This window comes from Anopheles coluzzii, chromosome X (genome assembly GCF_943734685.1).
Source record: "Anopheles coluzzii chromosome X, AcolN3, whole genome shotgun sequence".
In the NCBI taxonomy this organism is placed as follows: Eukaryota; Metazoa; Arthropoda; class Insecta; order Diptera; family Culicidae; genus Anopheles; species Anopheles coluzzii.
Window position 1 is genome coordinate 16172389 of NC_064669.1, and position 71538 is coordinate 16243926.

The following is a 71538-nucleotide window of genomic DNA, read 5'->3' on the forward strand; positions in this document are numbered from 1 at the left end:
TACAGAGTGAAGGAAAAAGGTCTCAAAGCGAGGAAAGTGCTCCACTGGTTGGGTGCCCCACCAACAGATGGCGCCACCAGCTTTTTTTGCTATATTTAGAATGCATTACCGTGTGCTAAACGAAGTTTTTTTAGATTCCTTTTAGGTTGAGAGCTTGAGCCGTTTAGAACCCGTTTAGTTGTCGTTTAGTGGATTTGTGACATTTGGACACTTCAAGTCAAATTATACGAAAATTTAGGTATAATTTGACTGAAAACCTCGAAATTCGACGTTTGATAATATTCGAGAGGCGTTATTGCCTCCGGTCCGTATTAATAACGTATATCGGGGAATACTTGTCTTTATTCTGTGCCGATTCTGGCAAGGCCATGACTGTAGGCAAGTAAAGGGCGGGTAGAGCAAATGAGCGGGATGCAGCGATTGCTTAACGTCAAAAACCCTCGCCATGTTGTACGGGGTGCCGCTACTTGACAGCCAGTCCAGCAAACACACAGGGAACACTTTTGGAATAGAAATAAAAATAACATGAGTTAACTGGCCAAGAATTTAAGGTAACTGTCGAGCGAGTGTACCGCGCAACAAGAAAAAAAAAAGATAAATCCCGGTAAATCTGTCTCCATCGCGTCGTTACAGGCGCAAAGTGACATAATTCTCTGTTCAAGTGATCCGTTCTGCCGAGCACCACCACACCCGATTCCCACTAACAGTGTGTTTTTGTTTCGTTGTGTGTCTGTTCTTGTTGTTGCATTCTTCGCAGCTTTTAGGCGCGGCCATCAACGTTCAAGTTCGGGGCTGTGTCCGCTAATCTGCCCAAGGCTGGCCCGGTATCCGCACAATCAAAACAGATAGCCGCGACACTGCATCATCCCCGATCAGAAATAGAAATAGCCAGCCGCTGCACACACACACAGTCAATCGACCGATCAACAGCAAGGGAGAAACATTTCCTGTCCGGGTGTGCGTGCGTGTGTGTGCTTTTTTTATTCGTTTCTCACTCGTTTTTTTTGATTTTCGTAACCGTGCAAAAGATGCGCTAGAAGAAAAATCAGCAGTGGAATAAGGGTTGAAAACGAATAAGGCAAAACGAGCCAGTTAAAATATCGAACGAAAAAGGGCATCCTTCCTTTCCCGCCCTGAGCGGAGCGGGGCCGGTATTGGAGGGCGAAAAACGCATCTCCTGGAAACGCCCCAGCCTTTGATTGGCAGCCGCACCGCGCCCGAGCAACGATGAAGATCAACGAGAAAAACCTGTGCACGTTCGCGACGACGCCACCGGTCGACCTGGAGGGCTGGCTGAACAAGCGGGGCGAGATGAACAAAAGCTGGCAGCGGCGGTGGTTCGTGCTGAAGGGCAACCTGCTGTTCTACTTCGAGAAGCGCACCGATAAGGAACCGCTCGGCATGATCATCCTTGAGGGCTGCACGGTGGGTAAGTGTTGTCGCTGCTGCTTGGCGGCCTTGCGCTGACTCCGCCGCTGATAGAAGTCGTGCAAAGTCGACGATTCTTTTTTTTTTTTTGCTCACACACTCTCGCCTTTCCCGTTTTAGAACTCGCCGAGGAAAGCGAACAGTACTGCTTTCAGATCATATTCCACGGGCCGAACAATCGCACATACTACCTCAGCACGGAATCGCAGTCCAACATGGAGCAGTGGATGAAGGCGCTGACCTGTGCCGGGTACGACTACATGAAGCTAATGGTGGCCGAGCTGCAGCGCCAGCTGGACGAGATCGAGGGCCAGTGCCGGGAGAAGGCGCCCGAGATGGCACCGATCCTGGCGCCCCCGAGGGCACCGCCCCGGCGCCAGAACCCGTTCAACAAACCGCTCACCACGGAGTATGCCTCGAACGCAGGTAATTGTCTGGGGGAAACGCCGGGAACAATTGGGAAGGAACAAATTGGTGGTCACTAAATATCCCCCCACTACACAATGATTGCATACACGCCCGCCGCATTGTTTGCGAGGAGAGCTTGTGTGTTTTTGTATTGTTTGTTTGTTTTATTTTAATGTTTTGTGTTAACATCCTCCCGCGCTGTTTCCAAACTCATCTCCAGCATGATGTTGCATTGTGATTCATGTCATTAACCGGTTCCAGCGAATGTTTTAACTATGTTGATACAGCTGCTAACCAGTCAGTCGAATGTTAGTACAGTAGAAAAGGCACCCTGCGTTTTGTTTGAAATGGTCATATGCAGCAAACTAAGTGATGGGGAAAATGAAGATTTCGTCGGAATCGATTCCGGCGATTTCCAAAGTTTTCTGGAATCAATTCCGGAATCAGTTTCCGGAAACGATTTCGAAATCGGTTCCGGAATCGGAATCGGTATCGGTTCCGGCTCCAGGGATCGAAATTGGCTCCGGCTTCGAAATCGGTTCCGAAATCAGAATCAGTTTCGAAACGAAGTCAGTTTCGGCAATTTCATAAGAATAGGCGTTTGGTTGCAATCATGCTACGTATTAATAACAGCAAAGAATCAAAATTTACTTGTAAACGATCTATTCTGATGGAGATTCCCGGACTGGTATTGCTTCTAAAACTTCTTATTTAAATGCAAGAACTGATTCTCGTTCCGGAGCTAATTCCATTTCTGGATTCAATCCTGATTCCGTTATCGGGGCAAATTGCGATTCCCAGGTCAATTCTGATGCTGGAGCGACTCCGTCATCGACTCCGGAATCGGAATCGATTCCAGCATCCAAATCGGCTCCGGAATTGGTTCCGAACGCGGAATCGGAATCGGGTAGGTCCGATTCCGAGCTTCCATCACTACAGCAAACCATCATCAAATTTGAGTGTATAGTTGCTTTTTCATGATATATTATTCATACTATTTTTCTTGATTTGTCAGTTGCTTGAATCAATACTTCGCGCCATTAGTCATCGTTCAGGTAACAGTGACGTCATGACGTCATCGTCCATATGAACAAGATGTTATTAGGGTTGCAAGATGCTATGTTTGTATTATGTATTTCTTTATTCAGAGTAAAATGCCCTTGCTGTTTGGATGATAAAATGCTAACAACAAAAGAAATGCAATCAGAGAAAATGTCATTTAAAAAATTAATCATCAAAACTGAAATATTGTTCATTGGACGTAAATTGCTCATTGTTAGCATTCTTAAAAAGTACATTAAATTGGAACGATGAGGAAGAGATTCAGTGAACAGAATGGTGGACCGCTTTAGTACTATCCCATATCAATTTGTGCAACTCTGTGAACGTGATTCCTGTTTCCCATTTGAGCTTCTTGCCTCGTTGCCTCACGGTGCCACAGTCGTGCTGCATTCGATCTGTGCATGATTAGAAACAACAATTTACTACTAACCATGGGTGAGAAAAAAACACATCTTGTCTGCCCAGTCTGCCTAGTTTCTATTCTGGTTTTAAGAAACCGTTGAATCACTCTAAAACGCGTCATTGAGCTCAGGCTAACATTTGCTTGCCACATGTGCTATGTCCTTTATCGAGAGAGAGAGAGAGAGAAAATAAAACCCCTACGGAATGCAGGGCTATTGCAATTGCTGTGGTGCTAAAATGGAAAAGGAATGTCATCAGTCGCAATCGGATCGCATAATCATTTTGCATCGTACATGTACAACGCGATAATTTGTTTTACTTTTGTCCTGTAGTTTATGTTTTGTTCTGGGGAAAACAATACGTTTTTTCTTTTCGTTTACATTTTTACGCAATCAATCCCCATTTTCTCTACTACTTCTTGTCCAACCGCTACCACTACTACTACTACTACTACCTCACTACGACTGCATACCACTGCCACACACACACATCCCCCTGCCTACCGTGAAACCGGCGAAAACCTCGACGGCAGACATCGGCACCGGTGGTGGGGTAAGCGAGAAGGAACAACGCGGTACGAGCCCACCGACACCGCTAGCCCGTACCGGCAGGAAGGCACCAGCACCGCCCGCACCCAACACAGCAGCGCCCACTGTCCACTCGCCGACGGTGCCGGACATCGGCAAGCTGTCACCGTCCGCCGATCCAACGGCTGACGGTCCGGTCAGCCGCAAGGCCACCGTAACGGCAACGAAATCAAGCGACGCAATCGCGTCGATGGCGAACGGCGACCAGCAGCAGCGGCCCCTCGAGCGGGGCTCCGTTGCGTCGTTTTCGTTCGAAGCCATGCACTCGGCGCTGGGCGTCCCGGTGTTGGCCGATCTCTGCAAGTGGAACGCAAGCCGACAGGAGCTGGAGCAGCAGCAGCAGCAGCAGCAGCAGCAGGAGGAGGAGGACAACAACAGGAAGCAGGAGGAGGACAACAGAAAGCAGGAGGAGTCAGCGACGGTGCTGAACGTGGACGACAATCGGCAGTCGGCGGAAGCACCGGAAGTGAAATAGATAGTCTGCGCCCGGGAGCAGGGGAAGAGCGATACGGGGCAAAACTCGCCAAAACCCTCCCGCTCCCCCGCCCGGAGCTTAGGTTAACGAAACGTTAGGAAGCGTACACGCACGCTACGTGGTGTAAATTAGTGCGTTTAGGGCGAGCGTGTTTTACGCACGCACGCAACAATATTCCGTTGGTTTAGTTTGATTTCTAAGCATAGGGTGCTATACGTTCATTTGCCTTCGGTTCGTTATGTAGCCGACAGGCGCTAGGCAAAGGCAGACAAATTAGAGAAGATGCTTTCCCTTTTACATGTACTAACACTACTGCACCTACACCTATGCTAGTAATGGTAGTTAATTTTAGTTTGGCTTGGTCGATGGTTTCACTGTTCTTTCTTTAATTTAACTATCATCTTTTAACATCCTGTTTTCTGTTTTGTTTTTTTTTTTTTTTGTTGTTGCATTTTTTACCACCTAATCGCTTAACGCTTCTTTCCCCATTCGTATTGCCGTAACTCGTTATGTTGTATTTCACCCATGTAGAAGAGTGTACGCTCGCTAAATGAATTAATTATTTAATATTTACTCACCATCCCTCACTAATGCTGCACCCAAAACTTACTATAATTTTCTTCTATTTACACACACACACACTTACACACAATCTCCCCCGTCCACACAAACACATCCATGACCACGCCATCATCCATTTTTCACACTTTCCTCTCTTTTCTTTCCACCCTACGACATCAATCATTACATTGCAATGCGACACGGGAAAACCAAACCAGTGAAGCGTGCTCGAAAGCGTAAACCACTCGAATCACACTTGTAGTAACAAAACAGACCCACATACATTATTATAGTAATCATTCTGCGTCGCAAGAAGCAAAAGAAAATAGACATAATAGACAAAACAAGCCAAATACTGTATACGCCTGTGTACGCTACCCTCAACCCCAAAACCCCAACCACTGTGCGTGGGATGCAACCGTCGTGTGCACCGTGAGGAAGGATTCACGAAACCGAAACCTTAGCAGGCGCCGGAACATGCCAAACCACACCACAACCGAACCAATTCATACGGACTTCCGGAACGGACGGGCCAGGGCGAATGAACCGCGGGCGCGCCATCATCTAACAACGTGTCAATTATGGTCGCACATAATCCTTCCGCCGCGTACCACATGACGAACTGATATGGGGCACGGGGGAGTAGCGCAGCAACCAACTAACAAACCAATCGGAACAAACGGCAAAAACGAAAAGTCCTTCCCATCACTCCAGCCCCTGTGCCAAATTAAGCAGTATATGAGAATGATATATATATTTAATACGCGTGTTTTTTTTTTATTCTTAACCAATTCGGCAAATTTAGTCGCGCGAATTTATTTTTATTTTTTAGTCATGCTGTGCGGAAAACAAAACACGTTTACAAAATGCGAAGCAAGTGTGCGGAGAAGGCAAGAGAGAAGTTGTTTTTGGTTAGTTGTTTAATTTGTTAAGGCAAGCGCGACCTGCGCACAAACTAAAGGCAGGGATGGAGCGTTTGCCTTACATTCTTATTTATGGTAAATAAATCGAACTTGTTACTAATGAGCAAATGCAAAACTAACGATGTTGATTCTCCGCTTTTTTGTTTTGAATGGAATTGATGGATAAGTTTTTTTTAAACAATTACAATTAGTGCGAAAGAAAGCGATTGTTTTGGTTCAAATGTACTCCTTAACACAACCTCTAGAATTCGATTTCGTTTACCAGAATCACGTCTTTTCCATTCAGCTACTCCCTATGTATTCTAGCTACTCAGGTGTATTCTATTCTTTTAACGGGTCATCTCGACGTCAAGTTGATGAATTTTGTATGTTTATTTGAATGGAAAAGCTCACTTTGGAGTTCATTATCTCGACTCGAATCGAATCGAGTTCTGAATAGAATAAGCCTGACTTCATACGTCGAGTATCGTAAAGAATCTGGATGTGTGACTGGACGAGAAGCTGTCCTTTCATAGGCATGTTGATCATGTCATCAACAAGGCCAATACGGCTCAGGGACTCATTTTAGACTCACGTTGGAAATCCGCGCTCCCCTATATGCTTGTAGTCTCTGTACTGCTGCTGGGTCCGACCTATCCTGGAATACGCCGCTGTTGTTTGGTCTCTTCCAGGCTGGAGAGTGCACAATGGGCAGTTTAGAACAAATTGCGGGATAAAATTATTTTTGCAGAAATTGTTAGTTTTTATCGTTTGTAGTAAAGTATTATGATAGTAACTAACATTTTATATGTAGTTCGCATCCATACCACCAGGTGGCGCTACATAAAATAGTGTTTTAAAGGATCTTTGCTTAGTTTTATTAATTGTGTGTGTTTTTTTCCTGTATTATTTGTTGCTAATAGTATAAACCATTTTAAAATATACTGTAATGTTCCATAATATATGAACAAAACATAATAATTTTGAATAAGATAATTTTTTCTGCTTTGTATAGGACAATTGTAGCTAATTCTCATCACTTTTACTCACAGGTAGTACAAAAGAATATATTTTTGTAGAATACACGAAATACACTACATCAGGCACCTATGGAGCCGCCTAGTTACGCATGTGTCTGTTTTTAGAAAAAGTTGATGTGAAAAAACATCAATAAAATTCGCGTTCGCAAACTTTCGCAGAATATTTCTTCACAGATTGATAGTATATATATTACACTATTATGTGACATATATGAGACAACGCCACTCTACGCCACTTTCATAATGGCATCAAGTCAAACATTAAAATGATAAAAATTTTCAGGAGGTTTCTTCAGTTATTAACGTATATTTTTGCATAAAATTAACTTAACTAAAAAATGTGTTTATAAAGCTGACTAAATATCATTTATAAAATGTCTAAACTTATCAAAATCGGTTCATATTTGAAAAAGTTACAAAGGTTCAAAGTTTTCCAAAAAAGTGAAGATTTTTCTGCGTTTTTTTAACAAATCTCGACTTGGAGAGGTCTTTTATAGAGAACCAGAAAAGATAAAGAGCTCATATTTGGTATTTTTCTTAGTTTAACCCTTAGTATCAAAACCTATTATTTGGAATTGCGCTATTACAAAGTTGATTTTTTAAATTTCATCCCGGCAAATGCCCATTGTGGAGTGTCCAGCGTAAGTTCACTCGAGTAGCTGTTCGACGCTTCCACCCTGATTCTCATCAATCCCTTTCTTCGTATCCTATCCATTACCTCCTTCTTGGGCTACTCCTGATTGAAAAAAGACATTTCCACATCCGTGCAAGGTTCATCTCGGCTCTCCTGTTAAATGAACTTGATGTCCCATCCCTTCTATCCGCCATTCCTCTATATGCCTCCTCTCTTCGTCTTCGTATCAGAACTTCCCTTCTCTCTCTCTCTCTCTATCTCTCTCTCTCACTCTCTCTCTCTATCTCTCTCTCTCCCTCTCTCTCTTTCTATCTCGCCGCCGTATCCTGCCAGCCTTTGATGCTCGCCGTACAGCTCAGCAAGCTCGTGGTTCACATACCGGCAAAGATGGTCCGGAGGATGCGTCGCTCAAACACAGTCCCGTTTGCATCCTTCGCTCGAATGGTCCAAGACTCGTCCATGGTCCAAACCACCGGGCGAATCAATGTGCGATATATCTCACATTTCACGTGGTCTCGAGGTCTTCTGGATCTCAGAAGTCGGTGAATTCTATAGTATGTACGATTTCCCTGCACAATTCGTCTCCTGATTTCGCTGCTGATGTCGCTGTCCGAAGTAACGACCGTCTCAAGGTAGCAGAACTCCTTTATTACCTCTAGATTGTCGCCGTCAACTAATACACTGCTTCCCAGATGGTCTGAGTCTCCGGCAAGCAGGTACTTCGTCTTCGTCGCATTGATTCTCAATCCAATTCTTGCTGCTTCGCGTTTGAGTCGGGTGTACGCCTCACACACCTTCGCTGTTGTCCTGCCGATGATGTCGATGTCATCCGCGAAGTCAAGAAATTGGAGAGACCGGTAGAGGATCGTGTCACGGATGTCGTTGTCTAGTCCCGCGCTTCGAATAACACCTTCCAGGGCGATGTTGAAGAGCAGACAGGAGAGTCCGTCACCTTACCTCAGACCCCTGTGAGATTCGAACGATTCCGACGTCAAGTTCAATACTCTCACCTTATAATGCACCCCACTCATGGTGGGCTCTAACAGCCGGATCAACTTCCCAGGGAAGTGGTACCGCTGCATGATGTTCCATAGCTCCTTCCAGTCTATTGTGTCCAGTCTATGGCCTTGTAAGTCTGAAGAACAGGTTTTGGGACAGGATCTTGTAGGCGGCATTAAGGACTGTGATAGCTCGAAAGTTCGAGCAATACAGTATGTACCCCTGTTTGTAAACTGGGTGAATGACACCCAGCTTCCACTCCTCCGGTAGTTCCTCCTGCTCCCAGATTTTCACGAACAGCTGATGCATTTCGACGGTAAGTTTGAAAAGCTCGACCGCCAGTCCATCACTGCCAGCAAACTTATTCAATCAGATGCAATCTCATCCAGGGTCCATGTTCCTTTCTCCAGTCCATGTAAGCTGTACCCGTCAACCTTAATTTCTCTCGACAAGTAGCATTAAGTATGAACTTTGTTAGGCCACTTTGGTGGATAATTAAAATAAGTAATAATAATAATAGTCAACCACTTTCCCAAGCTAGATCGAATAGAATGAATCAAAATGATAGTTTCCTTTGATGTTTTTCGAACATTATGTCATGTTATACGCATTACTGACCAAGATACTCGTGAAATAAATTAAAGCAACCGTTGTATCTAGGCAACTGCAACTATCGTTCCTCTACGATCGAGATTGGGAAAGTGGCTGAATAATAAGAAATTAAAATGTGAAAGCACCCCTCACGCCATATCAGTGCTTAAAAAAAGAGAAAATTTAATCATATTTCAAAACGATTTTTCTCACTATCTCACATTCATGCACCCCAAAAGAACCAGAACATCAATGCAGCTACTGTTTGAGAAAACGAGAAACTGATTGCTTGTTTTTATTTTGTGTTTTATTGTTTCGCGTAAGAGTTTTTTTTCGTTCTTTTCCCTTGAAGGGGCATTTTTGGGCCCATTTTCTTCTACTTTCAAGGGTTCACCTGTTTGTTTTTGCTCCATAAACTAGGATAGGTATATATATTGCCGTTTATCCTTTTAAACATTCCTCCACTGCGCGAAACTGTTTAAACTTTGCGCTGTTGTATTTTTTTATTTTTTAGTTCCGTCTCTTGAACGCAATTGCTTGCACACCTTCTCACACAATCTCGCACACAGACGTATCGTGTGTATGTGTGTTCCATTTTTTCCTCCTCTCTTTAACCTGTTGTAAAGTGCACACTATTTTAATTTCCATTGCTTACTTTCGTCCACGCCAATTCCACCTTCGCCAAAAGCACCTTCCTACCGTATCTAGGCGTATGTGTGTGTGTATGAATGAGAGATTGTAAAAATTTGGCCATCTCGAGAATTTTCAAGGAAAGGGGACGGTGGAGATTGGAGAATAGGAAGAAGGGGGCAGAGGATGGTTTAGAAAATAAAATCCTTTGGTCCTTTTTATTTGGAAGTCTTTGCAGTCCCCACTGCAGGCAGGCAGTGGCACATTGTAGCAAAACAGAAAGCAGGACAGCATGTTTGTGATGAAAAAGTGTGTGGGGGACGGAGGAATGGTGAGTCCGGTGGTGGGCAGTGATCGTGAACCAGAACGAATGTGCACTATTACCGTTTGCAACGTTTTGCATAAAGCTTAAAAAAGGGTATAATATGTATATATATATATAGAGTGTATAATAGTGTCATCCTTAATCGGCAAATGTTTGTTTTTAACTTTTACGATTTAGCTTTTCCTTCCCGTCCTACTTCCTGCTTGTATTATACACTTACTGGTATCAAAGTTTCTTCACAACTCTTTCCCTTTTCTCTCTTTCTGTCTCTCTTTCTTTCTCTTTGCTCAACCCTCTTCCCTGCAGTTCGTTTGCACCAACGTGGCACAGAACCTTCACACCTCGCCTCTTAACGAGCCACAATGCACTTATTTATAATGCACTTTATGCCTGTTTTGTTCTTGCTTCTCCCGCCACTATTGTGGTCCAAATGTTTAGCATGATGACACTCTAGCATTTTCCCGTCTTTAAACCATTCATTGCCTTTTGTATCGGAGGAAGATTTTCAAAAAAAAACGACAAATTCGAATAAAGAACCCTGACCATGTATCGGAACCGGGGGGAGGAGGGCAGAAGGCCCGAAAATGCGGCACCAAGCTGTCCTGTAACCGGGCCTCAGTTTGTTCCATTTTTTTTGCTTTGCTCATACAAATACTATCTATAAATGGGAGAGTGTGTAAATCTGTTTTTGTTTGTTTCTTTCTTTCGATTTCGATAAGCTGAGGTGAATATTAAGACATACTATTTAGACGTAATAACTGTTCCCTGTTTAATACGCAACAGCGCGCCATTTTTCTTTCGCCTTTCTCTGGAAAGCACACCGCACTTTCGTTGCCCCGGAACCGTCCCCTGTTCCGCTGTGGTAGTTTCTAGCTTTTCCTTTTTCCCCCTTCATATCGGGTGCCTTGTAAACTCTTTTTCTGCCTGCCACCGCTGACTGACTTGTGCTCGCAACCGAACTTTGCGCGCCCTTGTACCACTATTCCTAGGCGGATTTTTTTTCTTCTTCCTCTAAATACTTTTCTGCCAGGTGAGTGTATTTGTTTTCGATTTTGCAGTATCAATGGCTTTTAGGTATAATGTCTACGCAATATAACTATTTAAATGTATATTTGTATAGTTGCCCAAGTAATAAGTATAATAATATGTATATATATATTTATTTATATATGTATAATGTTAGTTTTTGTTGTTATCTGTATAAAGATTGCGGTTTTGCCTCGGCTGTACGGGTTTTTCACGTTTTTATTTGCTTTCTTCGGATCACAAACTCTCTATTTTAACTGTTCGTTCGTCAATCTAGCCCCTCGTGTCCTGTGGCTGTTTCGCTCGTGGGGGCAGATTTGGAATGGAGTAGCAGCCCAAATTGGGGGAAATGATATAATATTGCTGCTCAGTATGATAAAAAAAATCGTGCTTTTCCAAAGCAAAAAAAAGTTACATTGAGCCTGTTATTCCCAGTTCAAACACTCATTTAAAACATCTTTTCGGCTGCATTGCACTCAATTCTGAATGTTCTCCATCACACTCGTGCGATGTTTGCCTAGTGTCTCGTAAGTTAAAGGAAGTTAAATAATTTAAACTGATAAAAATGACAGCAGGATAGAGCAAACAGAGATAGAATAAAACTAACTCGTGGGCCCGAACACGGTTCCGGTTACGCAAACAAACCTTAAAACAAGCAAACGTCATACAGCAGGGACGTGTCGGTAAGGAAGCGGAATTGCTTTTGAAGCAACACATTAACCAAAAGCACTAACCTAAAACGCGCCCGAAATGTCCTGCCTTAGGGATAAAATTAGTTCCTAGCCGCTGCGTGCCATTTAAAATATAACCTAAACCTATGAAAAACCTAACAAAAATCGTTACTTTCCCCGTGGTCTGTTTGTTAATGTTTTCGTTTTCGATCAGCGAGAAGCGAAAGAAGCTGCCTTGGGTCGTTTTTTTTGTGTGCGTCTCTGTGTGGATCCTTTGGGAGTGTTTTTTACATAAAACTAATACCTTTAAATACCTTGACGTTCTCTTTTTTTTTTTGTTGTTGCTCATTTTGGTTTCATAGCGAAAACGAACGATATTATATAAGTTCTCAAAGCAGTCAAACAATGTTGGGTTTAGCGCGACCGACTACTGCTATCTCCCTTTACCACACACACACAACGTGCTGTAGAGAGTAAATTATGCGTTTGGTCGCACAAACGAGCATGCCTTATTGGAATATTGGGCTTGCTTTACCGGATTAAAATCGAAAAAACAACTAATGCGGTTGGTAGTCTTTGATGCGGAATAACTACAACCCTCTGTCGTAGCTTCTTTACGATGCAGAAATCTTTCGTACCGGACCGATCCAGCCCACGAGCGTCTGTACAGCAGGGGGGATGGGTGGGTTGGGTGTATTTTGCATTTTCCTTTCCAAAACCAAAATTCAAAATTCATGCACGAGCGAAAACAAGCCATCACACACACCAGCGGACCTTGGTCAAAAAGGAGAGAAAAAATCAAGGTGCCGTCGGGTAGAGGTATGCGAACAGGAAGGGTTCAGCCCTGATTTTGTACCCCCAAGCTGGCACTGGAAGGCGGGATGAGGACGAGAGGACGATGTAAACGTAAAACAAATTAAACAAGAAATAATTAAATCGTTCAGTTCTGGCTGCGCCATTTTGAAGTGCTTCCGTCGGAGGTTTTGCCCCCGCCCCATTGCTTGCTAGAGACGTTGGACGCCGTTCGTGGTCTGGGGTGTTGGGGGGGAGGGGCGGTTGGAACACTTCCAGCCGGCATTACTTTAGGCGGGCCTGCAGAAAGCTGTACAAGATGCCCGCCTGCGTCATCACGTCGGCCGTGCTCGATTCGAGCAGGTCCTTCTGCTTGGTCGCACTCGGGCCGGGTCGCAGCAGCGTCGGCCCGAACACCATCGCCAGATTGTGGAGCGACATCTTGTTTTCGATCTCTTGCTGGTGTACCCTGTTAACGAAAAAGAAAATCACGATAAGCCATTTGAGTGAAAAAAATACAGTCAGTCCATAAAGTATTCGTCTAGCTGAATATTTTTGCTGAATATCGCGCGTCTAGCTGAATATCAATACACACGATTTGCTAAAAAAGAAGCATTACAATATTACAATAGCACCTAAAATACATAACAAACTTTTAAAAATCGTTTGATGGGTCACAGAAAGTATTCGTCTATTTAGCTTTTTACTCATTTACGCTGGCCAAACACTACGTAGACATGAATTAAATTTATTATTATCAATCTGCTAATGACTGCTTGCTAAATTAATGCATTTCTGTTGTTTCAATTGCACTTTGAGCGGTCAGAGAGTCACTAAAGATGGGGGAGTTCAAGAAACGGAGCATGATGGAGCAAAAATCGTATCTAAATACTATTTATAATCTATAATATTCATTGTATAAGTTTGTAAGATACTTCATTCCTTCGGTTGACCAGCATCAGACCATTTTTCTGACTCCAATTATGTGTCAAACTGTCAGGTAAGCAGCCATCCTTGACCATTTATCTAACGGCGGAAAAAGAAGCGGTTTAATGTCAAAAAAATCAAATATAACCCAGGAATTAGTGCATTTTTAATGGCCAAAAAGATTAGGAGAAGAGATTAGGCACATTAGAGTTAGGTGAATCTGTTTCAGATTCATGATTCTGAACGAATCCTTGGAATGATTCAATGAATCAGAATCTCGATTGAAACGATTCATGAATCTCAAAAGATTCTTATATCTCAAAATATTAATGAATCTCAAGAGATTCATAAATCTCTAAACTGTTATAGATCTTGAGCTTTTTATTATTCTTCTTCTTGGCGTAACAACCTACGTGGTCATGGCACCCTATACAGGCTTTCGAGACTTCTTGGAAAGTACCACATAGCCGGATAGTTTGTTTTGCTACGGGGTGACGGTCCATGCGAGGCTTGAAACCACGATGGGCATGTTTTAGGTGGGATTTAGGAAAGTCAATATTTTGAAAATCATACATTCATAAATATTCATAAATCCCTGGAGATATTTGAATTTTAATGGATTTATCAATCTCGTAGATTCAAGAATCTTTGAAGATTCATGAATCTTTCGAAATTCATGAATCCTTGGAGATTCATGAATATTTAAAGATTCATAACTCTCTGAAAAATTATGAATCTTTGAAGATTTGTGAATCTTTAGAGACTCAAGATTCGAATCACTCATCATTGAAAATTAATCAGCCGCACCGGTGAACTCGTTCGTTCCTGAGAACGTTCGCCGCGACGCTCATTATCACTCATTTCATAGCCCTTTAGATAAAAAATTAGAAAACCGTATATATTTTGTACTGGCCAACCTAGTGGTACAACCCTGTCCACTCATGAGCGACGAATGTTTCTCGTCGAACGAGTTCGCCGGTACGGCTGAATATGAATTAATCTTAAAGAAAGATTCATGAAACTCAACACTAGGACACATTTGGTTGATGGGTCATGCTGCATTTCATTGTAGCTGGTTTGAATAAGTGTTATATTATGGCTTGAATAAGTGAGTTGTTACGAAAATGTTTTGTTGGAATAATGCCACTCGTAGAAAGTGGCCAAATCTGGTAAGGAGCATGAAATGATTCCAAAATTCATTTCAAACTAGGCTCTACTAAAATATTAAAACAAGTTTAACTCGTCAAGGTCATACGGCCGCTGTCTAGTATAGCGAAAACAGTCTACTAAGATGCAGCAGCAAAATCACGTATAACGATAGCTCCATGGTGTCATGATACTAGGGCTCAGTGAGGAAAGGTGAGCTAGAAAAATGATTCAAATTGATAGGAAACGAGATCGTGAAATATATTCTTGCATGTTTTAAGTACTTTGAGTCCCAGTTCTGAGAAATTGTACTTAAAAAGTACCACATGTTTCAAGGTTAGTCTAGCGGGAGAACATGTAGAGCATTGTCATTTATGGCCACGTGGCCCGGAAATGCAACATTTCAACCAGCGATTAATTGGAACAAGCCTTGTAGGATAAGTGTGTAAAAATACGCCCTTTTCAAGATTCAAATGAATTATGGCGTTGGTCAAGTAGTCACTAATAGTCATAAATGCAATTAGAAACAAGATCAAGACATTTTTTATTCCATAACCTTTGGTTTTTTACGCATATTACGCCAAAAGCTTGATAGACGAATACTTTTGCGTGCCAATCTAAGGACTTTCTAAATTTTTAATATAATTTAGTTATTATTGCACTATGTTAATGCTTATTTTAAGCAAAACGCTAGCATTATTTCTAGTAAGTAATGCCTATTGCAGTCGTAATTCGCCTTTTTCTGCAAAATATTTAGCTAGACGAATACTTTTTGGACTGACTGTACACATTATAGCGCGCACACACAAACACACACAATGAAAGAAAATACACGCTCCCTTACCTCATCAGATGGTCCAGCAGCAGGTTGATGGTGGCTTTGTTCGGTTGCGGCAGCTCGGCAAAGATGCGCTGCAGCTCGTGGATGCGCGTCCCCTCGCTCAGGTTCGAGTGGCGGTTGAACGCGTCGAACAACTTCGGATAATACTGATCGGTGAAGAGCGCTTCCGGCAGGTCGCGCAGGTACGACTTGAGGATCCCGGTCACCGAGTGGATGTCGACCTCCTTCAGCAGCTGTTCCGCCTCGTACGCGTTCGTCTCGAACGACTTCTTCAGCTTGGCGACGTCGGACGCGGACCCGGACACGCGATAGATGCCGACCTCGGTCATGCCGCGCCGTTCCACCTCCCGGACGCACGCGCTCACAATGAATGGAATGTCTCGCTTTTCGCGTCTGCGCAGAATGCGTGAGAGAAAGAGAGAATGTTATGGTGTGTGGTTCGCAAAGGGATGGATGGTCGTGGAGTGGAAAACGGAGGAAAGAAATAATCCCGCTTACTTGATCACTTGCTGCAGCTTGGCACCGAACAGTGCGCCCGGCTTGGAGGTGGGCACACGGCGCAACGTCACCTCGCCCGGCACAAACCGTATGATCGTGCTGATGCTAAGCGTCTCGGACAGCTGCAACACCTTTCTGGTCGGCGTTTCCTGCATCCAGCTACGGCTCAGCTACACGGTTTGGTAAAGGAATAAAGCCGTTAGAGCAAGGCGAAATAAATCCCTCCCTTCATACACGTTTTTCGGCACTCACTTTGAGAATATGCTTCGCGCGCAGTATCGGGCGCTGCACATCGTCCTGGTACAGCAGGATGCGCAGGTTCTGGCTGCCCTCCAGCTCGAGCACGAACGACTCGTTCCACTGGGGCGTCGCGCTGCGGCAGACCAGCTTCGTCTTCGCCTTGCGGAAGTAGTGCCCGTACGAGTCGATCTCGACGCACACGAACAGATCGCACGGCTGATCGAACCCGCTCAGGCCCTGGATGGTGAGGTGCAGGTCGCCGACCAGCAGGCTCTCGTCGCGCGCGTTCCGCATCAGGTAGGACCCCATCTCGGTCTTGATCAGCGACTGGCAGGCCGTTATCCACGCGTGCAGATCGTAGATCTGTACCGGGATGTGCCCGGGCAGGTTGCAGGATTGCTGCGGCAGAAAGGAGACACACAATGTATCAATTTTTTTTTTGCATTTGTTTTTTGCTTTTCCACCCCCCCCCCCCCCCCCCCTTTCACCTTACCTGCAGGGAAAGTATCGACTCGATCCATTGCGTACGCTCAAAGTCGGAGCTGAGGAAGAACGTCATCGTTTTGCCGGTCGCCTTGTTGCCGATCTTGAACACCAGGTTCGGCGACGCCAGCACCAGCTGCGCCTCGAGATCGGCCAGCTTCTTCCGGTGCTTGTCGCCGGCCCGGCTCGAACCGCCCGGCCGGTCCTTCTCGTCCAGCATGATCTGGTCGCGCACGGTGCACGCCTGCGACTTCAGGTGCACGATGTTGATCGGGCTTGCCTCTTTCGGATCGTTCGCCGACTCCTCGCAGATCAGTATGTCCCGCAGCGGGATGTACCACTTCAGCTCGAACTCGAACCCGTTCCGGTCGCCGGCCCGACCGACCGCCTTGTACTTGGCACACGCAATCACATCGTTGAACAGCAGCAGATGGCGCAGCTTCCGATGCCCGTCGGCCAGCTCCACGATGAACGAGTTCTTCACCAGCCGCCGGAGGGCTTTATCGTCGCTCTAAAAAATGTGCAAAAAAAAGAAAAAAAAGAATTAATACACTATTATTTACCTCACTCTTCGAATTAGTGGTGGGAGCTCGGAATCGGACCTACCCGATTCCGATTCCATGATCTGAATCAATTCCGGAGCCGATTCCGATTCTGGAGTTGACTCGGGAGCCGATTCCGGAGTTGTTTCCGGAGCCGATTCCGGAGTTGTTTCCGGAGCCGATTCCGAAGTTGACTTCGGAGCCGATTCCAGAGTCGACGCCAGAGCCAATTTTAGAATCGGCTCCGAAATCAGAATCAATTGCAGAATCGGAATCGACCTAGGAATTCGCAAATTGCTGAATCAGAATTGACTCAAGAATTGGAATTAGCACTGAAACAGTGCTGCAAAATGTCACTGTCAATGTCATAAAAAATCTGACTGAAACAAAATCCAATTGTGATAATTAGAGGTGATACTCAAAACGATTGGTGTGACCAATACATGGTTCATGAAATTTTCGTTCATCGCTTGGTCAGTCACTATGTCATGACTTTTTTTACTATGATACAACCAATTTCTGAGCCGATTCGGGAATAGATTCCAGAAAACTTCGGAGCTAGCCGGAATCGATTCCGACAAAAACTTAATTTTTCCCATCACTACTTCGAATAGCTGCACTGTTGTTGTGCCCTCCCGCCCGCAGTGGTACGACCCTTACCGGGAACATTGACCGCGTCTGCACGACGTTAAACTCGGACAGGAAGTTGCGTATCGTTTTGGACGCCTGCCGCAGCGGATGGTAGTCCGGGTGCTGTTCGGGCGTCTGGTTGAGCAGATCCTCCAGCACGAGCGCGTTCTTCTGGACGCGGGCGACCGGCTTGTGCAGCAGCTCCTCCAGCGACAGCTTCTGCTCGTTCTGGTTCTTGAACACGATGTTCGACACGATCTCCTTGAACTGCTGGCTGTGCGTGCTGCACATCTTCACCGTGTCGATCGCCCGGCCGTAGTTGTGCAGGAACGCACCGTACAGGTGAATTTGGGTGGCCAGCCGGCGGAACGGTTCGCCCACGCACAGACCCCCACCGTCCGGTGAGCCCGGCTCGTCCGGTGCGGCCAGCCGGGCCTGCAGCTCGGTCAGGAACTCGCTGTGCACCTCGTGCAGGTCCTCGATCTTGAAGAAGATCGTCTGGAACTCCTCCTCCGATATCACAGGTTGCGAAGTGGTCAGCGTCGCCCGGATCGCCTTCATGTACTGCTTCATCTTGTTCAGACACTCCACGTACAGCGTTTCGCTCGTGATGATGCTGGTCACGATGCGCCGTATGATCGTGTCCCGGTTGGCGTTCTGAAAACGGGAGAATGTGCAATAGGTTTTCTTGCGATCCTCGGCGATGTGTGAGAATGGAATGTGGCCTTGTCCACGCACTTACCGAAACCTTGCGGAATAGGCCACTTCCGCTGGATGTACCGACGCCGGGGGAAGCTCCCACAGCGCCCACCACACCACTGCCGGCGTCCGTGTCGGTCGAGATCGCACGCATCAGTACCGGTGCGCCACCGTCGCCCTCACCGTCGCTATCGATGGAACTGCTGCGATTTTCATTGTTTTGACTGGAGCTAAGCGAATGAAATGGATACAAGTTTGAAACATAAGTAAAAACACGCTTAACCCCACTGATACAGGAATAGGAAAATGTTGTAACTCCATTGAAGTCGAATCGAGAAAGTTAGCTAAATTGATCTTTGTAATTTGCGTGTTTTGCCTTAAAAGGATAATCAAACCAACCGGGCGGTTAAAATAGAGGTAAGGATGAACTCTCCACACCAACTCTTGCCGACGAGTTTGCAATATGATTACAAAATTTTGACATAAGACAAACAAACATTCTACAAGATACAGGGTTTCGAATCATATAAGGGAATAGTTCAATCACTTAGGGGAATGTTGCAAATCGGTAGGGGAATATTGCATGCAAGCTGTGGATGTTTGCAATCACTTAGGGGAGTTTTGCAATCGATTAGGGGAATGTTGCAAGCGTACTGGGGAGCTGTCATCAGATGGTGGGTGCCGGTGTAAAAAGCTTCGAATTGATACCGATGATGTTTTTTTAAAAACATCGTTTGGAGTTGTTTTCGTGTGGGAGTCTGCTGTACACATGATAAACTAAAGAAATCCTGCTGCGGAGCCATAATTAAACATGATAAGTTAGTTAGATTCACGAAAATATTTTAAGGTATTTACAGCGGCACCCACAGTCTGATGACAGCTCCACAGTACGCTTGCAACATTCCCCTAATCGATTGCAAAACTCCCCTAAGTGATTGCAAACATCCACAGCTTGCTTGCAACATTCCCCTACCGATTTGCAACATTCCCCTAAGTGGTTGAACTATTCCCTTATATGATTCGAAACCCTGTAATAAAAATGATTCACTATTGAAATGTAATCTTATCTATTTTTTAAGTCGAGTCGGTTGAGTCGGTGTTTTGTTAAAGGTAATTCTTTTACTTTTGTTTCATCAAATCCAAAAAGTAAATAAAAAATAAAATACAGTGGAAGCCCTCACAACGCGAACCCCTTTAGTACGAGTTTTTCGCATCACGAGCAAATATAAATGCTTGACGAATACCTCACTTAAATCGCAAAATCTCACATAACGAATAAAATGATGAATAATGAGTCTTCCTGGTGCGTTTTTTTTTTTTGGTGCCGATGTGAAATCAAGATCAAGATCGGTTAAAATTGAGCATTTCTATAATTTTGCAAATCGCTTAGGGAAGCTTCGTTTAATGTAAACATATAGCCAGGAGGAGAAGTATCGTTGAAACTGTTTAATATCTGAGCACAAAACATCCTAGACACAAACTGAGAAAGGATCGATCAATATTTCTTTTATTTTGCAGCAACACAAGCTGTGACTTGAAACTTTTAACTCAATCATTGATCAAGAAAATGAATGAATAATAATGACCGATCAATAGTGAACTACAAATATCGTACAATATATTAGTTACATAAAGGTATTTTTTCTCCTTTTCATTTTTCTTCCACTGTGCTATATCTCAATGGAGAAAATTACAACAAAAAACATCACAAAATGTCATTCTAGATCCATTTCTCACTAGGGTTTCAATGACCAAAACGACTAGGTGGAATTAATTCACAAATCGACTAAACACGAAGTAAAACTCTACTTCGCCATATTTCAATAGAAACCATACAACTCCTTTAAAAAAATAACTTTAATTACAAGCTTGTGACAATAAAATAAACCTGATAATGGCAGATGAAATTGATCAGTGGAATTGAATTTTAATTTAAATCAAATTAATTTTTTCTCCTGTTTTTGTACCGCCCAGTCATTGTGTCGTCGAGCTCGCTCGAGCAATATTAACTTAAAAAGTCCCAAATAGGTTCAACTTACTGAATGAAGTACTCTATATTGACGTAATTGCTGCTACGCCCGGGAGATTCTGGTTCCAGCTGGACGCTGGTTTGGCTACTGTTGTGGCTGCGCGGATGGGACGGCATCAGCAGCGTGCTGGCATTCTCCACCGTCGAGATGTCGTCCCGGCTCGAGGTCGAGCCGGTGCCAACGCCGCCCGGCTGAATGTACACGTAGTCCCCATCGCTGTTGTCGAGCGGCACCGTATCGTAGTAGTGCTCCTGGTCCTTCGGGTTCTGCTGGCGCATACTGTCCGAGCTAAGCGATGAGATGGATTCGTAGCTCTTAATCTGCAAAGCAAAACCCGTTAAAGCTCAATGCGCTCCTGGGAGTAACGCAGCACGGCAACACTCCAACTTACCCGCTCCGATATGGGACCGATCGCGCCGGTACTGCCGATCGTGCCCGTGCCACCACCGCCCGACGCAAGCGACTCCTTCGAATCGACGTGCGGCAAACCACCGTCCGTACCGTGCCGCTGCTGGTACGAGTGCTGGCTGGTGTAAGGAGGCGTTTGGTGGTGGTGGTGCTGCTGCTGATTCATCTTGCCGAGGCTGCCGGTAGGACTGTCGCTGCTGCTTCCGGTCATGCTGGTCGGCAGCTTGCCCAGGCTACCGGTCGGGGAGGCACCGATGCCGGGCGTACCGCTCGCCACCTTACCTAGCGACCCGGTCGGACTGTCCGTGCTCGACGACTTCGACTTGAGGCTGTCCGACTTGGGCAGCCGGGCTTTGCCGGGCTGGTCGTGACCGTATCCGACCGACGACAGCTTCACGTCGAGCGAGTCCGACGACTTTTGGCGATACATTTCCGACGGTTTGATGTTCCGCTCCAGCGAGGAGCTGGTCACACTCGGGCTGTCCGGTGCCGTGCCGGTGGCCGGCTCGGGCGTGGAATGGATAGGTCCAGCATCTTTGTTCCGGAGGTTCTGCATTGCCATCGACGGAACGGTCGGTGGCTCGACAGGCGCAGCACGGCGCACATACTTTGGCGGTGGGCTGCAAATTAAAGCAAGCAAAAGGGGAAACATGAAAGGATGTTTGCACTAATTGGAGCCTTCGGCAATGCTCTACGAATATTTGTACGATAGAATACATAATTGCATACATGTTACAACCAAATGAATGCTGTTGATGACTTTCAGGTTAAGCTCTCATACAAATTCCAATAAGTAATGTGCTCTCTGGAGCGCACCCACTACTCCGATCCGATTCCGACAATTGTTAGTTCGATTCCGACTATGGAAAAATGGGGCCATTAGTTCCACCCGGAGTCGGAGTCGTCCGGAGATGTCCGGAGTCGGCCGGATATGTTCGAAGTCACCCGGAGTTGAAGTCGTCCGGAGTCGGCTGGAGATGTCCGGAGACGCCCGAATTCGGAGCCGTTTGGAGTCATCCAGAGATGTCCGAAGTCGTCCGGAGATGTCCGGAGTAGTCTGGAGATGTCCGGAGTGGTCCGGAGATTTCCGGAGTCGCCCGCAGTCGACCGGCATTATCCGGAATCAGCCACAAATGTCCAGAGTCACCCGGAGTCTGAGTCGTTCGAAGTCGTCCGAAGTCGTACGGCGTCGTTCGAAGTAGGAATCGTCCAAAGTTGTCCGGAGTCGCCCGGAGAGTGCGGACGACTTCAACTTCAGACGACTCCTATTCCGAATGACTCCTGACAATTCAGGACGGCTCAAGACGATTCCGAACGAGTCCGGATAATGCTGGGTGGATAAATTACCTAAGACAGAGTCCGAAATTATCGCAGTCAAATCGGAGTCGACTCCAAATTTTTGCCAACTATGCCCATCACTAATTCTAATATTCGATTATCATCTGCCGTCTTTTGAAAATCATCTGACAAGTAGATGAAATATGTGACAGCTTCTAAAAAAACATTTGTACCAACGTCGTTATCTGCTACCTTTCAAAGAAAACGGTCGCTGCCCAAACGTATTCCCTATATCTTAAACCGTTTTCAAACCCCTCCGACTTCTGGCCTTGCACATGCGAAGGGTGGGAGGGAGCATCTTCCAAGGCGAAAGTTTTGGAATGTTTAAATCACTCCAGTTTCTACCGTACCCGTGTGCGTTTACAATGCAGTTTGTTTCCCTTTTCTTCCACCACAGCATCCGACATCACCAACACCAACCAACGTGTTGGCTAGAAAATTATGGCGCTTGATTTCGGTACCGTTTTGCGTACCACCAAGTGCACACACCGACGCTGGTCTCTGGGGCCCTCTGTTTCCCACCCTTGAAACACATCAGCTGCTGCCCATCCTCTTTCCGTGTGCATACTCTTCAAAGAAAGAAAGAGAGAGAGAGAGAAAGAGAGGGAGATAGAGCGATAGAGAGAAGCAGGAGAAAAACACGACCCCACTTCTCACGCTTTCACCCTTTTTATAACACGCGAAATCAATTCCGGAGGGCAACGGTGGTGCTGTGTGCCGCCGATATGAGTGCAGTAGGATGGGAACGACCTGGGTACAAAGCTACTCCCGCATCGGCGGAAAATGTTGCTAATGTTGCTGGTAAGGTGAAGGTTTCGTTTTTGATGTAAGCAAATTGTAACCGACGGCGGAGCAACCTTAGCAGACGGAAACCTTGATAAGACACTGAGAGGCTGAGGCGCTGGAAGGTTAATAGATTTAGCTAAATAAGCATGGATTCAAACCTGGTCATGGGCTGCTCTAGTCGACTGAAAAGAGGCGCTGCAAATTTCCAGAAATGTTGAATCCCTGAAGATTCAAGCATTTCCCTTCTCTTATCGATCAGTCGGCGTGTCTTGGGAAGGAATGTTATTATTTCCAAAAAAAAACACCATTCACTACTTTTAATCATCACATTTTTACATCGCAAATTTTGTTGCGCCTTCACTCCTCACCCTTCACCCGAGACGACATATCGATTTTAGCAAAGTAACTCTAATTCGCTACTGAAGGAAAATGAAAATAGATGGATATAAATTGCTGGAATCTAATAATGTTTTTACTTTTGACACAAGTTACGAAACAACGAACAACGTGAGGCATATCAGACACATTGGGAAGAGAGTTGGAGAGGGGAGAGAACGTTAAGAAGACCCGGTTCAGAATGGAGAAAACAGAAAAAAAACCCTTCTTTAGAAAGGGGATGGCCCAACGCGTGACTGCGGCCGATTATCAGCACAAATAATCGGCCCGGTTGTGCTCCAATTGCCAACGAACACACCGAGCTAGGCCGGGGGAAGAGTGGGGAACAGGCCGATTGGGTGATCTGCAAGAAAAGGGCAATAAAGACGAATTTTCCAGCTCCATCCATCCATCCATCACACAGCTGTGTGTTATTCCTCCTTTGTTCACTAGCTCAAAGATTGATTGCTGCCAATTGCTAAAAAAAAAGTTGTTCTCGAAAATTGTAAATAAGCCATCGGAGAGCGCAATCGAATCATGTTTTTTAAGCAGAGTTTTTTTCTTATGAGAAATATTGCCTGGCAAAACCAGTACAACGCCAGCAAACCCCGAGTTCGAAAACTTGCGTTTTTACAACTTGCGCCAAGCGGGAAAACTTAAAACTCTCGCCGCGCGACTACCACGGGCGAGAATTTCGTAAAAAGCATTCCTGCCCAGTTGTTGTTTTGCTCGGGGGCAGCCGCACGAGATGCCGCCCACACCATCGACCGCGAAGTATGCCGCGCGGAAGTTCGCCGCGGCCCAAAACCCATTCGGTGGCCACGGAAGCGAAACGAAATCCCCAACGAGCTTAAAGCGTGGAAACAGTTCGCTCTTCCCCAACTCTCGATCGGTACCGGTCTGCACGGTGGTCCTGCTCGGAGCGGAGGAACTTCTTTCTCCCTGCCGTAGCTGGTGGTGGTACGTGCACAGCAGCGCGCGCATAATTTGCCCGCATCTATGAAGAAACACAAGCCAGCTACATTATAAAGCGCCACGCCGGTAGCCCCAATTAGCCGTGGCAATCGTACGACCCTCCGCCGAATGGGAAGAAAATGGGACCACTGGGCCATAGTGCTGGGCTGGTGCACTGCCGGTACCTCCACTCATCCGTAGCCACTGCCTGTGCGCTGGCTTGGTCCGGTGGCTACTACGTCGGAGCAGCAGACGTGGCATCACCGGGATATGGTTTCGGTGCATTAGCGTTCGTTTTGCTTTATTGAAGAAAAGCACTACAGTACACGAAGAGTCTTGTGATCTCTAAACAGTCTGGGATGACGGGAAAGGATAGCGACGACCTTGGAGCTCCCGAGTCATCAAGCAATCAAGGTACAGATGATTGATTCCTCAAGATATCCACCCGATGTCCAGACAACCAAGAACGAAAGCACACCTGGACCTCGCCCAATGTCCGTCCTATCCCCAGGAGTTTGGTGCAGAGCATCGCCATAAAGCCAAGATCAAGATCCAAAAGCCTAACAACTTCCAAATCTGATGGAGCTGCGATTCCCTTTTACCAAGCGCCTTTTATCGCTTTTATACATTTTATTTGCGTACGCACGGCGTGTCGCTGTACTCCAAAAAAAAACTGGAATTCAACAGACCGGGAGAAAACAACAGACACTGTTCCGTTGGCCTACTTTGCCACCCGCGGGACAAGACCCCGGCAAGGTGACCTGGAAATAGAATGCAGGCGACGCGCGAGTTCCAGCGCCCTCGCGCCCATACACACACATATACACTTGCAGAGAGTGAGAACGAGATCGTGGATCCATTTTACTGATCTGTGGGACTTGAATGGGGCTTTTGATCGAAGAATTCAACCCATGCACAGCACCTGTCATCTTCCCGTCGTCCCACGTTGGGGATCTTGGTGCAGAGCAGCTTGCTTGCCGTCTTGCCATTGATTCCAGAAGTTGTCGCGCACACACATACACACACGGACAGGGAGTTGCGTTACAAGACACCCATCTCCACACCCAGCCAGCGCAGCATAAGGTACCGGTTTTTCTGTACCAACCATGTTTTTTTTGTTTCTTTCTCTCTTTTTTGGATTTCGTTTTTCGCGGCGAGTACGGGGGGGGGGGAGCGACCAAGGACAAACCCGAGGGTGCACTCTCGCACGCGCTATGCCCAATTCCAGACGACCCGGCGAACGAGCGCCATTAAAAACCGGCTGGAAGCGCAGCCAAGCAACGACAGTGCCCGGAACGCAAGAATGACTGTTTGCGGGCGACTCGTGCCAGTTTCTCGCAGCTGCGGGAAAAACCAGTTCCGGACTTTCCAACTATACTATACGCACCCTACGCGGTGAATGGAACTGTGGCAAAACTAACTTCTTCGCGAATTCTTGGAAGTATGTGGGATACGAAATTGAGATCATATAGGGCAAATAAAACTCCCCCCTAAAAAAAAAGACATTCGGAGAGAGAAGACAACTGGGCTGGGAAAATGTTCACAATGACAAGATGATTCACGATCGTCCGGCAGGGGGTAGTAGTTGTCCATAAAAAAAAAAACATTTTGTCTTGAAGTGTTTTGATAACCAAACAAGCACGAGCGGAATTTTGGGGCGATAGAGAGACGACTTGTTGAGAAGGTTCTAAACGGGTTTGTTTTATTTTTTGTGGTTGTTGTTTCGCATTCAAAAACACCCGCACCGCTCGCAAGAGGCATTTTGATTACAAGCTGAATTGTCCGTGTAACTTCAAAACGTACAGAACCCGATGTCTAATTAACCGCACTGACTCACTGATGCCAGAACGGCATCCAGCAGGCGCTCGTCGTACGGCAGGCAGCAAACAAGTCTGCACACTGTCGACGTCTGCCAGTGTATGTTACCTGCGCAAACAGAGACACCTTCGCCAGCCGCTGGCGCAAAGAGCAAACGTTATGCAATGATGCTACCACGAAATGTCAAACCCGCGAGCACCACCGCCCGCCGCAAAGATCAGATTGCGGATGGAACCACCGTGGTGAATCGTTACTTCATTCCATCTTCATTCCAGCTCGCCCGATTGGCACCGTTGACGCGCCGTGGTGCTTTGGCGCATTGTGTTTTGCGCCACACGCCGATTTTCACAATTTTAGAGCGCGGCGAGCTTTTCCTGTCACCAGTGTGTATCTATGTCTGTGTGGTCATACATAACTGTGATTCTTGTGTCACACTTGTTTTAGAGATGGGGTAGTAGTGGGGGCGAGATCCAAAGGAAGCATGCTTGAAATGCTCCATCGATCAACGGGCAAGATGTTTGCGATAAGCATCGCGCACGGTAAGCCGTCATTCCATTGGGCCTATTCCAAGGTTTTGGGAGTCTTTTTTTGTTGTTGTTGTTTTTGCTTGTTTTGAACGGGGAGAGAGCGAGTACCCGTGACATCTAATCTCTTCTGCCTTTGTTCCGTCAACTCCCGAATGTACCATTCATGCTCGATGCGCCACAACGCACACGGCCGGTTCGTGTGTCTGTCGCAATACGTGCATAAATTCGATACCGACGACCACATGCGCCATAAAGCACGGCACGCACACACGTGCGTACGAAGGGGTGGGGGGATGGGTATCGTGCGAGGTGTTGACAGTTTGGTGACGCAAAACCAAAAAACAAAACAACACAAACACTGTCCCCGTTTGTTTGTTGCAGAGGTTCTGTGCAGGCGCTCGGACGCCCGAACGTGATGTGGCATTGGAGCATCCGGAGAGTATCGTTGTCTCACCGCGTGGTATGTTAGGTGTGTAAGATCTTTGGAAAGAACGTAATGTTGCAGATCAGCTACAGATTACACAGTGGTAATTAGGAGCTTCCCGTGCGGAGTACAGGTTCAATTTACACCTTCCTTTGCTCGCTTGCTCTGGCTCTTCAGGAATTCTCCCGAATTCTCCAAAGCAAGTCCCGGGCGCCCGCTGTAGTTCCGATGCATCCGCCCGGCAGCAGTGTCGCTGCTGACCTTGGTTGAGCACGGTACGAGATGGCACGCAGACGAGTGGGCTTTCACATCGTGCCCCTAATTGGTACATCAGCTCGCTAATGATCGCTTCTAATATCGCCTCCGCCAACAATCACGAACACCCGGAACCCCACGGCAGATCGCTTTTTCGCTTTTTCCTGGTACTAACCACCGAAAGTAGCATCACGCAGATGTTGCAGGAGCCGAGACGGCATATGCGCGTCTGCAAAGGGAAAGCTAAGGGGGGGGGAAGCAACTTCTTCACGCTTATGCCTCTTTCTCGGGCTCGATCGGTGTGTGACTTACTTCCGCAACACACCGGGCAAAGCAATCGCAAGCGCGGCGGCCCACCCGTTTCACGCAACAGCGAGCGCGCCGCTAAAGCATTACCCTCCACAGGCATTAGTCATTCGACGGGGCTGCCTTGGGGGAGTTTATATAAACTTCTGTACAGCTCATTGGGAAATTTTGTACACTGAAAAATGCATCTCCCTCCCCCGCCGTACTGTTGTTATCCTAATAACGGAACTGATTGATATAAATCAAACATGCGCAGGGGATCGGGGGATTGAAGGGAGCCTACACTTGTTACCGCGCTGCAGGCTCCAATACCATGCCTGCCAATACCAAAACGCTTCCGCCGCATACACATTGCCCGATAAACAACCATAAACAGGTGTTGATTGCCGTTTCCAATCGTAGGCGAAAGGGGTGAACCCTCCGCTCCTCCCGTTTTCACCCCCTTACCCCACCTGGAGAGGGACGGCAAAACCGGTGTGCAACGAATTTGTGCCGTAAAAATCGCACAACTGCAGTTAACATTGCCCGGGAAGGCGTACCATAAACCTTAAGCTTGCTCCCTTCCCACCCCGTACTGCCCGTGCCGGTTTTGCTTGCACGATTAAATAGTTATGCTTTGGGGCACATGCTTGTTTTGTGGCCAGAGCGGGTACCCCCAGGTTGGAACAACATTTGTTACCGGGCAACAAATGAGGTTTGTCACACTGCACACGACGCGGATCGTAAACTTGTGGCGCCGTGAGGAGGCATGAGGAGCGCTGCAAATGTGTGTTTGTGTGTGTGTGTGTGTGTGTGTGTGTGTGTGTGTGTGTGTGGACAAGATTATCGCATCGAAAGCGTATGGAAATCGTAATGGTTTCAGAGTTTACATAAAGAAAAAAACACACACACAAACAGCCACAAAACATTCAACAGTTCCCTATCATAAGCTCCAAACGGATCCAAAGCAACTTCACGCTGAGGTACATCAACGTTGGCTTTTTCCAACAACAACAACAACAAAAAAACACACACACACACACACACACACACACACACACACACACACACACACACACACACACACACACACACACATTTCTTTTCAAGCATTTCTACGTCCGACTGATTTGCTAGGCTTCCGATGCTGATCTCATTCGGTTTGATTATCTATGCCGTGCACCGCGTTTGCTTGATAATGGTGACACCGATGACGCTAAACATGTCCGTTGAAGTCATCCGGACTTGATGGATGCTCCGGGAGACTAGGAGGGATTTCCGACCAATCCAATCTGATAGCCAAAAGTAACAAAAAGTAACTAGTAACTACTTTCTAACCGGCAGCGAACTGATCTTTAAGAGAGTAGAAGCAAAATTGTACAAGCGGTCTAGTAGCTAATTAAAGGTAACTGATCTGTTATTTGTGACGTAGCTACAAGTAACTGGGATCAAGAAAACAGGTAACTAATAACTGGGAAATAGTGGTAAATATGGTACCTAGTAACTAAATGCAAAAAAGAAGCTACACCACCATCTCAAGAAATGTCAAATTTTCAACCCATTTTTCGACCCAGTTTCGGCGCCGAAATTTGATCCCTATGGAGGATTGTGAAGCTAAAAGAAGTAAAAAAAGATCGAACGAACTTTCGCATTGAAGCATAACCGTACATGACCTTAAGTGATGGTTTTATGATGCGCTTTTGTGAAGTCATTTCAAATCAGCCTCACTTCCGATCTACTATGCCTACTAGGCAAAAACAAATACTAGCAATGGAAATGAATTAGACAATGAAAAGATTGATCAGAGATGTCAAACAGGTGACCTACGACCGCTTGAATCAACATTTATTTGTAGAAGCATTTCAATCAAGGAACTTGGTGACCAAAAAAGCAATTTCTATAAGAAAAAGACTTGAAAAATTTAACAAAACTGCTCAACCAACATTGGGGTCCTTTCCGTTTTAAGTTCGTAGGCTGAAATTTCAGCCTGTCAGCTGTTTGCATTGTATAGCAGTTTTCAAGCAACTGTCTAAGTGGGTATAATATACAGGTGGGCTTATCCCAAGGTGTGTGAATTTAGAAGGCTGATTTTTATTGCTTCCGTTTCTGAATGGAGATTTTAAGAGTGTTTTGAGTATTCATCAAGCCTCCAGAGAGCTTGTTTGAACAAAAATTGTCACCCATCCTGTCAAAAAGTGATATTCAAATTTGGTTTGAAAAACATGCTACGAGACCAGTGTATGTAGTCCAACACTTTGATTCTAGATTCCACCACGTGATCTCTTTAATGCACCTTGAGGTAAATGTAAACAACACCGTATTTTCGAGCTTTGAGGCTAGAATAATCTTGACTAAAAATTGCAGGCTAGTTTTTTGTGTGGATTTGTATGGAGTGTTTACATGATTTCAGCCTCCAACTGTCAAACTCCATACAAAAAACTAACTAGAATCGTGAAGGGCCCCATTAATGAAAAATGCAAGCTCTCATCCTTTTTTGGCATATTGTTTTAGAAAAGGCCGAGCCCCTCTTTAGGTATGATTGCAGCTTAGAATATTATACAACCACAAAACGTTTAAAAATCAGCTGAAATCAGATGTCAGCACAAACACGTGTTACTTTTGATTGCATATTACAAACGGTCTCAAGCTTTCCTTGAGACAACCTACCAAGACCATTGTGATTCGGTAGACTTCTAGTGGACTTATGGTTCTGATTTTGGGCGCCATAATAAATGGGGATTTCTATGGATATTGGCAGGAAAGGCATAATGGTTACTAAAGACTTGTATGACACTTTGCACTGTCCCGCGACTGTCAAATGAAGATTCTCGTGGTACAGTCGTCAACTCATACAACTTAACAACACGTCCGTCATGGGTTCAAGCCCCGAATGGACCGTGCTACCATACGTAGGACTGACTATCCTGCTATGGGAAGGGGTGGGGGGTATCAATAAATCACTGAAAGGCCAAGCCCGCAAGTGGTACAGACCAGACAGGCCTTGACCGACAACGGTTGTTGAGCCAAAAGAGGAAGAAGATGAAGACTGGTTAAACGAACCGATCTATAGTAATTTATAGACCTTGGACAGAATCAAAAATAATTCACTGTTTCTAATGAACGTAAGTGCTGTTCACAATCAATACACAATCAATACCTGACACCACTAATATACCTAAGAGGCATGTTTGAAAAGCTGAACAAAACACCGATTTTTACACATTTGTAAGGAAGAATTGGCAATTCATTTGTTTTCAAAGTTTGTGTGATTTCCTGAATGACAGATACAAAAAAATGCCTAAAATCCAAATGTCCGACATAATGATTATTACGTACTTGTATATTAGTAGATTTGTCACCCTTGCCATCGAGACCATCGACGAAGTTCTTAAAAAAATTAAACGCCCCAGGAGTAAAATAGTGAAGCCCCCTTTAGGCCGAGACCCCATAGCGTGAGCGGCCGCCAATAGCAAAATTCGCCTCTACTTGCGATAACGGTTCAGAATCAATATCTCTTAACACGCCCCGTTTATTGGAGGGATTCAGAATTCAGTACTTTTTTGTATGTATAGCACCAGTAGCACAAACTCACTAAATTTAAAAACTTTCGATCCAATTTACGATGCAGTCTCAACCGAGTCACAAATCCAGTGTTTCATCCAACATGGCAGCTAGAGTACAATTAAACCCAAGGATCCTGAAGATGGAAGAAAAAGAGCCGACGATCTTTCGCGTTGAACCATAGTACCGGACCTTAGGATTAGAGTGCGCTTTTGTGAAACCCAGTGCAATGGACAAAAGTAGAATGATGGAACGACTTGATGATCTAAAAACGTTGGAAACCATCTGTACTGAGAAGAATATCCATAGTGAGAAGAGTCGAAAATCGTCTCACGAACGACTGATGTACCTTTACCCACACCCTGGAGTTGTTAAATTAAACCCTCAAAATTATCGAACCCCTGCAATCGGTCCAAATTCACCAGAAAAGACAAAAATAACTGGCAAACGTAACTAAGTACGTTAGTAATATTCAACGATTAGTTATTTTTACAAACATGCCTCTAGCATCGATTACTTACCGCGGTGGAACTTTCTTCTTGTGGTCGGCGGCCGCCGATGCTCCCAGCAGCTGCGAGGTACGTTCGGAGATGGAACTGCCACCTCCGGTAAAGCTGCCACCAACACCAACACCACCACCACCACCGTCACTGCTTCGGTCCGGCGGTTTCGGATGCTTCGAATCGAGGAACGTACTGGCGTTCACGCCGCCCGTGTGCGGCTGCTGCTGCTGCTGCTGGTAGGGCAGATCGGCCAGATTCTCCACGCTGCCGCCGAACCGGGCACCGGTATTGATCAGCACGTTCTCGTAGTTGGCCGTCTTGGGTGCCGACGGCGTCTCACTGTCCTGTGGCGATTTGTCACTAGCACCACCAACACTGGCACCACTGCCACCGTTGCCCTTTGACTCTTTCACCTCGATCACGGTCACGAAATGGCTCGGCGAGGCGAGCAGCGGCTGCTGCGCCTCACTTTGGCTGGCGCTGCGCACCCGGCCGGCCGCTTCCTTCCCGGCCACATCGTGCCCCGGGGTGCCCCCGTTGGCGGTTGGTTGCGGACCGTTGCTGGTTGATTGCTGGGCCGGACCGCCGGCTGCTGTTGACTGATGGGCCGGTTCGCCGGCGTTGATTGGGTTGGTCGTGGCGGAGGTGGCTGTGCTGCTGCTGCTGCTGCTGGCCGCCACCAGCTCGCTCACGCACCGGCGGCTGTGCAGATTGGTCGTGAGCTCGTTGATGCACTGATTCAGTGGGCTGTTGTTGTTGCGATTTGGTGGCAGCTCGCGCGACCGAAGCTGGACGCTCGGGTCGGACGGCTGTTCGCCGGCCGCGACGTCCGCATCGTCGGTGGTTGGCGGGGCAGCACCGGCAGCTGATTGATTACTGGCCGCTGCCTTGATAATTTGATTCTGCGCAAATATAAAAAAGGAGGAAAAAAAGATTTTATTAGTGAGATGAAACAAACAGTTGCGCGCTACAGCGTTTTGCGAGATATGATAAGAAATTCGGAGCAGCTCATACGATACGCTGTACGTGTACGAAACTGAGATAAAGATTCTCCCTACACTTCAACGTACAAAGCACTCAACAAAGTATTCAGTTGTAGCAAATAGGCAATTCTTGCAATTGTATATCCGTACCATAGGCTTCATTCTTCACCCTTGCTTTATCACTAGATCTCACAAGAGAACCTTTGAAGTTACTTCCTGACTCTGATCCCTAAAGTACTGAATTCTCCAAAAAATGGATTTCATGACATCCACGATGCGCTATTCGCAACACTTTGGAAATCAATATTTTCGGTACATTTTCAACAGACCATTAAGTTGCTACAGCTAACTCTTGGTCTTAAGATCCTTCACCCAAAAAGACTGTATTCTCCACCAAAGCTTTCTCACAGAACGTCCCAAGATTTAGAAGGAAAATCGAGAACTCCAGTTTTTGCATCTATCGCTTGAAGGCTTGCCACACAGTTCTTAAATATACAAACAAAACGCACTGAATTCTCCAAAACAATTTATTTCATAAAAAAGCCGTTAAGATGCTCACAACAACTGGGAGATCAAAATTATCTCTACACTTCAATTTAAGAACACTCAACAGAGCATTCAGTCGCTAAAAATAACCAACTCTAGCAGTTCAACGTCAGTATGTTATATAACACTTTTCATCAAATTGTCCAGAGATCCTCAATGTAATTGGTGGCATCTTCAGCTCACGAATATAGCTCCCCAACATGCAAGCAAAAGTAGGAACCTACCATATCCGCGAATGTCTGACAGCCTGCCCAACGCTGTATACTAACATTGCCCGACTATCGAACGTACACTGGGGGACACATTCGCTAAACCGAATCCACCCCGGCCCTGTACCGGGCCCACGGTGGTGCGGTGCTACTTTATCTTATCGATTATCAAACACCCAGAAGACGGCGGCGATGGCGTTCGATGGCCGCTCTCCACACACTTGGCGTGACTTGGTACCCTACCCACGGCAAACAGCTGCGTCATCTGCGTATCGCACCGTTATTGCCCACCCATTATCTTCGACCATCACCTGAACAACACCCGAGGGACCACACACCGCAAATAGCAGCAAAAATTCCCCTGCCCGGAATGCTTGCTTAAATATTGAAACGCTATTCGAATGCTGGGAGCTGAAGCACCCATTCCACATCCACCAGGGTTTTATTGCCACCGTGTGCAGAAGAACACGGTCGCTTTCTTTGCGTTTCACGTACGGTGCTGGCTAGCTGGCTGGGCCCCACGCAGTGCTTATGCTGCCGCATTTTCAGGGACAGACCTTTTTGTCTTATTGTTGTTTTGCTTTCGGGTCCCGTTGCCGGACGTGATGCGTGATATGTGCGGCAAAACTGTGCAAAGTGTGCGAGTGGTTTTGGACTGCCGGTGCGAATTGCATCTCCAGTGCAACACATGCGAAATGTACAGAGACGCAAAAGTTATTAATGGAACTTTAACGCACTGCAAACAGCTCTTCTCCAATATCTGAGCACGGCAAGTATGGCAAGATGTAGATATTGGTGATGGAAATTCGTTTAGCACATGTGTTAAAAGGTGCATCCCGACACCATTGCCGGATGTCTATGTCTAGGCAATGTTTTCCAATTCAAACATTTGCTCACTATCGCGCTCTTTGCTGCCCCTCTCTCTGCTCCATTAAGAGCGCTATGATGAATGAATGATTTGTTCCCGGTGTGCTAACTTGTGCCAACAACTTCCAAGAAACTCGTGCTCAGCAAAAGATTCTACCCGCTCGAATTCAACAAGTGACTGGCGCGGTGTTACACGTCACCGCCCAGTAGCGACAACCGGCAGGCACCGTTCCAGTTTTGCGCGATGTCCGCGATCTGGGCGGCACTGGTGGTGGCCCCCTTGCTGAGAACGATCCTGTTGACGATGCATTTGTGCGAACTGCGACGACGATGCGCCACAAGATAAACAATGGATAGATGACTCTTTACACTCTGTCCGCCCACCTTCACCAGTAGCAGCAGCTCAGCCGCCCTCCCCCCCATTGAACTCTTAATTGACTTTACGAATCAAAGCAGGAGAAGACACTTGGGACCTATGTTCCAGAGATACCGAACCAACCACCCTCCACGGTCTGGCGGGGCAAAGAAGTAAAAGTTTATTAGTCATGCCTTTTAGAGACGTTGACAGTTCGCCCTCGCCCTTTCTCCAAGCGAAACCGTCGCTGCGTGTCTGAATGTGTATGTATGTGTATGTGTGTGTGTGTGTCTCCGGGGGGAAATCATTCTATTCCCTGCTGCAACGAAACGCGCAAACCGCAGCAGAACACACGATGACTCACGCAGTGGCTGTTGCCTTTCCGTTCCTCTCTGGGTTGCGCAAATATCGCAAGTGGGGTGTTGTTCTGTGCTCCATAGACTTATGCTCACTTCTGTATCTGTGTGTGTATGTGTGTGTTTTTGAGACGAGATGGAGATGTTAAGTAAAACCGCACCTAGGCGCATACATTCGCGAATTGAAGAAGAGAAAGACAGAAGCGCTCATCGCGACTGCTTTACGGAAAACAACTGTGCGTGATGTTAGCACATGTATTGGCACACGTATGGAGAACCCCACAGAAAGAGATTTGCAAATATGTTCTTTTTTACTTAGAGCTTTTAAGCTCCCTTACAATGAAGCCATAAACCCGTGCCAATAAGCTAGAGTGTGTTGTGTTAAATTACGCCCAATAGTAAAGGCAAGGCGGCGCGCGCACACGCGTGTTCGATTACTGAGTTCGTTGGATATGTTTTGTGTGTCCAAGGTCCAGGTACAGTGTACATACAACACTTGACTCTACAAGTGTACAACACACCAGCACAAAGAGTCATCATTGTCGCGCGCGCACACAACACATTCGGGCACTAATGGTAGTGCCCCTATACACCTCAAACAAACTAAACGATTGTGAGGCAACACACAAACCCCTATACAGATAATAAAGAGAAGCAGCAGTTCGCTTCGCACCACCCAACCAACCCTTCTCCTCTAGTGATCTATTACTCTCACATTACTCGTGTTTATTCGTTTGGCGTTCGTGTCTTCTCGTCCGGTTTTCGCTAAGCACGCTTGAAAAGCACGAAGGAGGATCGAACCTCGGCAGCTGTTTCATACTGTTGCTGTCTCTAGCATGTTACCGGCAAGACTAATTGACGGTCAGCGCTCTTGCCAGTTGCAGGTGTACTGGAATGTTACTGTGATTTCTGGAACCAAAAGCCTTCTTATCAATCTTCCGGTATTGGTAGCGCAAGGGGCGTACACATTCTAGACCGGAATTGTGCTCCGTACAGTCACTCATCCCACAGTGTGACACTGAGCTACCCAAACCAGCTCAGTGCATGTTATCATCCCTTCATCCTCTAAACACCCGTGCCCGTGTGTAACACTACTTACCCTTGAGCTCCAGATCTTTATCTTATCCGATACGGACACTTTTTGGTTCGATTTCATCGCTTTGCCTTTCACCACTACATCGGAAACCGACCACACCAGTATCCAGGCGCTGAGTACTAACACTAGCCTACTCTGTCTGCTATTTCACCACCCTGGTAGCAGGGCCCTGGCTCACACTTTAACCGTCTCTTTTTTTTATCAATATCCTCTAATCACGATCGCAAATCCCGCTCTTGTGAAGAAAACGCTTGGCTTATTCACACCCGGTTCAGAAGAAAATTTCGGCCTTTTGACACCTTTTCCGACTTGCTTCGCTTGTTACAGTGTTGTATCTATTCTGGTTAGAAAATGGTTAAGGATTAGGAATGCCTTGCAGTAGATGTTGGAAAAGATCCCGTTCAAAATAATTTTTAAAAACTCAAACTCTTGCACACAACAATCAACAACAACAACAAAAAAAACCAACACGATACTGCACTCACGCCCTGGAAGCTGAGCAGAATCGGCAACCAGTGGCACAGTAATAGAAAAACGGTGCACACTTTGCACAGGCAATTTGTGCAACGCGGTCACCACACACTTGGTCCGGAAGGGTGAATTGTTTTGCTATCGACACCAAACGTCAAACTGGCGTGAGGACACACTGCTGCTGTCACGCTGATCACACTGTCGTTCGTAGGAGATAAAGTTTGCGTGCCTATGTGTGCGTGTTGTGTGTGTTACTTTTTTGTGCTTTTGCTTCGCTGAACGATAACAAACCGAGCAAAGCGGGGGCTGGGTAGGACTGGGTCCAGAGCTAGGCGAAGGGAATGCGACTCAGAGCGAGTGGGGACCCTCGATAAGCGGGACGGGGATGATCTGATGTGCGGGAGCGTTAACTATGCAGCTACTGCATCTCTCTCTTTCTCTCTCTCTCTCTCTCTCTCTCTCTCTCTCTCTCTCTCTCTCTCTCTCTCTCTCTCTGTCTCTCTCTCTCTCTCGCCTGCTCTGCGGGTGCAATGTTTCACACGTACACGAGCACACATCACTTGCTGCCCCTTCTGGCTCTTTCCAAACGGCGTCGCTTTACCGGGTCAGGTCAACAAGGGAGAGGTGTACGGCCCCGGGAAATTGAAAATGATTATATAAAATCAACCCAAACGATCAACGCGGAGCCCTCCCGCGCGCATACTACGTGTGGGAGTCGGCAACCAAGTTGGCGAATGTGCTTGACTGAATGGCGGTGTGGAGAGTCGCACAAGAGCACAGAACGGACACGAGGACTCAGCAGAGAGACTGGCCAAAGATTTCACTTCCCACATTGAGAAGTCCCCAATGGACGAACCACTGGTGGCAGGACCAGTATCACTGGTGATGCAACCCAATATCCCGATCGAACTTCGCGAACTGTACATCCCTTATTTTTTGCTGAGCTTTACTGCTGCACTATCAGCTTCTCCGTGTCACATAACCGAACCGTCCCAACGTGGACACTACACTGCACTGCACCCAGTTGAGTACCAAGAACAAACGCACAAAACCAGAAGGGTTGCTCTGGACGGTCGCTCTCGCACTCTCTCGCTATCCACCCTAGCTAGACACACATCCGGAACTTGCAATCAGTATGATCCAACGGCGGCAGAGGTCCCGGACGAAGCATGCACCAAGCGAGACACAGCGACTCGGGGAGATGAAAGTTTTATTTAAAGTCCAGGGTGGAGGAACAAAAAAAAAAGGACGCTGATTACAGCTGATCAGGAAGTGGTTGTTCACAAGTGGACGACAGAAAAAGGGGAACGTTTAATGACACTGGGCGACGGGGCCCGGTGGTCACCAATGTGTGTTTGCGTATGTGGCGAGAGGGCGGTGGCAGGGGATCCGTTCTGAGCGGGGGTGGGGGGGGTCTCTTCTTCTCACAATGTGACACAGATTTCTAACTGCATTCCACCAATATCCTAGCGTACTTCCGGACCAGCGTGCAGAGGCGACTGGAACGTTGCAAAAACGCTCGCTGCGATAGAGGGTTGTGGTGCTGGAGTTTAATTTTAGAATTCTTTTACACGAGGGAAATGGAATCGTTTGCGACAATGTGGTTCGCGATGAGTGGTCGATGTGCAAATGAGACAATCACGATAAGCACAGTGCTGAAGTGACAATTGATTTGATCCGGGAGATAGAGTAGTTATCTCCGTATGCGTTTTTTCTTCGTATCAATCGATGAGCAAGTCTTGTGATGACAATGCTGCATCTGATTTACACTAGCAGCAAGCTGCAAAATTAAACTATTGCAGGTATTGGAGTGGTATTTCTTGCAGACATTACACGTCGGTTCCTGGAGACTCCTCTTCAGTCGTTTAGGAGCCGGCAGTTTTGATTGTTTGGAAACTGGCCTAAAAATCTTGATTTTACTTATGTTCCTCACATTGAACGTTATCTGCAGTCGTTTCAATATCGCATATTTTGCATGCAAAATCCTGGAAATCAGGTTATCCAGCGGTAGATTTGCAAGGTTAGCCACTCTTCTAAGCTATATCGGCTATTTGTCATCAATGATGGGTGCATCCCTCATCGTAGCAAGTAAGCCAGTCCGCATACTTTATATAATGGGCTTTGTTCATTCAAGATTTGAACGCATGACTGGAACTCTACTGTTGTTCAAAGGTCTTAACAACTGTACTGTAATGGAAATCACTAAATCTGGAATTTATATATTCTACAACTTCAACAACGATTCCAATGCACACACAACACACAGCGTGGCATGCATAACACCGCAGCAGATTAAAACATTAGAAACCCCGGATTTGTTGTGGTGGATCATGTCTTATTCATGCAATTGTGTTCAATCAATATGATCGAGCAGAAGGCGAGCCCGACCGACCACCTCGTTCGTTGCACTTGTCTGTATGTTTTTGCCTACATGTTATACAGTCTTCCCGACACAATAAATAGAGAGAAGGAGAGATAGAGAGAGAAGGAGAGAGAGACGGAGAGAGAGTGTGTGAGAGAGAGAGAGAAGCAAAGAGTAACACAGCAAAACACAACAACAACCAAAAACGGTACATAACAAACACATCACACAACCGCGAAGAGTGTTGTTAGCGAGGCCCAGGGCTCGCGCTGGAAACGGTTGGCGCGACGGAGGTGAAAACGGCTCCGAAAGCGTGAATAACGCACCGAAAACTGCTCCACGGCAGCAGCGCTACACTGCAGCCGCGAGCGGTGTGAATTATTAACAACAATTCCTCTGTTGCTTGGTGAATGGAAAACGCACACAATCACACATCACGGACACAAGGAAATGAGGAGAAAACAAAACCGTAAACAGGCGGCGCACACCAAAACCAGCGAAGAAAACCCTCCCGGGGAACGAGCGGACGCGCGCGCACCATGCCCACACACGAGCGTACTTGCGACCAGGCGGTGTGTAACGCCCGACCACCGGACCGTAACGCAGTTCAGCTACAACTGGGGCTCGCGCGCGCGCATCTGACCTGCCCGTATTACGCCACACACGCTTGGAGAGGTTTCGGCCGCGGCTAGATGAGGGGGATGCGCGCTCGCCGCCTAGAGTTTTATCTGTGTATCGATTCGTGTGCGCTCTTGCCGCCTCTCGGGCAAAACTCTTACTTTAAGCTTGATTGTATGTGTGTGTGTGGGTGGTAGGGAGAAGAAAAGATGCAACTCACTCTAATTAGTAACCTCCAGCAAATGGTGGCACTGGATGCTGCACCATGTAGGTGGATTTGGTATCGCTCTTTAGAAAGGGTTAGGTTAGGTCGGTGTCGTCTTCGTCTAACGTCGGTTCCACACCCTCATCAAGCCGTGACGCGGCCCAAAAGGTCTCCTCACCATTCCTTCAACTTCAGAGACATGTGCTGCTCTTATGCCTCTTTGTACACAGTGCGATCGAAAAACAAAAGAGACGCACGAGAGGTTCGAAATAGATGCTCCGGCTACAACCCGGACGCACTCGGAGCACTCCAATCGTGTTTAACCCGCAGCTCCTGCGGCTACGTGCGCAGACTAGCTAAACTCCACCAGAGCGGGCCCCTTCCATTGCGAGAGAGCTGTTGCTGATGCAGAAAATTACATACCGCGTGTACATTTCCGGCTGAACGTGGATAATGCACACTCACACACACACACACACACCATCGCCTATCCATTTCTAGCAAAGAAGCCGAAACTTTCCGAAATCGAATTCTAACCACGCACGATTGGCTGTGGAAGCAGTGGCGCATCTGGAATGAAGAGCATCGCGCATCGTGCGGCGAAGGGGAGCACGGTGGCCACCTTGGATAACGTTTGTTTGTGTGATCTGTGTGGAATGATCTTAAAAAAAGGGTTTTGCAAAACTGCTGGCAAGTGTGTGGGAAAAAAGTTCGAGAAATCTTCAAGCTAGCAGCACACACAGCTGGAACAACAATGCTGAACCGGGGCAGAGATGATAAAGCAGACATCGCGTCATCAGGTTGAGAGGTATAGTGGTGTGCGTGTGATTCACCGACGTCTTTATCATCGATACTACTCACTAGAGCGCGCTTTAAGCAGTCGAGATAAGATACGAACACTCCGCCCACCTGCACACTAACAGTGCACACACACACACACACACAGTTGTTAGATACTGGTGATGGTGCTGACAGAGCCGCGTGTTAAGCTGCGTATACACGAGCTGATGAGCACCGATAGTGGTGTCACATTACGGCACCGAACAAGGGGGCAATATGGGTACTTCAACGGTATTGGATTCGTTTACCATGCAATTTTTTTTCTCCAAAACCATGCTGAGCTAAATAAAAGCCCTTTTTAAGCAACCGAATCCAACTATCTTTTGGAAATTGTTCACAATTCTGTAATAGGTTTTTAGTAGGTTTCTAATAGGTTTTGTTAGTTTTTGTTTTGTATAGAGGAAGTTAAAAAATGCTTATTTATTTATTTGTTGATTTTGATACAAGATTTAACAACGTTATTCGAAATGCCATTGTTTCATGACAAATTTGTCGTAAAGCCACACTAAAAAGATGGCAATCGAATACATAGCTTTCGCGATAAGACATGTTGCCACAGTCATTCGATGAACATAGCTTTATGGCTACTGTTAGTTCAGAGCTCCCAACATTCCAGTTGAGTGTGTCAGATTCCAGGGGAATGCCGCGATCGATAAAATAAACAGAACTTCTCATGCTTCTATCTCCCACGTGCCAATCCTTGTCAATGGAGATTCTCAGTTTTTTGTTATGTCTCATAGGGTTTTTTTTAGTTGTTTGAGTAAATTAAAAACCACATAACAGGTTTCACATTACCTTACCAGCCCGGCGGCAAATGAATCAGACCGCGCCTTTGAGCGCGTTGTGCCCGGGCGAGCGACGAGTTGCCACCAAATCAGACCCCACCACTTCTCCCCCCAAACAATGATATCATGATATGGGAGGGATCCTGCTGTCATCCTATTTAATTGCCATCGATTGGCCACAATTGGCGCTGGTGCCATTGCTGGTAGGTGTTAGTTTACCCGCTTCCTGCCCGTGGGTAGGTGCCGCACTGCGCATGTAAGCGTGTTCTCGCGAATCCATATGCCCTTCCAGTTGCGTTCGTTCTTGCCAGCAGCTAGACATGGAACACACACCTTAACGAATCGGCGGTGCACAATTGTGCATGGACTGTACCACAGCACGGTATCTCACGGTGTGGTGTGTGAAGGAGTGGAAGAATGCAACAACAAAACTAACGTTAGTACGTGATAAAACCCCCATTTAATGTGTGACGTTTGCAGGGGCAGAGCAGCGCGATGGGCAGATGCTGGCCGCCAGTGCTGCATATGCGTGGTACGTGCATATGTTACTTATTGGGTAATTTACAAGCAGCAGAAATTGCCCACACCAGAAACCGAGCAGGAAGCATGCAATGGTAATGAGGTCACAGAATTGCCAACCGTTAAAATTCTGAAGACGCACACACCCCGTCTGGACATAAAATATATTCGATTTGTGTTATGGTTGAACATGGAGCTCACTTCTTGCCAGCAGTGTACCAAAATACTTTTGAATTGCTTCTGAACGAGTCAGTATTTGCTGGACGACTATTCGCGTTAGTCTAGCCCAAACATCTTACCTTAAAAATTGCCCTCCATTACACAGTCTTGCTAAAGGCGACCCAAAAAAACAGGCCACGAATGAAAAAGAGCGCACCGAACAAGCACAAATTAGCATACAAAAATCCGCCTCCCTGTTCGTAAGGTATCCCCCCCCCCCCCCCCCCCCGATGAACCGTTTCGCTCGATTAATGGGACCAATGCTTGGGCAAGTTCCCCTTTTCGCCCCTACCTGTTGTCCGGCAAACGCCCGGCTGTACACAACCATGTGAGGAGTGTACACGCACGACATACTCTGATAGCGAAAAGGTGCGATAAGATAATTTTAGCTTCGACGATGCCGTCGTTCACATACACATGGATACATTTGGTGAGGATGTGGGATGCCTAGCGAGAAGACGAACACCAAACGCACACTCCCTGGAGGCGGCTGCCCAAAAGAGAGAGAAAGACAGAGACAGAGATGGAGAGAGAAAGAGACGGATAGAATGCGAGAAAGCGTTGGAAACGTGGGGAGAAAAATTAGTTACGGTGTATTGCGATAAGCCGCGCAGACACCCGATGCCGGCCATGGTCGCTGGGTATGGTAGCGTGATTTTGGTGCAAGGAAGTACAGGATGAGCCAAGCGGTGTACAAAGACACGCGTTGCGAAAGGGCCACTCTTGAAGTGGAGTGGTGATGTACGCGTGAGGAATTCACAACTTCGCTCCACGTTTTTACCATACCATATCGTGGTGCTTTTCGTCCATGCACAAAACCTGGAATCGTACGAAAATGGGCTTAAACAGGGAGGCACAGCCAGTGACTTGGCACTGCAGGGTGTGTCTTCACACACGTGTTTGCAGTTGGCAGCGAGAACAAGCCACAATGTGTTGGGCGTGGAACCACGACGAAAAACAAGATCTCAGAGTTCTAACACCTCGCAGATCGCAAGAACCGGATCATGACGACGGAAATGTTATAACGACCTGCTGTACCAGTAAAAATAATGTTTCACTTCATTTATCTTCACGCTTGAGGTAAGCGACTGGCCCGCATAGACATAACATAATATAGCAAGCAAAACAAGCATGAAACAAACATCGCTAGACGTCGCCCGCCCGAGCGTCTCACGCTCGTATGCCGCGGAAAAGGACGCCCAGCCCCCGTCCAACTGGGACCGTGCGTCCACCGATTCGTGTTATCGACGTGCTCCGTGGCTTCGCGGGCCGGATAAAACTGCAACGCCATTATCAAGCGTCGCTAATCTGTAGTCGATGAAGAGTGGCAACAACGGCAGCAAAAAGAAACGCTAGACGACCACCACCTAATGGGCACACGGGAGTCGGCATAATGCAATAAATCCCGGCTTCACTTAATAGGCTTTTCGGGACGACGGCCACCGTATGCCGGGGCATGGGGCGCATTAAATCGATTAGTTATTTCCAGCCGACCAGAGCGGGGAGAACTGCTGGTCGCTGCAATCGCGAGTTACTGGCGGTGTTGTATTGATTGGAAAGTCTGTTCTCGCGCTGAATGGATCTATTGTTGCTACCGGTTATTACATATAATCTTGTGTTCTGCAATTTAAAATTTTAAATTTAAAATCAATATCAAAAGTAAAGATTATTCAAGATACCTGGATACAGTTTGGAGTTTGGCGAATCTATAGATAGTAATCAGATCTTTTTCGGAAACGTACCATTTCCGTCCACCATTTCCGTGTAAAATACTCGACAAAGCTCTCTGAACTGTATTCTAGCTAAGATGAAATTCTGAGTCATCTGCCTTTAGACATACCATCTCCCGTCTTAACTAATGTTGGTACTGCCATCCAATGTATAGTAACGCTTGATGATACAACTTTCCGTTGTTATGAATACAATATATCTGATTACGGATTGGAGTTGGGGGAATATATTGAACAAAGATGGCAATGAAATCTTTTCGGAAGCGTACAAATACTCTCCACCATTTCCGTGCAGAACACTCGATAAAACTGTATTCTAGCTCCTCATCCGCTCAGATGAAATTCTGAGTCATCAAACATTCCCTAGACATACCATACTCGCGGTCCTGGCGATCTTGGCACATCCACCCAGTCTCTTAACTCTCGATTGATACAACTTTCCGTTGTTTTGAATTCAAAACGTCTGGCTACAGGATAGATTAGTTGGGAGAATCTATTGGATCTAGATGGTAATCAGATCTTTTCGGAAGCGCGCAAGTACTCTCCATGATTTTAGTGCGTAACATTCGACGAAGTTTTCTGCGCTGTATTCTCGCTCCTCGTCCTCCTCAGATGAAGTTCTGAGTCATCAAACATTCTCTAGACATACCGTCTTGCTTTGTTGCTGTGATCTTGGCACAACTACCCAATATCACGTAACTCTTGAAGATACTACTTTCCATTTTTCTGAAATTCTCATCACATCACAGCTAGAATTGTTATGTACCACCCGCACCCAACAAAGATACTTCCTTGCATCCCGAAAGGGAAACGGCGCATCTTCACTTACCACTTCCTCCTCGTCCGGCTCGTGCGCCCCGTCACCGTGGCCGGGCAGCGAGTCGCGCAGCTGACCGCCTCCCGCCAGCAGATTTGCCGCCGACGCGGGCGAGTTCGCCTCGAACAGGGTGGACGGGTCGCCGCCCGCCTCCCGGTACTTCTCTACGTCGCCGAGCAGCCGCTCCAGGTACTCGACGTACAGCGTTTCCTGCTCGAGCTCCTTCGACAGGACCGCGATCTTCTGCTTGTGCCGCTCGAGGCTCGCCCGCACATCCTGCTCCCAGGCGTCTGACAGCGAGCTCTGCGGAAACCGCTGCACCCACATCCGCTGGAAGTCACCGAACACACTCATAATGGCTTGGCGGGGGTTAGGATCGGTAAGGCTCTTATTACTAATTTTCTTTTCTTGTTGCTTTTCCTTTTGCTTAGTCCTTTAGTTGAGATCAATTGCACTACGCACACACGCCGCTCGGATATTCGCTGGTTTTGTTTTGACAGAGGCAGTTGGTCGTCTTATTTGACCATTTTTCCTTGGTGTGCCGGTAGCAGTTTGTTGATTGTCTTCATCGTTTTTCCACCCCTTTTCTTCTCTTTTTTTTATTCGCTCTACTTCACCAAACTGCTGAGTTATTCGGAACGAAAAACACATTCACACACAAATACATTTACAACAATGACAACAACAACCAAACTCCGCACGCACGCACCAAACTTTCCTCTGCACCGTAGCTTCTAGCACTTTCCCTGCCGCCTTAAGGCCGCGCGGTACGCGGTATAGCGTGACTTATAGGGTTGGGCGTTTGGCCGTTGGTTTTTTTTTTCCGCTGAATCGGGCACAAATTTTCAGAGCTTTCGTACGCGCAGCACAACCACTTTCGGGGCCGTTCGGCGGTGCTCCGGCCGCATCCCCGGGGAGTACAGCCCGCCCGTTAGGGGTAGGGGAGCACCTTAAACACTAACACGAGCGGGCCCCGTTCGGATGGCCGCGATCGCTACCGGTGACGACGTTGACGACGACGACGACGTGACCGGCTCAAAATGGCGCCGTTCAGGACCGGCGGCTACTGTTGCTGCGGCTGCTGCTGCTCGGAGACAGTAGTCCATTGTCTGGAAGGAGAAATAAAAAGCGTAGAATGTAAGACACAAATACGATTGTTGGAGCGAACCCGAAGCAACTCAGAGCGAATGTGAGAAGCGGATCCAATTCCGAATGAATCAAATTAAAAACAAACCAAACAACAGCAACAACAAAACACAACCCTAACGAGCTCCAGATGATGTGTCCGGGATATTCGTAGGCTCGAACCCACTCGGAAGATTGCTATGAGAGGCGTAGGCTGTGAGGAAGGCACACGTTTTAGCGATTTACAGCTGACCGTCCCGATAATGCAGCCGGGGAAAAAGGGCGCTGGGATTGTGGCGGATCGATTGTTAGCGTACCCCGGCCCCAGCGCATTCGATTGCATCTCGGGCGCGAGACGGATTTTACGATCCAGAGAAACCATAAAAGAGCTGAGCGCGACCGCCCCCGGGGTCCCCACGAAGGTCACCGAAGAATTGATGCGTTCACTCCGAGGGCGGACTATTTTGCCGCAAATTCAGCATCTAATTTATGCGCAACTAAAGCCCCACCCCCTCCCTTACGTTCGTTGCATTCGAGACGGCACGAATTCGAGAAGAATGCACTCCATTCTTGAAATGGCGTAATGGCGGCCAAACGCGTGAAGAGAAGAGACATGGGCGACAAAGGGTGTATACATACACACGTATGAATGCACTTCAGCTAATATAGTACAGATCGAGAGAAAGGGAGAGAGAGAGAGAGCGCGTTAGAGATAAGAACTCTCACCGTAGTATTTTTTTTGCCTTTGAATCCTTTCCTTGGAATGACAACACTATTTATCTCTGTGTAGAAATTGGAAGTACCAGTTACCGTTGGTCGTATGAGTGTGTGTGAGTATGATCTCATCGTTGGGGGTGGGGTGGCGGTGACGACAGTATTATAAAACCGTTCATTATTGTTCATATTTCCAGGAGGTCAGAAAACTCGCATAACCTTTCCAATTAGCTGCGAAAAAGTTCCAATGCTATGAGATGGAGATTTGAACTGCACAGCAAACAGAAACGTATGACTCAACTCTCCACCGTTGCCGGCTGCTCTATTCTTCCTGCACGGGTCACAGTCCGCAGTAACACCATCCCATTCATCTCAATACGCTCGGGCACACCGTCGCAACAAACACAGCTCGAGCAGCAAATCAAAAATTGATAGACACTGATGCATTAATGCTCACTGTGTTTACCCCCCGCAACCCGTTACCGTTTCCAATATTGGACCCCTTTGTTCTGCTGCTTCTGCAGTGCTTCTGCAGATGGGAGGTACAGTTTGGGGTAACAGCAGCACATCCCTGACTGTGACTGTTCATTTCCCGCCCCCAAACGTGCACGCCACTGCATAAAAGGGCTTTACTACTCCAGGGTGAAAATTTCACTGCAAAAATAAGCACACACACGCACACCCACACTCCAACTCACAGAATAGAAAACATCCGGGAGTTTGAAGGCCGGCACGGCGAAGGGTGCCAGCCGCTTTGCGCGTTTCGTAAACAAAAACACTCGCCCAACCGCCCAACGGGCAACCGAAACGGATGCCGATATCTTCGCCGGAAGAGCAAAGTTGGTGGCAGATTTGAACAAAAACACAGACACATGCACACATACACACACACACCGTCTAGAAACCGAACACGGGATGTGCATCTTGAGAGTTGGTGTGTGTATGTGTGTCTGTCGAAAGTGTTTGGCGAGGATGGCATCGCACATGCGCGCGTTCGAGGGCGATGCCTGCAACATAAAGCCAACCGCCTCCGCGTTGTCTCCCGCGCGTACTCCCCCACTTCCGGGATGTTTGTCATCGACCACCCCACCGTCCACCGTCTGCTCCCAGCCCAATTCCGGAGTCTGGCGGCGTCACTGTCCGACACTGTCTGGCCGTCGTCTGTCGGCGCACGACGATGCACCTGAAATCGATTATTTCAAACCCCCGTGTACCCGGCCACCGGCGACGAGTTGCACCGACTCGCTTGGGACAGATCGGGCTGCAAAATGCAGCAGATTTTCCGACTTTTCGGGACGTCTGTTTGAGAGTGAGCGGAGACCACGTGTCTGTGTGTGTGTGTGTGTGCGGGATTTTGTCTTGTCTTCTCTCACAGAGCGCATGAAAATGCCATGCAGCTTCATCTGTTTTACAGCTGCAGTTTGGAGGAGAGTTTGCCGCTGCATTCAAGCGGCTGAGCAAGGGCGTAAATCCCCTCCCGAGGCAACCACTGTTTTTATTGATCTTTATTGCGGTGTGGCGGTGCTGTTCGATCGTTTGTTCAACGAGATATGGAGGGAGGAACTGGGATGCTGGGGTTTATTGCAGCATTGCACCCAGCGGAACACGCGCCCGCATGGTTTGCCTACTAAACGCGAGTGATTGAACTGTTTATCGCTTTGAAATCGGGTCTTCCAGCGAGTCGGTTTGCATCTAGAATGCGATGGCTTCGGTTTATGAACAGTTAGTACCACACCCCACAGTGCAGTAGCAAACGCATTAGAAAGCAAGGAAATGATTTAAACGCGAGCGAAGAAGAAAAAAAAACATGATAAATTCGAAAGGCAAACCCTCCGACACTTTCCAAACCGTGAGCCGGGCCGAGAAAAACCAGAAATCTTGCACACCGTCGCTCCCGGTTGCGTGGGTTCGCGCGGGTCTGCTCGAAACCGGGCCAGCGCGAGCCAGTTTTTCCCTCCCGCAGGGACCGAGGCCCCGGCAGAGCGTTTCGTTTCGATCGGTGACGGTGCAACGCGCGAGCCACGGGTGCCAAATACCAACCACGTGGATTGCAGATGGGCAGGGGGGGGGGGGGGGGGTGAGAGTGCCGATCCCGAGAAAATAGAACATGCATGTTTGCCGCCAACCGGCGACATCCCGAGAATCGATCGCGACGGAATCAGGGACGCTATCAAGCGGAGGAGAGCGAAACAAATAGGGAAAACAAAGATAGACAAGGAAGGTTCGTCTTTTGGATTCCTTTTTCGTTCAACCGCTTTTCCCAAACCACCAATATATGGAGGGGAGAGGGGGGTTTGCTCTCCCGCATCGAGTGTACCACTCGGGTGCAGCGCATCGTAGGCAGCCGCACACTAACCTTTACCCTTTTGGCGTGCGATTATAAAAGGTGGGTTTGGTTTGTTTTCAGCTGTCTGTTTCTGTTTCGAGCTGACATTAGGGAGTGTCCCTTTGCATCTTCTGTCTTGCAATATTAACGGCTTTGACAAACAGTTTCCTCCGTCAGGTGGCGCGAAAATTGGGCCTGGCTTTCCTGTTGTTTATACTGCCGGAATTGCATCATCATCCACAGACTGGTGGCTCGTTCCTGCCGCCTTTCGTTTACTTACAGCTTACCAAGCGTGCGGGTGTGATTAAATTAAGACAATTCTACAAACCACGATTAAAATGACACGATTTATAAATGACGTGCTTTAGGAACATATTCCGAATACTTCCGAAAAAACCAAAATTTATCGCAATGAATGTACCGTAGTTGCCGATGGTTATGACGGTCGCATGACATTAGTTGATGAAGAATTATTCTTCCCCAGCCCAAAAAAAACGCTTTCCAACGCTCTAATACACTTCTTCAAGCCCGCAAAATCGAACCTGCATGCGACAGCTCCATCCAGAGATGCCTCTCGGAGGTCGAGATATAAATTGCATAGCGTTGGAAGACAACATTTGATGACCGCTTCATGTGCTGCCATGACATATTCGATTGGTCGGTCTGAAAAGTGAATGAATCATACATTATAGGTGTTAATGGATCATCCAGTAATTCCCGAACGTCATTAGACATAGAGATTTATGTGATTTATTTCGTCCCACGGCTTCGATCCGGTGCATGAGAAGACTCTCAGGACGCAAATCGATCCCTACGATCTCGGATCTATTAATGTCGGACTGATCTCGGATCAGTATGTAGGTCTATCGTTTGCCTTAAAAAAAATAACAAAAATTGTTGATTTTTCATGGGTTTATAATCCGCATTGACGAATCGTTAATTGTACTTTCAATAATAGTATCCCATGAATCAGTCGACAAAATTTGACACCCCTTTTAGTCAAACTCTAACCGCGATGGCCAAAAACGTAAAGCAACTTCGTTCAGATGGCGTATTGCGTACGGCACCCAGTAGCATCTAAAACGGACTCCGTGCAGCGGTTTTTGGCCGTCGTATAGGCCTGTTTCGGTATCTACAACATCTTGGTACTATTGGACAACAATCAGAGCATCGAAAGAACGCCCGCTCCTAAATGGCCGACGACGAATGAGCGACTTGAGGTTCCAATGGAAGCAGAAAATGAGCAGTCCGAGGGATATGTGTCTACATTCCTGGGTTAGAATGGCCGGGAGCTCTATGCAACCGGTCAAACAGTGCAATAGCACCAGGGAAACATGAATAAAAATATCAGGAAATCGCGTCCACTGGCTTCGTTGCGGCAAGCAATGACGCCAAAACTCGTTGCGATCATTTTAGGCGAATTTCGGAGGAATTTCGATATGACACCCTAGTCCACGAACTGGTCCAACATCCTCCAACTGTGTCTCATCAAAATTATCTGGAAAAAAATATGATGCAAAAGCAATACTACAACAATTTAGATGTGAAAACGTAGAAGGAATTTACAAAATTCAAAATTTACAAAGTACCGTATTGCTTCGAATTACGTACACTTAAGGCATTTTCTGCATGTTTTAGTTTCTGTATAATTCAAATTTAGTTGCTGCATAATTCACTTGGCTGAAGCAAACCTTCTAAATTTGAAAAAAAAAAACATTTACCATTATTTTACTCCAAACATTGCAAAAACTAATTAATCTTCAACGATATTGTGATTCATATTCTGGACAATTTCGAGCTCAAATTACGTGAGTTTTGATTCAAATACGGTATACTTTTTTAGTTTTTAACATATTTTCAGGACCGAACACCCAATTCTGAGTATCGGCGTTCTCCTGGACCGACAGTATGACGGACTTACAGACAACCACTGGTTTGGGTGCTGCGGCTATCTGGAATTAAAAACAAGCTAAAAAATCTTGGTTCGAATTCCAAAAGGAATTAAATATGTGTTTTAATAAACATCAGAGCACAGTATATTAAAACAGTGTTGTTTTCACATTGATAATTCCTTCTACAATAGATTCCGATGTATTTCAATTAATCTGGGCAAGATTAGTAGAAATTATCGAATAAACTACACTGTAGTTGGTTTGAAGAAACACTGCTAAGAATGTCTTCGGCGGTCAACTGGCCAACAGAAAATATGTATATATAGCGGCATGAGTGCCTACTAGGGACCAGATACATTTTTAAATGATTATAGTACATCACGACAATCATGTAAAATTAAACATCGGCCCAGCCAGGAACTGGATAAGAAGAAATTCAATAAAAACATGATAACATATCCGGAATTTGAAGCTGTACGTAATTTGAATCTAAACAGTACACACATTAGGTACATGTGACTTATTATCAATACCACATTTTAAAAAAGCATTCACTATTATTAGTTTGATAATTGGATATTCAGGGATATATTTCAGGCTTTTACGTTCATTTGTATTAGATTGATCATATTTGTATTGATGCTTAAGCGATTCAATACATCCTCACTTAACATAATCCCAAAAAAATCTAATCAATGGATTCCTTCATTTATTGGAGATTATTTCGCACATATCCGAGTACATTTTCATATTTGGTTCCGATTTATCAACTAATACAAACATTTAGCCAAAAACATTTTGTTATCTCTCAACCGGACTTTTGGACTCCTGAAAAAAAAACCGGACTTTTGGACTCCTGAAAAAAAACCGGACTTTTGGTCCGGATGGTTTTTTAGAAAAAAAATAATATAATTGTGTATTCCCAAGTTGACCCGTTGGTGTACACTGAGGATGTGTATTTTTTACTTTTTCTTGCATCATGATTTAGCTCAAAACTAATTAATGAATTCGCGAGGATAGTAGTGTTTACTATCAACCGAGCATGGACGATATTTAAAATGTTACATCGTAGAAATCGCAATTCACGTAGAAATGAATTTTTGACGTCTTATTTCCGGCCATGAACATATTTGGTGCGGCCCTGTACTTAAAAAAAAAGAGTGAATAAATGGAATGAAATCATGAACAAATGGATCGATGATTCAAGTCCTTTCTGCGACTGTGGCATGCAGAGTGCTCCACACCAAGAACAGACTTTCTTCCTGTGAATCGTTATCGTATCGGCGAGGAGCTCCTGTATCTTCCCGCTGTTTACCCCTGAGATTCACTGGAGCCTCTCATCACACCAGTTGAGGCAGCTGGGGCGTTGGTCGCTTTTACTCGCTGGAAGTAATTAAACTGATCCCCACTTTTAAAAGCGACACCAGCAGCAGACATTAACCACACATCCAGCGTGGCAGAAACAATTTCAAAACTGAAAACAAGGAAAACTCCTCGAAGCTTTTTGCCAAAATACCGTCTGCACGTTGACCGGTAAAATGCTGCCCAGACATTTGACACATGAATCACAGCGGAAAGGCACGATTGATAGCGAATTGGTGTTAAGAAACACCCCCTTACCTGTTCCTATTTACCCACACCCGCCCACCTCCCACTTTCGCAGCACCTGCCGGAAAAGGTTGAACCGCACCGCGCCCAGGAGTGGAATATCGGCTCCTCGTCGGCTTCGTTCCTTACCACTTCCGGTGCGTGCCTGTTTCGCTCGGACTTTCGGTTGGATCAGTGCGTTGGGTACATTGTTTTTGAGTGTGTGTTTTGATCGGTCGGCGTGGTAACCGCAGCTGTTTCACAACAAGCTGGAGGCCTCCGTGCCGGGGCTACCCGTCCATGCGCATTTATTGCTTGGCAGCCTTTTGCATCGCCCCCCCTGCCTCTCCCATTTTCTAAGGGCTATATCGCTCGCTCCCTTTTATAGGGGATTGGGTGTTCGTTTATTTTGTTTAAGGAATAATGAAAGGGTATTTTTTGGGATTTTTTTGTTGTCGTATTTTACATTCTCCTTATCACAGGTGGTTCAACCGCTTCCGGGTAGAAACGAAAAGGGACAGAACGGTGTGCGAAAAGTGCGTGCCTGCGTGCGTGCCTTTGTGCGTGGTGGCGACGCTCGGGCGAGCGTCACCACCAGCCGAGACAAACCGATACACGGCACAATCGATCAAAAGCCTGTCAATCGATGCCATTGCCGATTGAGCGTGTGCAGCCGCGGAAGTACGCTCGGCAGGGCGGTTAGACAGGGCACAATTAGAACGGTACGGTTGCTGGTCGCGAGTCACGCACGTCCGCCCGCGCGAACACACACACACATGCAAAAACACTGTATCCGTGTGATTTTTTGCTGTTGTCTTCGGTCGTTCACCGGAATGAAGTGTTTGCAACAACAACAACAAAAACGATAGATGCTTTTTAACGTATCTCGCAACTAAAACTAAGAAAGAAGGCCCAAAACTTACCCGACCCGACGTTACGGTGGCATTCGGGGGATGCACACATCAGCAGCGAACACCGAGACACCTCTCGAATGCGACACCGCGCCACCTCCTCTCCCACCTGCAGCGCACCTGCACCGCACCTAGCCTTCCCCGAACGAAAACGGGAAGATCGGGCGATCGGGGTGCGCTGGTGAAAGGAGCGACCGTGCGTGCGTTCCTCCGGCTTGGGCCGAGTGTTGGGCTGAGTGTTGCGTTTGGTTGAGATTCTTTTTTTTTTGTTTGTTGACTCGTTCGGATATTGGGTTTCGCAGCACTAGGGGCTATCCAGCGGGTTAGAAACGCGCGGCAGCGGCACGGCACACAAAACAGTAGTCACACACTATACATACACACACACCCACCCATACGCAGGTGATACACACTAGACTCTACACCGCACAGGCCGTGCAGCGGCGATTCACAGGACGCTTTCGTTACACAAACCATGCATATGTTTGTTTTAGGCAGGCGCGCACACACACACCCAGGGCACAGCACACTAATTTCTTCCCCCTCACTTCCCTTTCGCACCCTCCACTGTGTACGCCTCCCCTCGTGCGGGCCTTTGTTATTGCGTGCGTGTTACAGCAAGCGCGAGAACGACGGCACCAGTTGAGACGGCAAAGAAAATAAAAAAAAAACACAGGAAGGCTCTTATGTGGCAGGCACGCGCACTTTGCCGCAGTTCACGTCCACTCGGTTCGGCGTTTTTCGAACAACAACCCAGGCGCTTGTGTGCGAAGCGAGCTGCTGCGCTGTCATCTGGACGGGGCGGGGTGGGAAAGGTTTTGGCCCTTTTTGGCTACGGGTTGGATCGTTGGATTGACAGCTGGCAGCAGGGCGTATGCACGGACGCCATATTGGCACGCTGTTGACAGCAGTAGAAGCTGCCCAGGAAGGACTGTGTAGGAACCAAGGTGGATTAAAAATATTAGGTGGTGGATAAGGGCCTTTGGGGGGTCGCCATAGTTGAGGGACTTTACGTCATTTTAAAACCGTTAACCATTGGTTTCCGCACACAAAGCTTAGCAAATAGACAAGATTTCTTTGTTATTATGTGCATTTTTGTGTGTCTATTGATTTTATCAAAAAAATTAGATATATTAACAAAAGATTTGATGATTTGTTTATGCACGAAGTTTAAAATCATGTTAGTAAGAGTTCTTATCTCACTAACATTGTCCATGCGGCTCGTAGATAATGAGGAATTAATGTGAAAATTGAAAAACTTAATGCTTTCTTAATTTTTATCATTAAAAATGTCGAAAACACAATGAATTATAGATTAAATTGACGCAATAAAACAAAATAACACACTTTAATCCATGTTTTAATGTTTAATAAGAACTCGCGAAGTCCAAAATATATTTTTAAAGAATTTTTAATCGAAAAAATGGGCTAAATAAATCTTATGAACAAATTTAATAAATGTAAACAAAGTTTGAATCCTGGGGACCTTACGTCAAGTGACGAATTGTCAAAATGCACTAGAGTCCACCACCTGATATTTTTAAATCCACCTTGATAGGATCGAGGTCAAGTGTTAGTGCGGTGGCAACGCTTTTTCGCATGCGATTTTATCGGACGGCCTGTCAAATTTTTGTATGGGATTTGACAGATAACGTCGGACGACGAAATCGCACGCAAGGATAATGTATTTAGAAGGTTGATTTTTATCGCTTTTGCTGGGCGACATTGTGGGGGACATCTGTCACTCTCTGCATACAAATTTCATTACCCCGCACCAGCCCTCCCCGATTTTTATACCGGAGCCCACGGAAGAGAAATGTCAAGTCGAGAAATGTCATTTTGCTCTGAACAACTTCACCTTGTCATTTATAACACCTAGACCGTAGCAATAGACGATGCGCAATCTCAGATTGCGCATATATTCGTTTTATCAAAACATAAGTCATTTCGCGTAGCCAACCCTGAGCTATAAACGTCATTTCCATACATTTTCAGATTGCGCCAAGATTGCGCATAAATTTTCAAGATTATGTGTCCGAGGTATATAAATTTTTTTGACAGATAAATATATCAAACCGACCCGTTTGACAGATAAATATATGCGCAATCTGAGATTGCGCATCGTCTATTGCTACGGTGATCGCACGTCCGACGCACGGGCCTTAGGGCCGTGTCTGTGCTTCATCGCATGCGATTTTATCGCACGTGCTGTCAAACGCTTTTTCGTATGATATTACGATTATTTGGATGATTTTAATAATATAACGATTATAAAAAAATAAGTTGAGAGTGTTCCACCACACATTTAGTTTGACAGATAACATCGGATGCGGCGTCCGACGAAATCAATTTTTTTTTATTCCGTCGTACGATGAAATCACATGTCCGACGTTATCTGTCAAATTCCATATAAAATTTTGACAGACCTTGCGATAAAATCGCATCCGATGGAGCACAGACACGGGCCTTAGCCAAAATCGGGTTGGCTACATTTTGGATGTCATTTGACAGAGGAAAGCCCGGGAAAACACTCCAACCCAAGGACCGTAAAGATATCAGGTCAAGTTATAAGCCCGTTTTGACAGCTAGGTGGAAGAAGAATCGACGAAGAAAACTGACAGTTAGTTTTCCGCTTTTGGCGAACGCTTCAAGTTCTCGAAGAAAAATTTCCATTTTAAATCACGGACTGTGTTCTAATAAACTAAAATATTCACCCAAATTGATCTCCACCAAATATTGACCATGCAAAACGTAAACAATCCATCAATACATATACAGTAGAACGTCGATTATCCGGGGGCGGATTAACCGGCGGGCGGTTTAACCATGCGCATAAATGTGACAGCTGTTCAAGCGTACAGCGAACATTTGCAGCGATAGCCAAATGGGCAACCAGTTTTTTGTACAGCTCTGTAGTGTCTAGAGGTGTTTTCGAAATTCATTTTTGTTCATTAACAGTTGTCAAACCTATAGTTATTGATTGAAATAATATTCTACTAACGATTAATCGACTAATTCAAAGTAAATTATTCATAAAACTAGTCAATTCTATAATTTTTATATGAATTTGACATTCTTTGGACCATTATCCGTGCAAATCGATTAACCGGCAACCGTCCGGTCCAAGGATAATGTATTTAGAAGGTTGATTTTTATCGCTTTTGCTGGGCGACATTGTGGGGGACATCTGTCACTCTCTGCATACAAATTTCATTACCCTGCACCACCCCTCCCCGATTTTTATACCGGAGCCCACGGAAGAGAAATGTCAAGTCGAGAAATGTCATTTTGCTCTGAACAACTTCACCTTGTCATTTATAACACCTTGGTCCGGTCCCGAGCTACCCGGATAATCGACGTTCTACTGTACAAGCGGAAAACCATCTGTCAAAATCGGAGCCCAGGGGGGGGATCGCCAAAAGCGCTATAACTACACCTCATTATACATTCCACCTTGCACCAACCCCTCACACTATTATTATTAAAAGAGGCATCAGTACATTTTGTGAAAAATTCAAAAACTAATTTACAATTTTCTTGGGATTACCCCTACCCGCAAATTTCTGTTAAAGCCTTCTAATCGTCTTGTAATCGCCGGCGAATTGAAGTGCATTTAGCAGTGATGCAATGCCTTAGAAATATGGCAATGAAAAATTTTATTTTTGAATTTGAATTTGCAACTGCCAAAAGAACCCAAATACAGGCGGTCCCCGAGATACACGGTTTATGGGGACCGAAAACGGCCGCAAAATACCGCGTATCTCGGATTTCCGCGTAAGTCGAATCTCGTGATTTCCAACTAAAATATCACTAATATTCGAGTAATTTTGCAAGTAGGGGGCGGTTTTAGTCACTTTATGAATTATTTGATATGATTCTGACTGAATATAACAGTTTTAAATTTTTTGAAATAGTTTTTAACATTCAATCGAAACGGAAATTATTTGGCAATATACAATTGATGTGTCAAATCAGTACAATTTGCTCAAAGAACTGTCAAATTTAGAAAACCGCGTATCTCCGAATCCGCGTATAAGGGGTACCGTGTATCTCGGGGACCGCCTGTACCCAGAATTGTTTAAGCAGCTCATTTTGGCACGCTAAAGATCGCTGCTCTAATTCGCCTTTTGCAGTAGATAAACAGCATCAAAGTTCTATGTGGGTCTTTCAAACAGCGCCTAAGCAGCTTCCTTATGCCACGATGCATGGGATTATTTTTCTTTGTGTTTTATTTTCAAGCAAGCGTCATCGATGAAATAAACAACAAGATTTGTTTCGTTTAAACACATATGTATATTTTTAAATCCTTTGTATTGATGATTACACAAAATTTTACACAATTTATTGATAATTCACAATCACTTCACGCAATATTCATTCTTCAATTAACGAATCTAACTTGTGCAGCAGCAATGAGATTATTGCCGGCGTCCGTCTTTGACACTTTGACAAGAGCCACCTTGTACCGATGTCATGCATTAAAAAGCTATAAAGTTCCACCAAGTTCAGTACCCTTTCTTAAGAAGCCTTCAAGTTCCATCATGAACCCTACGCATAGTGCTAATCAGCCGCAAAGTTCCAAAGAGTACCATGTGCCTGTTAAAAAGCTCCATAGTTCCGTAAAGTACCGTCTATCTCTTAATCAGCCACAAAGTACGACATAGGAACGATTTTTTGTTAAACAGCCCTAAATCAGCTATAAAGTACGAGCTGGCTATTTGGGTGGGTTCGTTCCCGACGAATCCGCGTAACTCGAATATCCGCGAAATATTATTTAATACTAGGAGTTTTTTTATTTAATTTAGTTCTTTTATACACTTTATCATTTATTTGATATGATTCGTGGAGAAAATTCTAATATTTCTGACTTTTAAGCAGGTTTCAACATGTTAGCAAAAATGCCATTCATACCGAACTTGAACAAAATTGTATTGATTTGACATTTAATCTGTCAAATTTAGAAAACCGCGTATCTCCGAATCCGCGTAAGTCGAGAACCGTGTAACTCGGGAACAGACTGTACAGTACAATTCCCATTAAATACAGGCGGTGTTCGAGATACACGGTATCTCTTATATGCGGATTTGGAGATACGCGGTTTTATAAATTTGACAATTCTTTGAGCAAATTGCACTGATTTGACACATCAATTGTAAATTGCCAAATAATTTCCGTTTCGATGGAATGTTAAAAACTATTTCAAAAGGTTTAAAACTGTTATATTCAGTCAAAATCATATCAAATAATTCATAAAGTGACTAAAACCGCCCCCTACTTGCAAAATTACACGAAAATTATTGATATTATAGCTGGAAATCACGAGATTCGACTTACGCGGAAATTCGAGATACGCGGTATTTTGCGGCCGTTTTCGGTCCCCATTAACCGTGTATCTCGGGGACCGCCTGTACGCGGTATTTTGCGGCCGTTTTCGGTCCCCATTAACCGTGTATCTTGGGGACCGCCTGTACAGTACATTTCCCGCTGAAAATTGAAATGTCAAAACAGTCAATTTGCTCAAGGAACTCAAATGTCAAATTTTGACAACTGCGTATCTAGAATCCGCGTATCTCAGACTATCTGTATGTATACACCTTGATCGAGCATTACATCAAATGCAAACGAGAGCCGTAAGCGTTATGAATGTGTTGGCAACACTGGAGAATTTTGCAATTTGCTACAAGAACGTTTCCGTGAAAACAGTGAGCCAAAGTTGTTTCTGTTACTACAATTTTGTTTAACTAAATTTTCTCCATAGTTCAGCTTAATTAATTCACCTGGATGGATGCTAAAGAGCTGAAAGAACAGTTGGAGGCGGCGGAGAAAGCTAAACCCTTAAATTTCCTCACGTCGCACATAACATCTATAATAGAGCCACTTAACGTGCCTACATTAACCATACCGAATGATTTGGTTTTGCCGGATAACATACCAATTTACCATTACGAAATCGATTACAACAGTATTATGTATAATCCATCCTCCGCAGTCGTCGATCTTCATGGAACAATAAAGAATGGTGCCAATTTATCAGTTCCAGTTATTCAGTCTTCCGTAGAACTATGTGTGGACTCCGACCCGGTAAGCGTTCCCAGTACCCAATTCCTACTAAAAAAAACTTACGATATCGCGCGCTATTCTTGTTATTCTATTATCCTGGATTATAGCTGGAAAAATTTGCTGGAATCAAGATAGGCACACGTCACGTGCCTTATGTCCAAAACATTGTACCACTAATCAAGCCCACCGAGAATCCATCAATCTCAAAAGCTCCCGATCGTTTAGAAACCTACACCAACTCGGATAAGATGTTTGGCTTACGGAAGCTGCCTTCTATCAACAACATCAACCCAACAAATCAAGCTCACCAAAAAATCATCATTGTTAAAGGCTCGAAACCGTTTAGAATTCTGAAGTCTCCCAATACCAAAGGAACAAATTAAGGTTGTTTGAAAACCTACACCAAATGCGATAAGGTATTGGGCTTACAGAAGCTGCTTTCTGTCAACAACATCAAACCAACAAATCGAGCCCACCGAAATTCACCATTGTTAAAGGCTCCAAATCGATTGGAAGTCTGAAGTCCGCCAATGTCAAAGGAGTATATTATGGGCATTAATTAACAAAATAAAGCTATACATATAGCAACAGAAATTAGATATGATCTGGTAACAACATCATTTAAAAAATCGGAAAAAGATTTCTTCATTATTTATTAGCCTATCATGATGAACAATGCAGAACATGCCGTTCTACTTCCGGATGTAGCCAATATGCTCGATTGGAGAATGTGAAGATGGTCCAACGTTTCAGGCACAGAAATAAACCGATAATTTTTCATTAATCTTTAATCTTCTATTAATGAACTTCACAAATAAAAAAACACCTAAGTTCCTAAGGCACTACTTTCTCATATAGCTGGTTGTTGTTGTATGACTACTAATCAGAAGAAAGAGAGCAAATCTTCAACGGTTACTTTCTAATTTATTTTGTGACGGTCCCGTATTACAGTCGTCAAGTTTCTAGCCTCATATGGACCCGTCCCCCTGTAGCAAGGATTGACTATCCAGCTGCGTGGTGCTGACTGAAGTCGCGAAAGCCTTTAGAGGTCGGCATGTCTGAGTAAAACGTTACGCCAAGTAGAAGAAATTCCAATTTAAAATTATAATTTTTTTATTCAGGAGGTTATTTATAATTGTTAGCATTGGCACATTTTGTCCAATTATCCTCAAAAACGCTACAGAGCATTCGGTATCTAAAATTTAACAACACACGGAATTATTGATCCTCTCTTCCATTGCTGATCAAGTCGTCATCGGACATGCCTGTGCCGTGAGGGTTTACGAGAGGCCAAAGACAGCCTGTTTCCCCTGAACACGTTGACTTATTCCGGAACGTGAGATTCAATACACTCACCGGACAAGGTGTCGTATGAAGAATATATGAAAGACAGAGACACAATGATTTTCATAGTCTGTGAGTTACCTAGGGACTATGCAGCGTTCGTAGTGCCAAAATCTTTCAGGCGGCACACGAAACAGTTAGAAACATCTCTGAAATGTTGAGATCGAATCGAGTAACTGTTGAGCATCCAAATAGATATTTTGATCTCAGGCACCATTCTGTTACATACACACCTCAAGAACATTGTGTTCCCGCACTTCAACGCACGGACGACAGAATTTCATGTGTTGCATTAGAGCAACGGGAACCTTTAACTACGATTCGATTGCCTTATTGTAGGAAGTGGATACTTTCATGTCGATCCACCAAGTACAGTTCTTTCAAGTATAATTCACATATAGAAGATTCGTTCGGGTCGATCAAATGTAAAGTTTTGTCATCGTTTTAGGTTTGTCCAACAGCATAATTCCAAATAACTCCGTTTTTGAAGAAACCGAAACATATGAGTTGATTTAATTCATTTATTTATTCATTTATTTTTCATTGGTAATTATTCATATTTACCATAAAACTAGATTAGTTAATTGTCATATTCAATAGAACAAAGCTGCACAACTTTCGTTAGTATTTTGGTATAAAAACGAGATTTCAACATTCGCTCATAAGTAAAAGGTAACGTCAAATGGCCCTCAACATAGCTATTTGCGAAGCAATTCGGCCAGCGAGAGGAAAAGTTTGGAGACCCCTGTCCTAAACTAACGTAGTGGGTTTCCCTTTCTTCTATCCAAAATCAATTTATATGCTCCAACTAGAAGACTTTGTACCCGCGATCTAATCGCCATCAAAGACTGTCGCACACGTTTGGCCTGTTTAGAACCGTTCTACCTTATTCTACCGTCATTTGCTATCTTCATGAACACGGTATGTTCCGCAATTGCTTCCTAAGCCTGTGTACATGTGTTGCTTTCAAGGGAGCCTATTGCTGTGTCGAATTAAATAAACTAAATGAAATTAAATACTTGAACGCGGGTGGTATTTAAGATCTGGGTTTAAGTTGTTTGGTAAGACATTATTAGTGAAAAGCGGTGACATGATTCGATGATGATGTCTTTAGAATTGTCAGGTGTATCGCTGACAACCGGTCCACAATGCTGTAACAACTGTGACTATGACGATCCACAGGATGGTCTTCCCGGTGCCAATGACCCACAGAAGATCTAAGTAGGGATATCATGAAAAAAGAAAAAAGAAAATACATAATATTACTGTACGAAAAGACACACACCATATTTAAAGTGAACATTTTAAATGGTTTGTTGCAGTTAAAGAATAAATCTTCCTCTTGGATTTTTTTTTCATGCAATCACCAGTTCGTCAAACATAAAATAAAATTAATTATTGTTTTGCTTTGCATTATTGTTTGTTACCATCAGTGAACCAAAATTCCTTACAGGTTAACAAACTATCGGTTGAAGAAATTCAAGCAATAGTACAATAAGTAACTCATCGTATAGCAACAACGAATCTTGTTAGTGCAATATCATTGAATTCGTGATTTACCTTTGATGAAAACATATGAATGCTAACATATTGAAGCTTGTAAGACGACATCAGGAATCAAATTGCCAATCCTGTTAAAAAATCAATTTGGGTTTTCCTTTGCATACTAAATTGTAAGTCAAATGATTTGTGCTTTGTTGCTATCAGAGAACAAAAATTCCCCATTGGTTAATACACCATCGGTTGAAGAAATTCAAGCAATTGTACAATAAGTAACTCATCATATAGCAACAATGAATCTTTTTTAGATAAATAGCATTGAATTTGCGACTTACCTTCGATGAAAACATATTGATGCATTTCATGAAGCTCATGAGACGACATCAGAAATCAGATTGCCAATCCTGTAAATTGAAAAACATAAAATACAATCAGTTATTGTTTTCCATTGCATACAAAATTGTATATCAAATGATTTGTGCTTTGTTGCTATCAGAGAACAAAAATTCCTCACAAGTTAACAAACCATCGGTTGAAGAAATTCAAGCAATTGTACAATAAGTAACTCATCATATAGCAACAACGAATCTTGTTAGTGCAATATCATTGAATTCGTGACTCACCTTCGATGAAAATGCGTTTATGCATTTCTTGAAGCTCGTAAGACATCAGAAATCAGATTGCCAGTTCTGTAAAATCAAAAACATAAAAAACAATCAATTATTGTTTTCCTTTGCATACTTAATTGTAAGTCAAATGATTTGTGCTTTGTTGCTATCAGAGATCAAAAATTCCCCACTGGTTAATACACCATCGGTTGAAGAAATTCAAGCAATTGTACAATAAGTAACTCATCATATAGCAACAACGAATCTTTTTTAGATAAATAGCATTGAATTTGCGACTTACCTTCGATGAAAACATATTGATGCATTTCATGAAGCTCATGAGACGACATCAGAAATCAGATTGCCAATCCTGTAAATTCAAAAACATAAAATACAATCAGTTATTGTTTTCCATTGCATACAAAATTGTATATCAAATGATTTGTGCTTTGTTGCTATCAGAGAACAAAAATTCCTCACAAGTTAACAAACCATCGGTTGAAGAAATTCAAGCAATTGTACAATAAGTAACTCATCATATAGCAACAACGAATCTTGTTAGTGCAATATCATTGAATTCGTGACTCACCTTCGATGAAAATGCGTTTATGCATTTCTTGAAGCTCGTAAGCCATCAGAAATCAGATTGCTATTCCTGGAAAATCAAAAACATAAAATACAATCAATTATTGTTTTCCTTTGCATACTTAAATGTAAGTCAAATGATTTGTGCTTTGTTGCTATCAGAGAACAAAAATTCCCCACTGGTTAATACACCATCGGTTGAAGAAATTCAAGCAATTGTACAATAAGTAACTCATCATATAGCAACAACGAATCTTGTTAGTGCAATATCATTGAATTCGTGACTCACCTTCGATGAAAATGCGTTTATGCATATCTTGAAGCTCGTAAGACATCAGAAATCAGATTGCCAGTACTGTAAAATCAAAAACATAAAATACAATCAATTATTGTTTTCCTTTGCATACTTAAATGTAAGTCAAATGATTTGTGCTTTGTTGCTATCAGAGAACAAAAATTCCCCACAGCTTAACAAACCATCGGTTGAAGAAATTCAAGCAATTGTACAATAAGTAACTCATCATATAGCAACAACGAATCTTGTTAGTGCAATATCATTGAATTCGTGACTCACCTTCGATGAAAATGCGTTTATGCATTTCTTGAAGCTCGTAAGACATCAGAAATCAGATTGCCAGTACTGTAAAATCAAAAACATAAAATACAATCAATTATTGTTTTCCTTTGCATACTTAAATGTAAGTCAAATGATTTGTGCTTTGTTGCTATCAGAGAACAAAAATTCCCCACAGCTTAACAAACCATCGGTTGAAGAAATTCAAGCAATTGTACAATAAGTAACTCATCATATAGCAACAACGAATCTTGTTAGTGCAATATCATTGAATTCGTGACTCACCTTCGATGAAAATGCGTTTATGCATATCTTTAAGCTCGTAAGACATCAGAAATCAGATTGCCAATCCTGTAAATTCAAAAACATAAAATACAATCAGTTATTGTTTTCCATTGCATACAAAATTGTATATCAAATGATTTGTGCTTTGTTGCTATCAGAGAACAAAAATTCCTCACAAGTTAACAAACCATCGGTTGAAGAAATTCAAGCAATTGTACAATAAGTAACTCATCATATAGCAACAACGAATCTTTTTTAGATAAATAGCATTGAATTTGCGACTTACCTTCGATGAAAACATATTGATGCATTTCATGAAGCTCATGAGACGACATCAGAAATCAGATTGCCAATCCTGTAAATTCAAAAACATAAAATACAATCAGTTATTGTTTTCCATTGCATACAAAATTGTATATCAAATGATTTGTGCTTTGTTGCTATCAGAGAACAAAAATTCCTCACAAGTTAACAAACCATCGGTTGAAGAAATTCAAGCAATTGTACAATAAGTAACTCATCATATAGCAACAACGAATCTTGTTAGTGCAATATCATTGAATTCGTGACTCACCTTCGATGAAAATGCGTTTATGCATTTCTTGAAGCTCGTAAGCCATCAGAAATCAGATTGCTATTCCTGGAAAATCAAAAACATAAAATACAATCAATTATTGTTTTCCTTTGCATACTTAAATGTAAGTCAAATGATTTGTGCTTTGTTGCTATCAGAGAACAAAAATTCCCCACTGGTTAATACACCATCGGTTGAAGAAATTCAAGCAATTGTACAATAAGTAACTCATCATATAGCAACAACGAATCTTGTTAGTGCAATATCATTGAATTCGTGACTCACCTTCGATGAAAATGCGTTTATGCATATCTTGAAGCTCGTAAGACATCAGAAATCAGATTGCCAGTACTGTAAAATCAAAAACATAAAATACAATCAATTATTGTTTTCCTTTGCATACTTAAATGTAAGTCAAATGATTTGTGCTTTGTTGCTATCAGAGAACAAAAATTCCCCACAGCTTAACAAACCATCGGTTGAAGAAATTCAAGCAATTGTACAATAAGTAACTCATCATATAGCAACAACGAATCTTGTTAGTGCAATATCATTGAATTCGTGACTCACCTTCGATGAAAATGCGTTTATGCATATCTTGAAGCTCGTAAGACATCAGAAATCAGATTGCCAGTACTGTAAAATCAAAAACATAAAATACAATCAATTATTGTTTTCCTTTGCATACTTAAATGTAAGTCAAATGATTTGTGCTTTGTTGCTATCAGAGAACAAAAATTCCCCACAGCTTAACAAACCATCGGTTGAAGAAATTCAAGCAATTGTACAATAAGTAACTCATCATATAGCAACAACGAATCTTGTTAGTGCAATATCATTGAATTCGTGACTCACCTTCGATGAAAATGCGTTTATGCATATCTTTAAGCTCGTAAGACATCAGAAATCAGATTGCCAATCCTGTAAATTCAAAAACATAAAATACAATCAGTTATTGTTTTCCATTGCATACAAAATTGTATATCAAATGATTTGTGCTTTGTTGCTATCAGAGAACAAAAATTCCTCACAAGTTAACAAACCATCGGTTGAAGAAATTCAAGCAATTGTACAATAAGTAACTCATCATATAGCAACAACGAATCTTGTTAGTGCAATATCATTGAATTCGTGACTCACCTTCGATGAAAATGCGTTTATGCATTTCTTGAAGCTCGTAAGACATCAGAAATCAGATTGCCAGTTCTGTAAAATCAAAAACATAAAAAACAATCAATTATTGTTTTCCTTTGCATACTTAATTGTAAGTCAAATGATTTGTGCTTTGTTGCTATCAGAGATCAAAAATTCCCCACTGGTTAATACACCATCGGTTGAAGAAATTCAAGCAATTGTACAATAAGTAACTCATCATATAGCAACAACGAATCTTTTTTAGATAAATAGCATTGAATTTGCGACTTACCTTCGATGAAAACATATTGATGCATTTCATGAAGCTCATGAGACGACATCAGAAATCAGATTGCCAATCCTGTAAATTCAAAAACATAAAATACAATCAGTTATTGTTTTCCATTGCATACAAAATTGTATATCAAATGATTTGTGCTTTGTTGCTATCAGAGAACAAAAATTCCTCACAAGTTAACAAACCATCGGTTGAAGAAATTCAAGCAATTGTACAATAAGTAACTCATCATATAGCAACAACGAATCTTGTTAGTGCAATATCATTGAATTCGTGACTCACCTTCGATGAAAATGCGTTTATGCATTTCTTGAAGCTCGTAAGCCATCAGAAATCAGATTGCTATTCGTGGAAAATCAAAAACATAAAATACAATCAATTATTGTTTTCCTTTGCATACTTAATTGTATGTCAAATGATTTGTGCTTTGTTGCTATCAGAGAACAAAAATTCCCCACTGGTTAATACACCATCGGTTGAAGAAATTCAAGCAATTGTACAATAAGTAACTCATCATATAGCAACAACGAATCTTTTTTAGATAAATAGCATTGAATTTGCGACTTACCTTCGATGAAAACATATTGATGCATTTCATGAAGCTCATGAGACGACATCAGAAATCAGATTGCCAATCCTGTAAATTCAAAAACATAAAATACAATCAGTTATTGTTTTCCATTGCATACAAAATTGTATATCAAATGATTTGTGCTTTGTTGCTATCAGAGAACAAAAATTCCCCACTGGTTAATACACCATCGGTTGAAGAAATTCAAGCAATTGTACAATAAGTAACTCATCATATAGCAACAACGAATCTTTTTTAGATAAATAGCATTGAATTTGCGACTTACCTTCGATGAAAACATATTGATGCATTTCATGAAGCTCATGAGACGACATCAGAAATCAGATTGCCAATCCTGTAAATTGAAAAACATAAAATACAATCAGTTATTGTTTTCCATTGCATACAAAATTGTATATCAAATGATTTGTGCTTTGTTGCTATCAGAGAACAAAAATTCCCCACTGGTTAATACACCATCGGTTGAAGAAATTCAAGCAATTGTACAATAAGTAACTCATCATATAGCAACAACGAATCTTGTTAGTGCAATATCATTGAATTCGTGACTCACCTTCGATGAAAATGCGTTTATGCATATCTTGAAGCTCGTAAGACATCAGAAATCAGATTGCCAGTACTGTAAAATCAAAAACTTAAAATACAATCAATTATTGTTTTCCTTTGCATACTTAAATGTAAGTCAAATGATTTGTGCTTTGTTGCTATCAGAGAACAAAAATTCCCCACAGCTTAACAAACCATCGGTTGAAGAAATTCAAGCAATTGTACAATAAGTAACTCATCATATAGCAACAACGAATCTTGTTAGTGCAATATCATTGAATTCGTGACTCACCTTCGATGAAAATGCGTTTATGCATATCTTGAAGCTCGTAAGACATCAGAAATCAGATTGCCAGTACTGTAAAATCAAAAACATAAAATACAATCAATTATTGTTTTCCTTTGCATACTTAAATGTAAGTCAAATGATTTGTGCTTTGTTGCTATCAGAGAACAAAAATTCCCCACAGCTTAACAAACCATCGGTTGAAGAAATTCAAGCAATTGTACAATAAGTAACTCATCATATAGCAACAACGAATCTTGTTAGTGCAATATCATTGAATTCGTGACTCACCTTCGATGAAAATGCGTTTATGCATTTCTTGAAGCTCGTAAGCCATCAGAAATCAGATTGCTATTCCTGGAAAATCAAAAACATAAAATACAATCAATTATTGTTTTCCTTTGCATACTTTATTGTAAGTCAAACGTTTTGTGCTTTGTTGCTATCAGATAACTAAAATTCCCCACAGGTTAACAAACCATCGGTTGAAGAAGCAAGCAATTGTACATTAAGTAACTCATCCATATTGCAACAACGAATGTTGTTAGTGCAATAACATTGAATTATGAATTCATAACTTACCTTCATTCATTATGTTATGAGACATCATTATCATCCTGAATCAAATAGAGATCAACCGGATGAAAATATTGCGTGGCCTCTTGTACTGGAAATACGGAAATATCGTAATGTAGGATATCAAAACTGTTTTGCCAAAACGCATCGTGAGTTTACCTAACGCTAAGATCGCTTTATCGGTGGATTCAACCATTTCGTCACGGCACAGCATGCAGTCTTTTACTTGCATGTTGCTTGCCATCTGTACTGTGCTTTATGTTGCGCTGTGGAATCGCAGAGTGGAAAAAATAATTCTATATTAGGTTGGAAATAACATCAAACACGCCGCGTTTTATCCACAGAAAGCCATTTTGCAGCCGAAGTCTCATCGGTACAACTTTACTAGCTTTGCGTCTTGCAATGGAACCCACCATTAGCTCATCGATCATACGCTAATTACGATGAAGCAATTATCTCTTACCCACTGCGGCATCGGTTTATGGTCTCTTGTTTCGCGAAAAGCCACTTTGTTCCAAAAATTCGATCTTATCGTGATGCTGGCCGGGCATTGCCATTACTTGAGTTAGAAATAGGAAAACATGTGGGTACGAAACCGGGTAATTGACAGAGCGCGACTGTTGCCTGCAGTTTGACACTCGCCCGTGTTCGGCACGTTTGCGGGCGCTGCAGATGCCTTCGTGTAAATCAAGCACCGGATGCTGCTTTCGGGAAATTGTCTGCTCGGCCTTGCAGGTTACGAGGCATTTGACGTTTTCCGACATGTTGTTGCATGTGTCGTGCTCAAGGTCGATTTAAAAATATAAGGTGGTGGACTCTAATGCATTTTGACAATTCGTCACTTGACGTAAGGTCCCCAGGATTCAAACTTTGTTTACATTTATTAAATTTGTTCATATAATTTATCTACCCAATTTTTTCGATTAAATATTCTTTAAAAATATATTTTGGACTTTGCGAGTTCTTATTAAACATAAGAACATGGATTCAAGTGTGTTATTTTGTTTTATTCCGTGAATTTATTCTATAATTCATTGTGTTTTCGACATTTTTGATGATAAAAATTAAGAAAGCATTATTTTTTTCAATTTTCTCATTGATTCCTTATTATCTACGAGCCGCATGGACAATTTACGTGTGATTAGAACTCATACTCACATGATTTTAAATTTCGTGCATAAACAAATCATCAAATCTTTTGTTAATATATCTCATTTTCTCGATAAAATCAATAGACACACAAAAATCAACATAATAAAAAAGAAATCTGTTCTATTTGCTAAGCTTTGTGTGCGGAAATTAATGTTTAACGGTTTTAAAATGACGTAAAGTCCCTCAACTATGGCGACCCCCCCCCCCCCCCAAAGGCCCTTATCCACCACCTGATATTTTTAATCCACCTTGGTCGTGCTCGTGCATGCGACAGTTCATACTGTCAGCTGTTGACGGCATGGTTGCCTGCTACGCTGCTGAAAATGGTGCACGTTCAAAAAGATCGTTTGTAACTTTGAATAACTAGGATAATTGTACCTATTTTTAGCGGAATAGATAAAAACGTTAAATTATGTAAATTATTGTTGAAACATCAACTGATTTTTGCCATAATCCTGATTGCCATAACAGAGCTGCCAACATCATCTGTTTGACAGATAAACAATGCGGCGTGACGCGCCTAAAGTGCGCATCATTTTCTTCTTCTTTTTTTCTCTCACTTGCTTTGAACTATCATCAGCGTGAAGACGAGAATCAACTCGATCCTTTTATTTTGTATTGTGAACGCTCTGTAATTATTCATTTTTTGTGCAAATACCTCTGCCCAACAAGACCCAAATAGCCAGAATTGCTTAAGCAGCTCATTTTGGCACGCTAAAGATCGCTGCTCTAATTCGCCTTTTGCAGTAGATAAACAGCATCAAAGTTCTATGCGGGTCTTTCAAACAGCGCCTAAGCAGCTTCCTTATGCCACGATGCCAGGGATTATTTTTCTTTGTGTTTTATTTTCAAGCAAGCGTCATCGATGAAATAAACAACAAGATTTGTTTCGTTTAAACACATTTGTATATTTTTAAATCCTTTGTATTGATGATTACACAAAATTTTACACAATTTACTGATAATTCACAATCACTTCACTCAATATTCATTCTTCAATTAACGAATCTAACTTGTGCAGCAGCAATGAGATTATTGCCGACGTCCGTCTTTGACACTTTGACAAGAGCCACCTTGTACCGATGTCATGCATTAAAAAGCTATAAAGTTCCACCAAGTTCAGTACCCTTTCTTAACAAGCCTTCAAGTTCCATCATGAACCCTACGCATAGTGCTAATCAGCCGCAAAGTTCCAAAGAGTACCATATGCCTGTTAAAAAGCTCCATAGTTCCGTAAAGTATCGTCTGGCTGGCTATTTGGGGAATTTGATAAAATCATGTATCACAACACAATATTGAAATAAAAAATGCTCATTTGTTACTCACATACATAAGTTTCACATCATTTCTTTGTGTACTTTCCAAATACACTACACTCAAAGCAGGCGTCACCTGAATTACGACCCTCTCGAGATACGTCGATTGGCAGAGACTTTGATTTTGACAGTTAAAAGTTGTCATAGAAATGAAATTGAAGTATTTTTTGAATTTCAATGGTGATAACCGTTACACACACACACATTTCCTAAGATTCTAAGTTTAAGATTCCACAACTACCTGATCGTGCCCAAATAGCCAGCTCGTCCTTTAAGGCCTTGTTGTTAAGACAGAGGAAAATAGTGTCATTCGATTTTGGAATCTATCCTTCAAACAGAGTTTGACAGATAGATGCCAGTCGGAAATTGGAATTCGGTATACTCAATTCCGATTTGCTCCAGAGTAGATTTTTACTGTCAATCCCAAGCGCCACAGATTAAGCTTAAACGACTCGAAAATTGAATATCCATAGAAAAAAAATGAAACCCACTAAACGACCACTAAACGGCTTCTAAACGACTCAAGTTCTCTACCTAAATGGAATATAGAAAGACTTCGTTTAGCAGACGGCAAACGACTCATGCATTCTAAAAATAGCAAAAAAGTTGGTGGCGCTCTCTGTTGGTGGGATACCCCAACCAGTTGAGCTTCATCGCTTGGAGGAGAGCTTTCCCAAGCGCCACAGATTAAGCTTAAACGACTGGAAAATTGAATATCCATAGAAAAAAAATGAAAGCTCCACAGCTTCATTGGTTTGATCAATAGATGGCG

The 71538-nt window shown here is 44.2% G+C and overlaps 3 protein-coding genes and 1 long non-coding RNA gene across 61 annotated transcripts; 2 read left to right on the plus strand and 2 right to left on the minus strand.

Annotated features, from left to right (window-relative positions):
* Positions 1–408: 408 nt before the first annotated feature.
* On the plus strand, positions 409–5965 carry LOC120954315 (sesquipedalian-1). 2 transcript variants are annotated; one of them, XM_040374637.2, is made up of 4 exons: positions 409–604; positions 758–1429; positions 1549–1854; positions 3833–5965. In XM_040374637.2, the coding sequence occupies exons 2-4, from the start codon at positions 1228–1230 to the stop codon at positions 4360–4362; spliced, it is 1038 nt and encodes a 345-aa protein (XP_040230571.2). In that variant the 5' UTR covers positions 409–604; positions 758–1227; the 3' UTR covers positions 4363–5965. The 2 variants fall into 2 exon arrangements, with proteins under 2 accessions (XP_040230571.2, XP_040230570.2); XM_040374636.2 differs by having other exon boundaries at positions 409–551.
* A 3383-nt stretch (positions 5966–9348) lies between these two features.
* LOC120948823 (active breakpoint cluster region-related protein) lies at positions 9349–54147 on the minus strand. Of its 8 annotated transcripts, none has more exons than XM_040365609.2 (12): positions 53349–54147; positions 44794–45890; positions 31822–32705; positions 20961–21597; positions 20579–20889; positions 18583–18769; positions 17871–18497; positions 16679–17179; positions 16198–16584; positions 15946–16115; positions 15451–15840; positions 9349–13002 (listed from the first exon to the last, which is right to left on the minus strand). In XM_040365609.2, exons 2-12 carry the CDS (start codon positions 45133–45135, stop codon positions 12819–12821), a joined length of 4620 nt encoding a protein of 1539 aa, XP_040221543.2. In that variant the 5' UTR covers positions 45136–45890; positions 53349–54147; the 3' UTR covers positions 9349–12818. The 8 variants fall into 8 exon arrangements, with proteins under 8 accessions (XP_040221543.2, XP_040221971.2, XP_040221717.2 ...); XM_040366037.2 differs by lacking the exons at positions 44794–45890; positions 53349–54147 and adding exons at positions 36219–36550; positions 39608–39659; XM_040365783.2 differs by lacking the exons at positions 44794–45890; positions 53349–54147 and adding exons at positions 36219–36555; positions 39608–39659.
* Positions 54148–57418: 3271 nt separating this feature from the next.
* Positions 57419–59983, plus strand: LOC120956326 (uncharacterized). Its single transcript, XM_040377711.2, has 2 exons — positions 57419–59417; positions 59504–59983. Exons 1-2 carry the CDS (start codon positions 59118–59120, stop codon positions 59777–59779), a joined length of 576 nt encoding a protein of 191 aa, XP_040233645.1. The 5' UTR covers positions 57419–59117; the 3' UTR covers positions 59780–59983.
* A 1260-nt stretch (positions 59984–61243) lies between these two features.
* Positions 61244–69056, minus strand: LOC120956418 (uncharacterized). 50 transcript variants are annotated; one of them, XR_007452195.1, is made up of 23 exons: positions 68762–69056; positions 68458–68564; positions 68305–68389; positions 68014–68079; positions 67729–67794; positions 67444–67524; positions 67156–67224; positions 66867–66935; positions 66581–66640; positions 66293–66361; positions 66007–66072; positions 65722–65787; positions 65437–65502; positions 65152–65217; positions 64867–64932; positions 64579–64647; positions 64293–64358; positions 64008–64073; positions 63723–63788; positions 63438–63503; positions 63150–63218; positions 62864–62929; positions 61244–61957 (listed from the first exon to the last, which is right to left on the minus strand). It is a non-coding gene; the product is annotated as an uncharacterized LOC120956418 (long non-coding RNA). The 50 variants fall into 50 exon arrangements; XR_007452192.1 differs by lacking the exon at positions 66581–66640 and adding an exon at positions 62576–62644 and having other exon boundaries at positions 68762–69055; XR_007452214.1 differs by lacking the exon at positions 66867–66935.
* Between the last annotated feature and the right edge of the window lie 2482 nt (positions 69057–71538).

What these genes read in the sequence shown, in the direction of transcription:
- LOC120954315 (XM_040374637.2), top strand. Translation starts at nt 1,228, where the DNA reads ATGAAGATCAACGAGAAAAACCTGTGCACGTTCGCGACGACGCCACCG. An exon ending in CCTTGAGGGCTGCACGGTGG is followed by an intron (nt 1,430 to 1,548) that starts GTAAGTGTTGTC and finishes TTCCCGTTTTAG; the next exon opens with AACTCGCCGAGGAAAGCGAA. An exon ending in GGAGTATGCCTCGAACGCAG is followed by an intron (nt 1,855 to 3,832) that starts GTAATTGTCTGG and finishes CCTCGACGGCAG; the next exon opens with ACATCGGCACCGGTGGTGGG.
- LOC120948823 (XM_040365609.2), bottom strand. Translation starts at nt 45,135, where the DNA reads ATGAGTGTGTTCGGTGACTTCCAGCGGATGTGGGTGCAGCGGTTTCCG. An exon ending in AGCCGGACGAGGAGGAAGTG is followed by an intron (nt 32,706 to 44,793) that starts GTAAGTGAAGAT and finishes ATATTTGCGCAG; the next exon opens with AATCAAATTATCAAGGCAGC. An exon ending in AAGCTGCAGCAAGTGATCAA is followed by an intron (nt 15,841 to 15,945) that starts GTAAGCGGGATT and finishes CATTCTGCGCAG; the next exon opens with ACGCGAAAAGCGAGACATTC.
- LOC120956326 (XM_040377711.2), top strand. Translation starts at nt 59,118, where the DNA reads ATGGATGCTAAAGAGCTGAAAGAACAGTTGGAGGCGGCGGAGAAAGCT. An exon ending in TATGTGTGGACTCCGACCCG is followed by an intron (nt 59,418 to 59,503) that starts GTAAGCGTTCCC and finishes CCTGGATTATAG; the next exon opens with CTGGAAAAATTTGCTGGAAT.